The 72,089-nt window shown below is 44.7% G+C and overlaps 2 protein-coding genes across 3 annotated transcripts; one reads left to right on the top strand and one right to left on the bottom strand.

Moving 5' to 3' along the window:
• Positions 1–28,146: 28,146 nt before the first annotated feature.
• Positions 28,147–39,182, top strand: LOC135385609 (protein lifeguard 2-like). Its single transcript, XM_064615036.1, has 12 exons — positions 28,147–28,254; positions 29,115–29,424; positions 33,030–33,151; positions 33,228–33,292; positions 34,089–34,142; positions 34,227–34,277; positions 34,976–35,015; positions 35,509–35,546; positions 36,436–36,523; positions 36,583–36,672; positions 38,415–38,462; positions 38,528–39,182. The coding sequence occupies exons 2-12, from the start codon at positions 29,121–29,123 to the stop codon at positions 38,672–38,674; spliced, it is 1,047 nt and encodes a 348-aa protein (XP_064471106.1). The 5' UTR covers positions 28,147–28,254; positions 29,115–29,120; the 3' UTR covers positions 38,675–39,182.
• Positions 39,183–45,611: 6,429 nt separating this feature from the next.
• LOC135385608 (ralA-binding protein 1-like) lies at positions 45,612–71,759 on the bottom strand. 2 transcript variants are annotated; one of them, XM_064615034.1, is made up of 15 exons: positions 71,605–71,759; positions 71,232–71,374; positions 70,825–70,954; positions 65,634–65,866; positions 65,413–65,526; positions 65,067–65,270; positions 63,562–63,680; positions 63,364–63,494; positions 63,102–63,303; positions 54,532–54,828; positions 53,345–53,426; positions 49,991–50,276; positions 48,849–48,912; positions 45,938–46,000; positions 45,612–45,797 (listed from the first exon to the last, which is right to left on the bottom strand). In XM_064615034.1, exons 2-15 carry the CDS (start codon positions 71,320–71,322, stop codon positions 45,687–45,689), a joined length of 2,127 nt encoding a protein of 708 aa, XP_064471104.1. In that variant the 5' UTR covers positions 71,323–71,374; positions 71,605–71,759; the 3' UTR covers positions 45,612–45,686. The 2 variants fall into 2 exon arrangements, with proteins under 2 accessions (XP_064471104.1, XP_064471105.1); XM_064615035.1 differs by lacking the exon at positions 54,532–54,828 and having other exon boundaries at positions 71,605–71,756.
• Between the last annotated feature and the right edge of the window lie 330 nt (positions 71,760–72,089).

The raw sequence follows: 72,089 nt of genomic DNA, 5'->3' as shown, positions 1-72,089 counted from the left end.
TGGGACATCTTTTTTTTTTTTTCTTGCTGGGGGAGGGGGGGGGGGGGACTATGCGGGCCGCCACTTCGGCACCCTTGTCCTATACTCTCAATGGGCGGATACACACCTCGACGACTGTAGCTCTTATGTTGTCTCGGAGTACAGAGACAAACATCACGCATTACTAAGTCGCACATTCAATGTGTCGCAAAGCATTTGTAGTCTGCCCAACCTGTACCTGCTTGTCGTGGTCTCCTCGCAGTTATGCACTTCTCTATCATCAGTGTTGGTACTGTTACTGGCATCATATTGGATGATCCTGTCATGCGCTTTGTACTTCCATTTCAACATTGAACTGTGTTATCCTAGCCGTATGCACGAAGACAACGCGGTTTCAATTACTCTTCCCGGAGGTCGCAAGAGAAGAAAGAGTACTCCATGTCGAAGTAAACGGAAGAATAGGATATAAAGATCTTAATCGCAAAAATGCGTTAATGATTGCAGACTGCCTCGGTGGGTGTAAGCGTTGTAAGCGTTCTTTACGCATTTGTTAACATCGGAATTCTTCGGCCAGCAGAGAAATTACCGTTTTGGGACTAGTAGTTTGGAACTACTTATAAAAGCATCGCTCGAAACAGGTGCTAAGCGCTAATTCCCTCTAAAATTGCTTCATTCCATACGGTAGCTCGACAGAGACATTTCACCATACTGGCATAGTGCTGTCTTCCTACTTTACGTAACTTCCTCCAAGTTTTGACACAATAACAACAACAAAAGCCAACAAAGTTGCTTTCTTCGTGCAATCACCGACTAAAGGCAAAAAGCTGTCTGTGCGGCACCATTCGTTCAAGCACTGGCCTTCCACCTTCCCCCTATAGGAGAAGTCATCCAATACCTCCCATACACCACTATCATCTCCCCCCACCTCATAGCACAACCGGACGCACCATACACACATCAGGTGCTGCTCCACGAGCGCCACCATAGGCTGTTCGGCAAGACCAACAGATCTGTTGCAAACGTGCCCGCACAATCGAAGCTGCCGAACGTCTTCATCTTACCTGGCTCCACCAGCAGAAAACGTAATATCTCTATATGTACAGAGCAGGTCGTTAGGCTTAACGCGTTCCCGGAGCCATAAGCCATTATGGCGTCGAGAAGCATGGGAGCCCGCTTGAAGAGCAACATTAAGTGTAATTTGGGACTCCCCTTAATTCTTCGAAGGGTCCTCTTATGGCCGGGACACGTTTCGGCGAGAAGAGAATTGAGACATTCGCCGCCCGACGAGCCGTGTGTGGTCCAAACGATGCCCCCTTTGTATCGGAAGAACTCCCCCCTCCCTCACCTGCTATCATACGTAGTGCTTATGCATGCAGCGTTTGCGCCTACTCTATACATGGCTGGAGCTATCGAGACGTTCATGCGAACGTACACAACGGGAAAGGGGGAAAGAATGAGCACCAAGGAATAACGAGTATGGCGGCTGTCAAGAAGCGGATTTGCAGGCACGCAACACAAGAATTGATGTGCCTCGCGACAGGGCGAATCTTCACGCTCTCATCGACGACGCGTACATTCAGGCGATTGGGGATGTGTCTCTAAGCGTGTCTACGGACGGATAGTTGTACAAAGCAACTCCACTGATTGTCTGGGTTGGGGCAGTTATAAGATGGCACCAGACATGTACAAAATACTGCGTAGACGTTTTTAAATTAAGATACTAAATACTCCGCGGGAAAATTATTTAGAACAGAGTACAAAATACTCAAAGCTGAAAGTAATTTGAGTAGAGTACTAAATACTCTAAGAAGTACTGAAGATACTCGTTAAACTACTTTGGTATTAGCAGTAAGTGAAAGGCGGATTCTGAACGTGGCCGCACAAGTAGAGCACTAGAAAAACAAGATTCATGAAAGTTTCTTGAAACTTGTTTTTCTAGTGCTCTACGCACAAGTCCCATCATCATCATCATCCCATCTATGTGTGCGTGTGTGTGACAGGAATAAACTTCATCCACCATACTTAAGCATATCTTTTACTTGCAAGTTCTTGGTTTCAAGTAATGTTTGGTGAACTTTGGTGTGCTCAAGTAAACATTGGTGATATGTTCTGGCCCAAAAATTCGTAATCCCTCCTGTATGTCAGCTCGGGTCTTTCAACTTCTGGCGCGTGTTTGTTGCTTTGGTGACCAAGAAGCCGACACTGAAGATTTTTGTTTAAGTTTAATTTGTACAAGCTTTCGCGTGGAGGTCCACGCTTCCTCAGGTACCTGAGGAAGCGTGGACCTCCACGCGAAAGCTTGTACAAATTAAACTTAAACAAAAATCTTCAGTGTCGGCTTCTGTATTTTGTTTATGTGATTTACAGGACTTGACACCCCTCTTCGTATACGCATTTGGTGACCAAGGAAATAAATGCCGGGATTCTCTTGTACCTAAACCTCTGGTGATTCACCTTGCAGTATGAACAGGAACATTTTTCTGACAAATAGGTCGGCTATTGACAAGCAAGGCCAAGCGTGGGACCAGCCTATTGTACAGGAGGATAAATGACAGGCGCGCGAATTCCCCCCCCCCCCAAAAAAAGAAAGTAGAAAACAAAGAAAGATAAGAGGGGGGGAAAGCTGAACTGAAAATCTGAACACAGCGGGGAAGTGTCTTGGGATACGGCTTGACGAAGAAGGAAAGTATTTTGAGTACTGAGTAGCAGCTACTGAAAAAAAAGTATTTTAGATATTTTAAAAATATTTGTCGCAAAAAGTATTGAGTAGCATACCAAAACCCGAAGATAGTATTTAAAATACTGTATATTTTCAGTACGTACCCGAGATACGTACAAGTCTGGGTGACACAGCACCGTGGGTCAACCTTGAATTCTTTATCTTATTCTTTTGAACCACCAAAGCAATCCAACTTATTCCATCAGCTATACCTTGAATGGCAGTTTAACAAACATTGAAATTCAAAATACATAATTTCATTGCCATATTATTATCACCGTTGTATTGAGCTACATGTTGCAAGCACAGATTCACATCACAAGGAGTGGCTCCCAATCATAGGTGGGGAGTAACGCGTTACAAAGTAGTGCGTTACCGGTAACGCGTTACGTTCGAGTAGTGAAATATGGTAACGCATTACATTTGGGAGAAAAGTAATGAGTAACGTAACGTCATTACATTTTTAACAACAAACGCGTAACGGCGTTATGCGTTACTGCGTGTTCGGGAACTTGAAAGCTTGAGCGAGGACCGTGCCTGCAGAATCCGGGAAAATCCCCGATTTTTTCTATTCATCTTCAACAATGACAAGAAGGTCACATCGACAGCCACGAAGAACGCAAAGAAGGGTTGTTGACCTACCCTGGTTGATGTGTCACCTTTGTTTACCACCTCTGTTTTTCACTCCCTTTGGTATTTTTCGGACGAATGGGGCAAAAGCGGCAGAAAATTAGCCTCTACCCTCTGAACAAGTAACAAAGTACCAAGGAATTGGCTTTTCGGATTTGTACTGTATGAGATAAAAGGTCACCGTCTCTATCAACCCTGACAAGGAGCACTCACTGGTCATTAGGCGTCCTCTCAGCCCAACGGGCGAAGCTCACCGATGAAAATTTTGAACATCAACTACTTCTGCGTTGCAATAAATCCATGTAAGTTGTGTTCATGCGTGACCCTTGTTTGTGCCCAACATTGCTTGTATTGATTTGCGGAATGCACTTATGTGACTCAACCAAAAATGATACATATTATAAGGACAACCGGTGAAGTAATGCAAAAGTAACGGCATTACTTATCAGAAGTAACGGCGTTAGTAACGCGTTACCTACTACCGCAACAGTAACGAATAACGTAACGCGTTACTTTTCGAAAAAGTAGTGAGTAACGGTAGTGCACTACAAAATAAAAGTAACTTCCCCATCTATGCTCCCAATAAATAAATTTATATTGGGTTTATCGTGCACAACCTGTCATGTGTATCTGGGTTTGATGAGATTGAGCTTTCTCAACACCTGGACGACCCTGATCAGCCTAGAGTCACTAAATAGGGAGCAGAGTAGCGACACTGAACCACGCCGACAAGCGAGACCGCCATCTTGGGTCCAGTGCTGCTGCGTCGCCTAGCAATGGGACGCCAATCTCCTGCTTCTCCGCCGGAGAACAGCGCGCACTCCAGCCAGCTCGAGACCGAGGAAACCGGTTTTGGATGGACGGGACTCAACATGGACGGCGCGTCCTTGGAAGAAGAAACCATGTGACACGATCGGCCCAATCGCGGACACCGAACGGCGGCCCCGGCGCGGAAAAGGAATGCGATACTCTGTACCCCTATTTAGTGACTCTAGATTTTTTCGCTGCGCCTAATGAGCTACGCGTAGTTCTACGTCTTCTCAGTGCGACGACTCTACACCAGCTATGTACGTATACTCATGTTCTTGTCAGTATCGGGACCCGAGTCCTCCCCACAAATCTATCGTCAATCCTATAGCCATATTCTATGTGTCTCCCTCTCTGTCTTTCCGACAGGGTCCATGATCATCGGACTCACAAACAGGGCAAATGTCTTCGTACAATCCTTTCGAACCGTGGGTCAGTTTGCATTCCTCTCTGAGATATAATTTATTGAGAGCACCACGGTGGAAGACGCATATTTACGTGAAGGAGAAAGAAACGTTACACGTGTAGTGGTGCTCGTATTTGAGGTCCGCGAAACCCAGACCTAATCACAGCAAGATATGTGGGAAGATGCAGGTATCCTCCATTTTATTTTTCGTTCAAATCAATCAATCAAAATAGTAGGTGCACGGGTCACTCATTTGTGCTTTGCATATATCGACAGAATGGTAACTGAAAACTGCAGTTTAATGCTTGCCACTTTTGGTTACAGTGAAATCCAACTCTTTTCATCTGTGCCCTGTCCTCCCTGCTGCATTCATAAGAGGGTGCATGGTTATAGCATACGGATGACAAGATCTGGCACTCTTTGAAGTCGAGACCGACACGCTTCCTCATCATCTAGATAGCTACAGAAAATATGCACACAAAATATCTATAAAACCTATGCACATACAGAAAATATGTATAAAACCTATGGGAGTGTACGTCGTATGGTTAAACCCACGTATCGAACGCCCCTTTGCGTGAATGGCGCACGGATAGGGCGTTCGTTAAACGTTTGTTGATCAGGCACTTTGGCCTCCTTGGCTTTCTATAGGCTTTTGAATTTAGCTTCGGCGTAGCACGATGTCGTATACAATAGAACCACTAAATAGGTAAATAATACACTATTTACACATTGAACCTATTGAGTTACCTATTGAACCTGAAGAGTGAACGACAAGACTGGCCGACCCACTGCTCGAGGACCCGATGACGTCGATGTACTTCCTCAGACCACAGAGGAAGGTGTGGAAGAGGGACTTTAGGCTTGACTACAGCGCTGACGCACAATCCGGCTCTTGTGACACAATCGGCGATTTTTGGTTCCCGCTTCCTTCGCCCTTCCCTCGCCCCGGTCTCTTCTCCCCGTCGAAAACGTGAGTCCAGCGGTGGCGACGAGGGTGAGCCACGACGATGGCCCTGTTGTCCCGCTTGGAGGATCGGGCCTATTGTTTGACGCTCTTATCGATCCGTCACGTCGCTCCTTGTCGTCGCATGTCCCTCGCTTCACCCAGTCAAAGCGCTTAGGCCCTCTGTGGCTATGGCTTCCTTTGCCCGAACGTCAGCGCAGGTGCGGGACCTTCTGGTGTTGCCGTTGCCCAGCTCCTATTTGGGCTCTGGCTCGCTCCCCTCTCCCATGCACTGCCATGAAACATCTCTCTCGTTCCACTTCGCACGGGCATGTGACACGTCCAATCCCGTCGCTCGTGAGTGACCCTCCTAATCCACTACACTAATACATGCAACAAACACGACAGACAAACAGTTCCCTGAAACCGTAATCCACCAACACGAAACACACGCGACGACGCTTAAAATCTGGAGGGGCATGCACACCGAAAATGTCTGTTGCACAAAAGATGAGCCTTACAGAAAGACGCGAGACGTTTCGGGTAGTAAACAGGATTAACACCGAAGAAGGAGTATGAATCGGCGAGGGTTCTTGAGTGTTCTTGGAATACCTGTTGTAAAAATAAGATCGACAAAACTGCTCCCCATGAAACTGAAGCCCAACAAATATAAGTTATTATGTATAGTATTATAAATATATATCATGGCGGAAGGTCGCACTTGTGTTGCGATTCGCAAGGCATGCAAGCCAAAAAGCTTTCGTATTTCTATTGTCGGATGTGTCATGGGTGCAGGAGGGTGCGGGAGGAAGAAGAGGAGAACCACACGGGTAGAATAAGGTAGATGCTCTCTGTACCAGGGGCGGATCCAGACCCTCGGTTTGGGGGGGGGGGGGGCGGATTCTTTGTCGGAGCGCGCAGTGGGGGAATGAAGAGAGGGAAATTCAATGTATAAACTGACGTTTTGGGGAGGGGGCGATCGCCCCCGGCCCCATGGATGCGCCACTGCTTTGTACCGAGTGGTTATATTACATGTCACTCACTTTTTGTCTTGTGGAGCACGTACACTCGCATACCAGTTTTCTTTAGAAACATTTGCAGCAGCCATGGTAATTGCTCTTCATCCCAACGGTGAGAAACCAGCAGGATGCTCCACCCACGATCAACGATATCACCTTCACGGTTCTTCCAAACATGCCCTGCACGACGGGCCATGTTCTCTCTCCATTATCCCACGTACCGATGTTCAAATAAAAACAATTCACAATTCTAGAAGACATGCATGCACACACAAATCCTGTCTCGGTTTCTCTTCACTCCGTCTCATTAATTTCTTGCCTCGTAGACGTAATAGCGACGCATACCATAAGGGCCTCCGATGTGCTAACTGGTTATCTACCCCGGGATAAAGCTGTGTGATGAATCCAAACCGCAAAGTAAGAGGGCGAAAAGCAATTAGAAGAAGCACGTTGACAAAGACGAATGGCCTCGTGGTTTCACGGGGCATGAGGGAGGCTCAAGGAAGAACGTCACCGCGGGCGCTCATTTCGGCTGCATTCGTGTCTCTGTTGGGGATTGCCGTTCACTGGGGTCTTGAACAGACGCTCTTCCTTTATATGCAACGAAAATATATCTTTCGGGTTTTTGAAGGATAGTTGTTAGAAAGTGCCTGTCTAAATACGGTCGTTTCTCAATTTCTCTTTCTCTTCATTATGGAGCTCACGTTTCTCTCCATAGCAGGGTCCATAGTGACAAGACGAGGATACAGTTTTTTGCAGTGTGACGGTGAGCACTGTAGCGAGTAGACCAGTCAAAGCAAAGGATTACAGTCTGTGAATACAGGAGCACGCTTCTGTTATAGGCTCCGTGCACTAAAGTTTCGGAGTACTGGTGGCGCCCCCTCCCGTGAAGGCCGTTTCCAACTGGGTCCTGGGTTTCCAAGTGGGGTTGAAACATGGAGGCCTGTGGGAGCAATGGAAAACGCAGATGCCTGCACTAAAAAGTGTCAACAGGTTACAACAGGATATACTGTTGCTCTGTTCTGTGCTTAGTTTTTGGTGTGTCAATAAAGATCTTTCTCTCTTCGTTGTTTTAACTGTGAGAGCAATGGTGACAACGAAACTGGGAAGCGTCTGAAATTTCACCGCATCCTTGGGCACGATATGAAAGCCGATCGGTGACAGCGCTGGGTATCTGTCATTGAAAATAATTCAAACGGCAAGGTAAGATGTTTGTTAAAGGGAGACTTCGCGGGAGATCATTTGAGGTGACCAACTCGAAGACTTCTGCGCATTGTCGACGATCTTCCGAAGGAGAAGGACGGGGAAAGCGTGCATTACAGGTTCTCTCACTCATAATCATAAATCATGAACGACGCAACGGCTGAATATCGTTCCTTTTGTGCTGGGGTTAAGGTAACGCCATCTTTCAATTCACGACGATAAATTTCTGCACTTTAGTGCCCCTTTAAGTGTATGGAAACCTTTCCATGAAACTGGCTGGGATAAAGCCCTTCCTATCTTTCTGGTTTGACAACTGAGCTCGACTCTCATAGCAGAACATCACCGCACAACTCCCTCAAGGCAAACAATTTGCGCGCTTGCTACGCGGAATAAGCGGGGCGAACGCTTTTTTGTGACAATAAATGTATCTGCGTAAGTGTCACAAAAAGACGCGTCTCCACGTCTCCCAAAATGATGATGTGGCTAGCATCGTGTTACACCGGTGAAGTTTCGTTTTAAGAGGGGATCCGTGCGATGGCCCCACCCGGTGCACTCTTAAAAATGAACTTCACCGCATAGCACGCTCCTAGCCAACCATAATCTCGAATGATATCGTTATCTGCCTTGATTTGTTGAAAACGAGAGGCGTACGCCTTTTTTGTGACACTTATGCTGTTCATAATTGTCACAGAAAAGGCGTACGCCCCCCGTTTTCAACAAACCAGGGCAGATAACGATATCATTTGAGATTATGGTTGGTTAAGAGCGTGCTATGCGGTGAAGTTCATTTTTAAGAGAGTGATAACAAGTACAGATGAAGGGAACACTTGTTCAGCAAGCACCGTCTGCATTGTCGTGCCTTCCCATGGACGTCATCAGGAACTGATGCGCAACAAGTATGCTCGTTGTTGATTTGGCAATGAGCAGCAAACGAGCCCCGTCTACTCCCTTCCTGCGAATCGCCCTGATAAGAGGCGTAGCCAAGGAGCGATCACGGCTGTTTTTGTCGCCGTTAATGATTCGTCCACCATTCGACACGCCGACGACGGCCTCCGGCGCTGGTGTAACGCCTTCCCCGCCAGTTCCAATCGATTGCGCTGCGCGTCCGGCACTCACACTTGCTTTGAAATTTCAGATAGTAACACAGGCGGGATCGAAGGCCTCTCTTCATTCTGATGCATGTCACAGACCTAGTTGAATATTTATTACGAGGGGTATGCGCGGGAGCAGTTGTATACACGCGGGTTTTTCGTTTGGGTGTAGATATATATAACGTTAGTAAACCAATTCGACTTCGTCGTGACTCATATCCCCCTTTTTTTTTCTTTATCAGACCACCATCACAGTTTTCAAATGTGGTCAAAACCGCTTATCCCTGCGTTACACGCGAATGTCGTCATTTAATCGGAAAATCGGCACTAATGTCTCTGCCAGCATCGCCAATATAGTGAATATAACATATTGATCTGATACGGGCCTCCCGGGCTCCCTGTGAGCCGGGTGTTTTTATTGTATTTTATTTTTTGTTAGTTTGTTTAGGGAATAGCAAGCCGGCGTGCTGCATGGCTGACCTTTCCCCTTTTATCCAGGTTGTCGAACCGAACCCGAACTGAAAACCGTACCCGAACCGCTATTTCTGCCGGAACCGAACCCGAACCGCAATTTTCATGACACTGTTGAACCCGAACCGGAGCAGAACCGGAAAAAATAATAGCAGTAACCGGTTCGCAACAAAACGGTTCGGACATAAAAGAAGTCAGCATAAGAGTTCAAGTGCCTCACAGTCCCCGAACGAGGACACATTGGTCTCCATATCATGGATTTCGCAAATTTTCACCTAGCAGTCAAACGAGGACGTATAATAAGTACGCTTTCAGAGTCTTTTTTAACACGTTGAAGCGCAGTGGCTAGCGCACCACGCACGTGCCGCGGCGTCTGCTCTTCAGAGAGGACGCGCCACGCGAACGAATGGAGCAGCAATCGGGTAGGCCAGTTGCGTAGCTCTATAGGACGAGTATGTAATTAAGCAAGCGCCCAACAGTCCCCTTTACACGAGAGCAGTACAAATTAAACAAGTCAGAAACATGAGAAGTGGAGAAGGAGCGTACGCAGAACGGTGCCTATTTGATTGGTCGTGGTTTGAAAAGTAAATGTCGTTTACTAGTAGTTTACTAGTCTGTTTACTGGTAGTGTAACTGTGTTGTGACATATTGCCTTTGTGTTGTGGATTACCTGGTACACTGCTGTGAGCTCGGACAGAGCAAGGCTGGCAGACTCATTTTAGACATGCCTCAGTACGGTTTCAGATAGATGCACGCTGCGAATGCAGTGTGCCGGCAAGTACCGTTGTCTTTATAAAATCCTGTCCATCTTATTCGGCTTCCTTTAAGTGTATATCTTGCTGGCATTGTGCCGTGCGTGTGAAAAAAGAGATTTTGGGAACAGAAAGTAGCAGGACTACACCGCTTCATCAGCGTGGACGCTATTTGCAAGTGTTCACCCATTTCTCCTTTCTCTCGCTAAAGGGAGTACCTGACCGCTAAAAACGTCAATGCAGACAACAGCGGTAAGCTACTAGCCCAGGCATTTCCTGATAAAAGCAGTTTTATGGGAGATATAAAATAGTAGCGTTGAACCGGTTCGATTTTGGCGTGGCCGAACCGGAACTGAACCGGAACGAAATCTAAGCAACACGAACCCGAATCGAACCCGTATTTTTTGCCGGTTCGACACCCTGCTTTTATCTTTCCTTTTCCTTTTTGCTTTTTCTGCCATAAATCCCCCTCCCCAAAAAAATGTCATCTCTCGTATTGCTGTGCGTCTAACTGCTATTAACGGACAACTGTGAATTATATAATTGTCATGAACAGTTTGTATGCTCAAAGCTAAACACGTTTGTAACGTAACATTGTATTCATGTGATTTTTTTTTTTGCTAAAAATTTAATCAGCGCGGATGTGCGAATAAACTCAATATCCGATACTGATACTGTTATTTCAACAAGCGCGGAAGGAAAATCGGTGTTTCCGGTGTACCAAGCGTAATCACACCTTACTGTACTGGCAGGAATTCACAGTGGATGAAGTACGCAGGCTGCGCCGGGAAGCAGGCAACATCTATGTGTGACTGCAACCGGACTGCTCGCAAGCCGGTAACTGGATCAGAGGGATCGGCGTTAACGACGTTACAGTCGTCGCTGAAGGTAACGACGATACGGAAGGTAACAGACAACGACCAAAGCTGAAGGCGAACGGCACAGACTGCTAGTCTGAATGATGACGGACGGAGGAAGTCAACGTACGTTTATACGTCGGGACGTGTCGGAGAAGCTCCGATTAAGAGTGCTGGGAGAAGAGTGTCTCAACAGTTTCACATTCGGCGAAAAGGGCCGTCACAAGTGTCAGAGAGTCAGAGAGTCGGGGTGTGGCTCAGCAGTCAACAAGATCAAAGAGACGTATGTGTCGAAGCATTTGAAGTACCGCTGATCTATTCTGGCGTCATGCAAGCACCACCAGATATAGTTAACGATTATTTTAAGGACCAAGGAATGGAAGTCGCGGACACATCCCCAGTAGGATGCGAAAAAGGGATGCTCATTCTAATCGGCTGCGATTATGTCTGGAAAGTCGTCACCGGCAAGGTGAAACGACGGAACTCTAAACTTGCTTTTGTAGAAACTATATATTCGGTTGAACACTACAAGGTCCCACGACGACATCGACTGCAGCCATAGGAATCTGCTCGCCACCTGTGGGAATCATTAGAATGAACGTAGCTGACTACAATTAGGAGTTGTCAAACTAGATGAGAAAGTTCTGGGAACTCGAACACATTGGGATCACCAACGGTAAGAGAGAGTTACAGAGGCTGACTCTAGAGACAGAGAGTGAGAACAGTGAAGTAGACACAGACCAGGTTGAGCTCCTTGTAAGAGGCTATCATGTTCCTGGGTCAGTTTCATGTGTTGGTATAAGGGCACTAAAATACCATTACATGAAAAGAAGCCCCCCCCCCCCCCCCCCCGTAACCTGTCTTGACCAGGTTGACCTCATTGTAAGAGGTAGACTATGTTTAGAAGACAGCATTTCCCTGAGTGAACTGGAGGCTACAGCCCTTTGCTGCATCTTGCAGTAACGCAGCAAATGATTCGCTTACAGTGTGGAGCCTCTTACGTGTGTCAGACAGGATGCCTGAGTTATTGTCTTACGACAGTGGTTTCGAACCGGTGTGGAATTCCCCCTGGGAGGAATTTGGGAATGTCATTTGAGTCAATATAGGGGGGATATCGCTTTGATGAACAACAAAAGGGCGTAATGGCAGGTGTGCATGGAGCAAACAGGGTGAGAACCACTGGTATGAGAGAGCATGCAAACAACCTATAAAAAATCAAATCAACAGCCTCCGACTTTCTCAAACATGTTTTCTTTTGGTGGAAAACCGAGCTGATTGGTGTGCCGACATAACAAAATTAACAGCAGCGCAAAACCAGAGACAAGGAAAGCAGACTAGTCGGAACAAGCACTTGTCCCGTGTAGTCTGGTTTCCTTGTCTCTGTTTTTGCGGTTATTAATTTTGTTATACTTTCCTATGTCCAAGTTGTTCTCCTTTATTTGACTCTACCATTCCACTCATTTTTACAAGGATAACACAGGCTTTTCTTTACTAGGAACACATTTTTTTTTTAACCAGGCAGTACCCGTCCAAACAGGTGTGAGGTGCTCTATTTTGTTGCTGTCTATGCTGTCTAGGTGCAGTTTTTGCAGGTTAGTTATATGGCCTGGCAGACAACTCACAAGGGATATCTTGTGGCTCTAATTAACGTCTAGGTAACTCTCATAGTTTTCATATAAAAATTTTGTTCCGAGTAAGAAAAACTAGCTCACAAACCTTTCTGAGATCTGCCTATACACAGGAGTTGTAGCGCTTTTATTCGAGATGCAATACCACTGGGCCCGGGTATCATGATGCTCTACGCTAGACTAGTGGAACACAGCACGGGCTTTGCACAACAACGCAACCGCAAATTTTCATGAAGAGGACTGCACCTCGTACATGCGTAAAAATGTTGCGTAAAAAGATTGGTGATTCACTTGTACAGCTTCCTGAGCTCTCGACTGCGCAAGTGTAGGTCGTTCATTCGGCAGAATCCGGCTGGAGAGGGACTCAAGTAGGCAACCGTATAAAATTTTTAACTTCTTCCTGAACTACCGACTGCACAAGACCAGGTCGTTCATTCGGGAGAACGTGGCTAGAGAGGGACGAAGTAGACTGCCCCATGACATTTCCAGGTTCTTCCTGGACTATCGACTGCACAGGAGTCGGTCATTCATTTGGGAGAACGTTACTGAAGGGGGACGCAAGCCGACAACCCCATAGCATTTCCAACTTCTTCCTGAACGATCCACTGCACAAGAGCAGGTCACTTCCTCGAGACAATGTGGCTGGAAAGGGACCATGCAGACTACCCAATGACATTTCCAAGTTCTTCGTGAACTATCGACTGCACAACAGCAGGTCGTTCATTCAGAAGAATAGCTCGAGAGGGACGAAGCTGACTACCTCACGACATTTCCAAATTCTTCCTGAGCTATCGACTCCACGAGCGTAGGTGGTTCATTCGGGAGAATCTGGCTGGAGAGGGACGCAAGCAGGCAACCAGATGGCAACCAGCAATGGGCTGTTACCAGAGCGCTAATATGCTTCCTGGGTGACTCTGGGCTCCTGCACTGCCTCTGAGCGATCGTGTACTCATGCCCCCATGCTGCCCATGTGCCGCTTGCGTCTTTCTACTTTTCTGTTTCTGTTTTTTTTTCTTTTTCTTTTACAAGGAATAGCAAGTCGACTTCTGCCTGGCTGACCTTTCCTTTTTACCTGCTTCTTTTTTTTCGTAATAAACATATCCCCCCCCCCCAGATGGCATTTGAAACTTCTTCCTGAGCTATATCGTCTGCACAAGAGCAGGTCATTCGTTCAGAAGAATGTAGCTGCAGAGGGACGAAGCAGACTGCCCCATGACATTTCCAGATTATTCCTGAACTATCCAGTGCACACGAGTAGGTCGTTCATTTGGGAGAATGTTACTGAAGGGAGACGCAAACCGACAACCCCATAGCATTTCCAACTTCTTCCTGAACGATCGACTGTACAACAACAGGTCGTTCTTTCAGAAGAACGTAGCTGCAGACGGAGGAAGCAGACTACCCCATGACATTTCCAGGTTCTTCCTGAACTGTCCAGTGCACAGGAGTAGGTCGTTCGTTTGGGAGAATGTTACTGAAGGGGGACGCAAGCCGACAACCCCATAGCATTTCCAACTTCTCCCTGAACGATCGACTGCACAACAGCAGGTCGTTCTTTCAGAAGAACGTAGCTGCAGATGGAGGAAGCAGACTACCCCATGACATTTCCAGGTTCTTCCTGAACTGTCCAGTGCACAGGAGTAGGTCGTTCGTTTGGGAGAATGTTACTGAAGGGGGACGCAAGCCGACAACCCCATAGCATTTCCAACTTCTTCCTGAACGATCGACTGCACAACAGCAGGAAGTTCTTTCAGAAGAACGTAGCTGCAGACGGAGGAAGCAGACTACCCCATGACATTTCCAGGTTCTTCCTGAACTGTCCAGTGCACAGGAGTAGGTCGTTCGTTTGGGAGAATGTTACTGAAGGGGGACGCAAGCCGACAACCCCATAGCATTTCCAACTTCTTCCTGAACGATCGACTGCACAACAGCAGGTCGTTCTTTCAGATGAACGTAGCTGCAGACGGAGGAAGCAGACTAACCCATGACATTTCCAGGTTCTTCCTGAACTGTCCAGTGCACAGGAGTAGGTCGTTCGTTTGGGAGAATGTTACTGAAGGGGGACGCAAGCCGACAACCCCATAGCATTTCCAACTTCTTCCTGAACGATCGACTGTACAACAGCAGGTCGTTCTTTCAGAAGAACGTAGCTGCAGACGGAGGAAGCAGACTACCCCATGACATTTCCAGGTTCTTCCTGAACTGTCCAGTGCACAGGAGTAGGTCGTTCGTTTGGGAGAATGTTACTGAAGGGGGACGCAAGCCGACAACCCCATAGCATTTCCAACTTCTCCCTGAACGATCGACTGCACAACAGCAGGTCGTTCTTTCAGAAGAACGTAGCTGCAGACGGAGGAAGCAGACTACCCCATGACATTTCCAGGTTCTTCCTGAACTGTCCAGTGCACAGGAGTAGGTCGTTCGTTTGGGAGAATGTTACTGAAGGGGGACGCAAGCCGACAACCCCATAGCATTTCCAACTTCTTCCTGAACGATCGACTGCACAACAGCAGGAAGTTCTTTCAGAAGAACGTAGCTGCAGACGGAGGAAGCAGACTACCCCATGACATTTCCAGGTTCTTCCTGAACTGTCCAGTGCACAGGAGTAGGTCGTTCGTTTGGGAGAATGTTACTGAAGGGGGATGCAAGCCGACAACCCCATAGCATTTCCAACTTCTTCCTGAACGATCGACTGCACAGCAGCAGGTCGTTCTTTCAGATGAATGTAGCTGCAGACGGCGGAAGCAGACTAACCCATGACATTTCCAGGTTCTTCCTGAACTGTCCAGTGCACAGGAGTAGGTCGTTCGTTTGGGAGAATGTTACTGAAGGGGGACGCAAGCCGACAACCCCATAGCATTTCCAACTTCTTCCTGAACGATCGACTGTACAATAGCAGGTCGTTCTTTCGGAAGAACGTAGCTGCAGACGGAGGAAGCAGACTACCCCATGACATTTCCAGGTTCTTCCTTAACTGTCCAGTGCACAGGAGTAGGTCGTTCGTTTGGGAGAATGTTACTGAAGGGGGCGCAAGCCGACAACCCCATAGCATTTCCAACTTCTCCCTGAACGTTCGACTGCACAACAGCAGGTCGTTCTTTCAGAAGAACGTAGCTGCAGACGGAGGAAGCAGACTACCCCATGACATTTCCAGGTTCTTCCTGAACTGTCCAGCGCACAGGAGTAGGTCGTTCGTTTGGGACAATGTTACTGAAGGGGGACGCAAGCCGACAACCCCATAGCATTTCCAACTTCTTCCTGAACGATCGACTGTACAATAGCAGGTCGTTCTTTCGGAAGAACGTAGCTGCAGACGGAGGAAGCAGACTACCCCATGACATTTCCAGGTTCTTCCTTAACTGTCCAGTGCACAGGAGTAGGTCGTTCGTTTGGGAGAATGTTACTGAAGGGGGCGCAAGCCGACAACCCCATAGCATTTCCAACTTCTCCCTGAACGTTCGACTGCACAACAGCAGGTCGTTCTTTCAGAAGAACGTAGCTGCAGACGGAGGAAGCAGACTACCCCATGACATTTCCAGGTTCTTCCTGAACTGTCCAGCGCACAGGAGTAGGTCGTTCGTTTGGGACAATGTTACTGAAGGGGGACGCAAGCCGACAACCCCATAGCATTTCCAACTTCTTCCTGAACGATCGACTGCACAACAGCAGGAAGTTCTTTCAGAAGAACGTAGCTGCAGACGGAGGAAGCAGACTACCCCATGACATTTCCAGGTTCTTCCTGAACTGTCCAGTGCACAGGAGTAGGTCGTTCGTTTGGGAGAATGTTACTGAAGGGGGACGCAAGCCGACAACCCCATAGCATTTCCAACTTCTTCCTGAACGATCGACTGCACAACAGCAGGTCGTTCTTTCAGATGAACGTAGCTGCAGACGGAGGAAGCAGACTACCCCATGACATTTCCAGGTTCTTCCTGAACTGTCCAGTGCACAGGAGTAGGTCGTTCGTTTGGGAGAATGTTACTGAAGGGGGAGGCAAGCCGACAACCCCATAGCATTTCCAACTTCTTCCTGAACGATCGACTGCACAACAGCAGGTCGTTCGTTCAGAACAATGTAGCCGGAGAGGGACCATGCAGACTACTCAATTACATTTCCAACTTCTTTCTGAACTCGACTGCACAACGGCAGGTCGTCCGTTCAGAAGAATGCGGCAGGAGACGGACGAAGCAGACTAAGCATGACACTTCGAAATTCTTCCTGAACTATCGACTGCACAGGAGTAGGTACAGTCAAACCTCGCTTTACGAACACCCTTCGTTTCTCAGAAAATCGTTCGTAAATCGAGGTATTCGTAAATCGAGGTCCGAGGTGTGCAGTGCACAAATACCTCACAAAACCACGGGAAATTGATTTGAATAAGTTTTATTTTTGCAAATACTGCGTAATTGTGCTTTGTGCCATACTTTCTGTAGGGTCTATCCTGTTTAGAAGAGATGACAGAAGTCTGACACTTGACTCATCCACCCGGTCCTCAAAGTACGGTATCGCGCGTGGATGAGACTGTTTCCAAAGGCAAATAACACGCTTGTCACCGGCTGTCAGGGATGAACGCCCTCTCTTGGAACAGCAAGATGTTTCCATCTCGGAGACCTGGTCCAAACTGACAACCGTTCGGCTGTAAACGCCCGAATTATTCTTTCACGAAATGGTGAATCACGTTTGTGGCACGTAGTGGCGTTGGGACATTGTATGTTTGACCTTGGCAGCATGTACTGAGGAACTTTCATTATCCTCCGGTCCATTGGCCTCTCCTCTGTACGTCAGAGGTGGGGAAATTACTTTTATTTTGTAATGCATTACCATTACTAATTACTTGTATAAAAAACTAACGCATTACATTACTCGTTACTTTTTGGATATTAGTAATGCATTAGTAATGCCATTATTTTAACGAAGTAATGGCATTACTCTGGCATTACATTTACGTTTTAGGGCACAAGCCTCAAAGGTGCTATGCATAAGTTTTTTCCTTGCTTTTTTTGCTATAGGCAATAGCCACACGAGTATCCCCAAATCGGTGCCACTAAAGACCCGAAGCGAGTCTGACATGCAAAAAGTATGCATAAGATTTAGTGCAGATGATGCCTTTTCTAGCATTATGAAGCCGGGGAGTAATGCATTACAAAGTAATGCATTACCGGTAATGCATTACTTTTGAGTAATGAGTAATGGTAATGAATTACATTTTGCCACCAAGTAATGAGTAATGGTAATGCATTACATTTCGACTGAGTAATGCAGGGTGGCATTACTCATTACTAGAGGTGGGGAAATTACTTTTATTTTGTAATGCATTACCATTACTCATTACCTGCATAACAAGCTAATGCATTACATTACTCATTACTTTTGGATATTAGTAATGCATTAGTAATGTCATTACTTTAACAAAGTAATGGCATTACTGTGGCATTACATTTACGTTTTAGGGTATAAGCCTCAAAGATGCTATGCATAAGTTTTTCCCTTGCTTTTTTTGCTACAGGCAATAGCCACTCGAGTATCCCCAAATTGGTGCCAGTAAATCCCCGCAGAAGCAAGTCTGATAGGCAAAAACTATAGATAAGATTTATTGCAGATGCCTTTTCTAGCATTATGGAGCCGGCGGATGAAGCCCAGCCTACAGAAAAACTGGCAGAAAAACTACCTCTGACAGCACAAGGGACAGCAACAACAACAATAAATGAAGAAGTGATGATGACATGGGATGTTTCCCCGTGGTAGCCACAGGACACTACCCCATTTCACAGTGGTTAATATGAGAGGATGAATTATGGTGAGAATGAAGCAACGACAGGTCGGAGTTCTGTTTAGAGCTCTTCAAGGAGTCCAGTGGCCTGCATGAAAACGAAAAGGGAGCGAAGAGCCCGGCACTGATGTTCAGGGGAGCTCCATGGGCCAAGTACTTTGGACAAGCTGAATGGTCTATGGTCGAGGAGTTCAAGTTGGCGTCGAAGTACCCGGCGTTCACACGTGTACCGCTCACAGTCCTCGATGATATGGGGGATCGTAGCTGGGGTGCGGCAAGCTAGGCACAGCGCCGTGTTACTGTAACCCAGCTTAGCACGGAACGCAGGGGTGAAGGCGACGTTGAGTCGCAGACGCCGCAGGAGTGTCGTAAAGCTGCGAGGGAAGCCACCTGGCATCCTAAATGATAATGACGGGTCCACTGCATGGAGCACAAGAGAAACTAACACGGTACCATACCAAAACAGTTATTCACTACAGCAAATGTTACGTGATACCTTCATAGAGGCTATGTTTCTACTTCACTGATTATCCTTTACTCCAAATGCACACAGGAGAAAATCGGTGATATCATCATGTAGACACTTGTCACGCACGCCGCCGACTGTTGAACCCTTGCAGAATTCCCCAGGCTGCGCCTTTCTCTTTCCTTGTTGCCCTGTGCTCATTGTTAAAGGCTGGTTAAAGCAAACCTGGATGTTCCCAATCTTCACGTAGCTCAATGAACATTCAACAAAAGTAATGAGTAATGCCACCCTGCATTACTCAGTCGAAATGTAATGCATTACCGTTACTCATTACTTGCTGGCAAAATGTAATTCATGACCATTACTCATCACTCAAAAGTAATGCATTACCGGTAATGCATTACTTTGTAATGCATTACTCCCCACCTCTGCTCATTACTTTTGTCGAATGTTCATTACGCCACGTGAAGATTTGGAACATCCAAATTTTCTTCAACCCGCCTTTAACAATGAGCACAGGGCAACAAGGAAAGAGGAAGGCGCAGCCTTGGGGAATTCTGCAAGAGTTCAACAGTTGGCGGTGCGTGTCACAAGTGTCTACATGATGATATCACCGATTTTCTCCTGTGCGCATTTGGACAAAAGGAAAATCAATTAAATAGAAACATAGCCTCTGTGAGGGGATCACGTAACCATTGCTGCAGGGATTCACTGTTTTGGTATGGTGCCGTGTTAGTTTCTCTTGTGCTGTCAGAGGTAATTTTTCTGCTAGGACAGAAGTGTAGGCTGAGCTTCATCCGCCGGCTTCATAATGCTAGAAAAGGCATCATCTGCACTAAACCTTATGCATACTTTTTGCATGTCAGACTTGCTTCTGTGGGGATTTAGTGGCACCGATTTGGGGATACTCGTGTGGCTATTGCCTATAGCAAAAAAAGCAAGGAAAAAACTTATGCATAGCACCTTTGAGGCTTATGCCCTAAAACGTAAATGTAATGCCAGAGTAATGCCATTACTTCGTTAAAATAATGGCATTACTAATGCATTACTAATATCCAAAAAGTAATGAGTAATGTAATGCGTTAGTTTTTTATACAAGTAATTAGTAATGGTAATGCATTACAAAATGAAAGTAATTTCCCCACCTCTGATATCGAGGTCAGAATGGCTTGGCTACTTTGGGTTCGTTCCCTAATAATCCGTTCATAGTTCGGATATCGAGGGTTCGTAAAACGAGGTCAAAATACACGGAAAAAGTTTGGTTCCCTGTGGAGCCGTTCGTAAGTTGAGGGAATTCGTATATCGAGGGTTCATAAAACGAGGTCCGACTGTAGTTCATTCGGGAGAATGTTGCTGATGGGAGACGCAGTGGACCACTCCATAGCATTTCAGAGTCCTTCCTGAACTATCAGCCGCACAACAGCAAGTCGTTCGAACAGAAGAATGTGGCTGGAGAGGGACGAAGCAGACCACCGTAGAAAATTTGAAAATCTCCTCTGACCTGTTGACTGCACAAAAGAATGTTGTTCATTCGTGAGTGCGTAAATACCAAGGTTCGAAACAGGGAAGGATGACGGAAGTATTTTCGTTACCGTTTCCATTTTCGTTACTGCTATATTTTCGTTTCCGTTATCCGTTTCTGATACCAGCTTTTAATTTCGTTTCCGTTACATTTCCGTTACTGTTTCCGGTAATGGAACGGCTGTTACAGAGCTGTGGGAGGACAGCCAATCCGGCTCTGTCAGCACCCTGTTTTGCCCAAGTGCTGCTTCGGTGTCACGCGTACACACCACACGAGTAATTTTACGTCGTTGGGATGCACACATCTTGCAAGATTTAAGAAGTGTAGGAACATGTCTTCAGTCAGTCTTCTGTCTTCAGTCACAGTCCAGCAACCAGGATGGGCGTAACTTTCATCCAATGTCACATTCATAGGCGGACGCTCTCAGTAGTAAACAATACTGATATAGCCACGGTGAAATGAAGAAAGTAACAATAAAAATAAAAAATCAGATGCTGTCGTCCCTGTGCTATGGTGGAGCAGAGTGCGTAGAGTATATGTTGTGTAAGTCTCATGTTTTTATGTCATGTAGGTAGGTAATGTCACGAATAGGTAAGCGGGTGATGCACCCTCGGTATCCAATACTGCGGTTTGTTTCCATGCTGTCCTGTAGTATTTAGAGCATTACAGGGAATGGAGTCATCAAAATACAAAATTAAAATGAAAAGTCACTGAAATGTCATCGCACAACAGTAATAGCAGCCATTACTGGAATGCATTACCGGACGATAATTTTCGTTTCCGTTTCTGTTTCCGGTAATGGAGGACAGTGGCATGCGTTTCTGTTTCCGTTGTCGTTACCATCTCCAATTTCGGTAATATAACGTTTGTTTCCGTTACCATTACCGATACCCTTCCCTTAACCCTTGTTTGAAATGAGCTGAGAGCCCGACTACCGACAAGGGTGGTAGTGCCATCTGCTGTATAATAATGGAACTGCCGGGAAGGCGCAGGAAACCGAAACCAAAAGCGCTTCGAGGTTGTGCATGGAAGTGGAGTAATTGTCCTCACCATGTGTCTGAACACGTTTCTAGATTTGTTGCAACGTGATGTACGCAAACAAGAAATGTATGTGTAAATGTATACAGGAGCGTGGAAAGGTGTGGTAGAGTAGCGGTCGCCTACTTGCTTTGGCTCCGCCCCCCCCCCCCCCCCCCCACTGAACTTTCGCTGCGAGGCTTACAGCTGTGTTACTGCAGAAGGAAACCGAACAGCGGTTTAAAAATATTAACAGTCTCCCTGCTGATGCAACGAGCAGTAAAGCGATAGCAATTGGTGAAATTTTAAGAAAGTGTGGGGATAATTTTCAATTGCGTGTAATGTGTTGCGGATATGGCGCAGATGTAGGAGCAGAACTGCAATGCGTTATGAAGTAATGATAGAGAGGTTAACGCTTTGTGGGTTTAGCGTGAAAAAAAAAAAAATTGGCCGCACTACGAGTACATATACAACAACAACAACATCCACATGCACACCTAACCATCTAGCAATGTATCGCCTTATGTGAAAGTGAAGGAACCGCATAGCACGATAACCGTCCACCTTGCGCCTGCATATCCTTCTAGGGCGCTATAAACGGCATAAACGGGACCGGTGGACGCCATGCGACTATTGCCCCCCCCCCCTTTTTTTTTCTTCTTCTTCTTCTTCTTTTTTTTTTTTTTTTTTTTTCTTACAGAGGCCGAGGGGGTGGCTGTGTTCGTTCCAGAGCAATACTGCTGCATGAAAATAGGTGCTGATATGCTCTACAGAATCGGTAAGTTTCAGCGTGCCAAGTTCACTATCAAACTCAAAGTCGATTGTCGTGCCGTTGCCGGTGGCAGGCACCTGGAGTGAATAATGCACACTGAATTTTCTTTCCCTGTATATCGAGAGCCATCGATTTTAATGACCTAAAGCATTCACATGATACCTGTGGGGATGACCAGAGACGACGACAGGCCCAACTGGATTTACTACAACGCGTAGACAACGGCCACCAACATGGGTTGGTGGCCGCAGATCTGCAGATCTGCTCTCCAGCAAAGGATGTCGCCTTGTTTTTCATCAAAGCAGGGAAGCATTCGTGGCTAGAAAGGGAAGCTCTTATCTTGGGGCGGGGAGTTTTTAAGCAGTTCGCTGGTATGTTTGACAATTCGTGTATCTTATCAGCTGTCTTTGCCTGAGCCGTGGCCAGAACACTCGACAGGGTCTTTTAAATGCGATAACGCACTTTTGGGACCTCGGTGTCCGCGTCGGGTCACACTGCTCCCGCCCGTTTGTTTCTTTATCACGACACCGGTTCAGTAGGGAGATTTTGAATGATTGGAAGGATTGGGAGAGCTTTAGCAAATTGGAAGGTTTTTACGATAAGGGTTCTAAAAATGTGGTAAGCCATGCATCTGATTGCTATGAAGTGACTGGCATGGCATCACGTTGCTGATCTTGGATTTGACAGCTTCCTTTATGATACTGCTTTCGTATAACGCTTCCGATTAGCTAAAACACCCTAGTGTGTGCCTCTTTTAAAGCGACAGCTGTGAAGGGTTCAGTTTCGTGAAGATCCTGTCCGTACGTCGCATCGCCAAAACCCCTTCTCTCCCTTCGCGCGAGATGAAGCGAAGAAGCGAGAAAAAAGCGCGCGATGCAGATTGGTCATTTCTGAGAGTCACGTTTCCGTCATGGGCCTCAGAGAAAAAGTAGCAGCGACCACAGTGGCAGTGCAGTGTGCAATGCCGCCGTGCCGTTTCACATGTCAGGGCATGTGAAGGCTTGCTCCGCATGTGTACCGGCTTCTCGTCGCTTGTAGCAGCGGAGACGGTATACGGTATTGCGTGTGTGTGCGGAGGCGAATAGCGACATTATGAGCCGTCCTAGGGAGCGTGCGTACGGAAGACCTTTCTGTGGACCGCAATCGACAGGGCGAGCCATGCGCATAGCGACACGCGAGTTCAAATAAACAGCACCGTCGCTGTCGTTAATTTGATGGGACTGTAACTTGCATAATATCTGCCAGACGTTTTTCTTTTTTCGTGTTAGTCCCATGAAGCAACCATGGGTATGAACTGTGTATAGACATGGACAGATGAATAAAGGACAGTAGAAAGCAGTGGGCGACAGGGGGTTGGTGTGGTCCTGACGGACTTCAGGGGGAACTGTGGATGTCACGTCATTTCATGATCTGCTTAACAGCCCTCACCTTCACAGGTTCATAATGGTATTGCAGCAAGAGACGAAGACAGAGGGTTAAAAACATGAAGTAAACGGACCACCTGCAGACTCAAAACTGGTGAAATTTTCATCGTCACCGTCTATATATACAGTCCTACAGTCGTCTCTTGCTGTAGTACCATAACCTGTACCAACTCCCCCTATACAATCCTTTGATTCACCCTAACATACAGTTTACGATAGACAACGAAGAGAGCGATCTCCCTTTTCTAGATGTTTTAGTGACTAGTGACTAGTAATGACTCAGGGCATGCACCTCCGTATACTCAGGAAAAATCCCAGACAGCATAGCATGCACTGGGATCCGAACTCGGGTACATCCCAGTCTCGACGTGACATGACCAGCACGCTTTCAGACATATGTCGGCACATTTCCCTTAGAAGTCGGCCCAGGACGCCGATTCTACCAGGGCGTCAGTCGTGACGTTGCCCACCCCTGTGAGGCCGACAACAGCCAGCCCTTTCACCAGAACCACCAGCGCCACCACCTCCGTATACCGCAAACTGGCCGATATCGACAACGTTTTCCCGACTGCTTCCTGAGGGCTTGAGAGAGGAGAAACGAGAGAGTGGGGAGAGATAGAATTCCTTCCTAGAATACAGAAGGTAGAATTCCCGGCCAACTCCCGTCCGCGAGCCAGTGTGCACGGACAACTCGCAATGACACAGCCGGAGACTACTCCACGTCGCTCTGTTCCCGGTTACTTGCCGATTTGCCATCACGTGACTGTCCCGTGCGCTACGGTGAAGTTCTGGCATAGAAAGGGTGAATCCGTGCCGCCAAAGGGACGCAACGACGCGATTCCAACTTCGTGGTCTGGGTTGAGGGAGAGGGACCGCTCGTGCAGGTGTGTGGGGCTGCTGGAGGATATGAACGCGAAGTACCCACGACGGAAGTATATTCATTTTGCCATTGGTGAGTGCTGTTTAACAGATATCGTTGTTCTTACGGACAGCACAAGGCCATCACTTTATGCTACACTCCCTTGCCTAACGACCAAATGTTGCAGCACCTGAGCAGCGCGCGGGAAATCATAAGTCCTATTTCTTTTGATGTGAGGTATTTAGTGCTGTGAAAGGTAACTTTTCTCTCGTAGACTTGGCTGTTCGCCATCACCTGCACCTGTCTAGACCACAGGATCAGTATCTGGATTTGTGATCATGCTTATCGAACCTTACTGTGGGATAAGTGATGTTTATCTTAGGACTGTGCTCACTCTATGGTTTCCTCTCAGCTGATATTTTCTGGGTTCAATGTTGACATTCATAGGTTTGCTTAGTGTTATGTACTGAGTCATGATCTGGATTCAGTTGGCAACATATTTCAGGTGGTTGCACAGTGCTGGACAAAAGTTTACGGAACACGCTCCGGCGCATTTCTTCCTCAAAGTGACACGCTTGCAGCGAATGGGACCGTACGGACTTACAAACATGTGCCTAGGTAACCCAGTCGCCTGTTTGCAAGTCCGTACATTACCACTCGGTGCTAGCGTGTCACTCCGAGGAAGGAATACGCCGGAGCGTGTTCCGTAAACTTATGTCCAGCACTGTACAGGTGGTCATTTGTCTGCATCTTTACAGTAGTCATTCTTAAATATCATTTTGAGTTCCTGTGTGATGGATTGGTGGCCTATTGTCCTATGAAGTTACGGTACTTTTTGGGCAGTCATTTCTCCTCTTGTGATATCATTTACCTTAGGCTTCCTGCTCTTGCCCCTGTTCCGAATTTCTGATAGTAAACATTTTGAATCCCTATTGTCTGCTGTGTAATAGAAGAGTGCCTTTATATGTCTCAATAAAACCTTGTGTGCTTTACATGAGCTGTTCATTGTTTAGATTATCACAAACGTCAATAATCTACAATAAACTGCATGAAGCGCAAGTAGGTGGGGTGTCGTCGGGGAAATGAGGGCTACGGATATCGGGATTCCTGTTCGGGCCATTGTTTTTCCTGTGTTGCAAAACGTAAATAGGGCCGGTGGCGTCCAATTGGATAGCGTTGCTCCCCGTCATCGGACCACCCGCCTCCCGACCGACTGTGTTGCTTTGGAATCATTACCCCATGTAATTTACTAGGAACACTATAGTTGGAATGTGTCGTGATAGTGAAAAGAACCCCGCTCCCGATAATGCTGTATGTATCACGCATGTTCGCGGTCTGTCAAAAGCTATAGGAAGGGTTCTAAAACCGCCTGGCATTTCGACAGTCTACCTAACCGAACGTTATCATGTACTAGAGATGGGACGAATCCAGAATTTTCCGAATCCAAATCCAGGGAAGGTTCTGCGAATCCCGAATCTCGAACCTTTCGAATACTTTCTTTAAAAAAAAAGAGAGTTTAAAAGCCAGAAGAAAAAAAACACTTCTATTGTAAAGTGTTTTGAAGCAGAATTTGATATCTTTGTTTAATGAGGAACAAATTAAATAATAGTTCACTTTCAGGAGCAAACATACCCGTATACTTCTTGCTAAATGTAATTTATTTAACATGTTGTTCATCGACTACAGGAAGTACATAAACTCTCGAGTCTGAATTCTTTTCGTGAAAATAAGAAACAATCAAAAGCAAAACCATGTTGCTTTAGACTTGTGATAAGAGTTAGTGCTTGAACTCTTTCAGTCCAGAGCAATGTAAACATACAAACAAGAAAACACCCGCCGGCCAATCAGGCATTCGGCGGACTTCGGAGGCGCCAATTTTAAAAAGACACCAACAAAGGTGGTCGGTGGATTCGAAAGATTCGATTCGCCGTTTTGTGCACTGGGATTCGGATTCCCGAATCTCGAATTCCTGCCTAGGATTCGAGGACGCGATGATTCGCCGATTCTGTTGGCCCATCACTAATTTATACTCATTGCAGAAGCAACAATCATCTGATGTGATTACATTTTAAACACCACATTGACAATGATAATTTGGGAACGACTTCAATGGGAAGTCTGGTGCTGTAGCACATTGGCTCAATGGAACACAAGAGTGAATGGGTTTATGTGCGTCTTGTACATTCAGTGTGGGCTCCAATTGGACCTCATTGACATTCAGGATAATTTCTCATTGAGAACACACTGAAAAGCAACTGATTTTCGATATCATATTTGTCCCGTAAGCTATTGGAAATTGTAATTTTGCCTGCTTTTCGATTGGTTTCCGTCTACATGATATCCAAATGAACCCAATTAGATTTTCCAGACATTTTCGGTAGGACCAGGGCCGGCGTCTACTTTTCGCTTCCGGGAGAGCAAATTTGCGCCCCCCCCCCCTCCCGCATTCTTGCGACCCGAACTCCGCCTGTTTGGCGCCCCTCTAGACGGGCTCAGGTGGGGGGGGGGGGGGGGCAATTGCCCTCCTGCCCCGTAGACGCCGGTGGGACCATTTCCAGTCTTTACATGCACACCTTGCGTAGATCGAGTAAAACGTCGTACAGGTCGAGTGCTGCAGCCGAATGAAACTCTGGAAAAGTGCGTATATGTGTTGCTTGATATACAAAGCTCTCTACAGAACTCCAAGTAACCTCAATAAACCACTGCCTACCACTTCGATGTTGCCACCAGTGTTGCCAAATCTGATTCGGCTGTCCCTCCAGGTGGAACAGAAAACCACGCTATCGTGGCTAGTTTATAAAGATATCGACGCACATACTTTCGTCGAGTACAGCTTCATCAAAACACCCATTGCGCACCTCAGTTAGTGACAAGAGGTGCATAAAATGCGGTATTTCTCTGCAAAAAGAACGTGCCCACTGAAACAAGAAAGATGCGTGAAGAAGACGACAGTAATACTAACTGGAAACAGGACGTCCAGACGAGTGGCGAGATATCATCTGGAATGTCGTTTCCTTGATCCTGCGAAATGCGTGTTGAAATGTTGGGCTTCGTTGTCAGTGGAGTCGAGCGCGTTTTCGAGCGAGTTCGTACCGAGTCAACTTATTGTTCCTTTAGATCTAGAATTAGTACTCTAGCGGTTTCAATGAAATGTCACCATGCAGGGATTTTCAGAGACACTGAACCCCTAACACTACCCGAAATGTGTGCCAGAAAGATGAAAACAAAAAAAGACATCTGAAAAGTCTGTGGATCCGGTGCCTCTCGCTCAAAGATGGAAATTCTGCGCCTCCGCTGTAACGTTGCGCTGTGTTGAATTTTGAAGAATGAAAGTTTGGATGTTTTGAGGTGCTTTTCGTCATCTGGTGCAGATTCGTTCCATGGTGCGATTAATAGACCTCTCCCTGTTTATAAAGAAGCCACCCGCGACCTTCGTGAAGGAATACGGCTTTTTGAAAGGGCGGTGTTCTCCGCACGCGCTGTTTTGGTTTCGCAATGTCTACAAACGTCGTGATTACGTCACGGTGACATCTTGACTGCCAAGCGAAAGCGCAACCTCCAGATTTCCCTCCCGCCTCCAAACCAAAATTCTTCCCGCTCGGGTGTAGCACTAAACATCTAGATCTGGAGGAAAAACGGTGGGTGCGAATGAAAGATCTCGCCGTTGTCCGTCTCAGAGATGGGCAATGCCACGAGAGGAAGGAGGGAAAACCTTCAATTATTTTACCGCTCAATCCTGCAACCTCACCCCCAACCAGTCCCCACCGCGCAAGCTGATGTCAGCGACTGGAGCCAATGATCAAGAAGAGCGTTATGTCGCACACTAGCGCCATTATTTTCGAAGCGGGGAGTCTCGCCATCGTTTCCGCACTGGCTGGACTTGCACACCATTGTACTTATCTGGCTCTACACTGTGGTAATTATTTTTCGTTATCTATGACCTACGTGGGACCCGCGACTCCTCTGTTTTCGCTGTGTAATAGTGTAATGTTGAAGACACAAACGTGAAAGCATCTTCGTTTCATTTCCAAGGTCTGGAATAGGCCCGCTGACCGTGGGTACATTCACCGCCTTCGTGTTGCTCTAGTACACCTTCGTTTCGCGAACATCTTGAACAAGGTTGCTCTGAAAGGCCTTTGACAGCGACAACATATAACACACAGCCTGCCTTTACATTAACATTTTCTCATGCAGTTGACCTCACAGTTTCCATCGTGTTCAAAGTTTCCGACTGTCGTAGTGCACAATTCGAACGTCGATGGTTGCTCGGTAAATCACACATTGCGAGCCAGGTTTAAATTCTGACATGTAGGTGTGAACTATCCAACGAGTACTCCTCTAGAAGCGATAAAACCCCAGTTCAGGGGACACGGACAGACGAAACACAGACGAAGCAGTGGCACTGGTTTTTATCGCTTTTAGAATGTACCACCAAACAGCCCGGTTTTTATCGCTCCTCCTCCAATAACTATGACGAGACCCTCAAGCGTGCTGTGTTTACAACATATCCGGAGGGCATGTGTTGTCCGCACTAGTTCTGACAGGAGCTGTTTGTTGCCTTGGCAACAGAATTGTATAAAGCTGAAATTGATTCATACACCATAGGAATAACTCCAATGTCACGTTTTCCCTTCTTTTTGCGAAGCTCTGATGTTAGTGCTGCCCCCAAATTTGTTTTTGAAGTGGATGCAGAAGTCCTGAAGTCTCACTCTGAAGGAAAGTAATTTTACACCATTTTGTAAAATGCAGTAATTTATCTACTTATCTTCTTTGCAGGCAAGCATGACAGACAAAGCTCCACAAGGCGTACCGGCGCAGCTGCCTTACCCGATTCAGCTGTCACCTCCACCAGCTTACGGAGCACAGCCAGGTTTCGCACCGCAACCAGGTTTTGCTCCGGCGCATGCCTTCCAGCCAGGTGCAGTTCCGCTGTGCCCCATGAACGAAATTGGTGTAGCTTCCAATGACAGAACATCGCAAAACATAAGTGGCCCTCCACCCCATGTTGGGTTTGCACCCAGTGCAGTTCCCATGCAGCCCCCTCCATATGCAAACCCAGTTGGTCCAAAGTATGGCCACCAAGGTGGTAAGTACCAGTGAGTCATGGCTATAGTCAATACCTAGATTCTAAGGACATTGTATGACACCTGAGACTGTCAAATGTATCCCTTTCTCCACTCCACCATTCAGGTTGTACTTAAAATGGTCACCAGCAGGCAAAAAATGGGAGAAATCTAGCACTCGCAAGTGAATAAGATAGGAAGGGAGTTGCCTCAGGACAGAAGCCGCCGATATTTCGAACAGAGACTGTTCTTCTTCTGGGCCCAGAAGAAGAACAGTCTCTGTTCGAAATATCGGCGGCTTCTGTCCTGAGGTAACTCCCTTCCTACATTCTACCGGTTCGCTGGATTTCTACCCATCTAAGTGAATAAGATAAGTACTTAAAGAGATTGAAACATTTATTTTACTGAAAAACAAGCTTTCGGAAGGAGTCTGTCCTTCATCAGGTGCGATACATTGAACACTTGGTAGAGATATTTATACTAATGTACATCAGAGAAAGGGGACAAAGAAGGTGGTGAGGAGGAAATACAAATTCTTATTAGAGAGGACTGAGGGCGCGAAAAAGAAAACACAAAAGAAGGCGATGTACAGTAGGAGTGTTACAGGAGACAAAAACCGTTGAGAGATCTCGGGTGAGGGAACATGGTAAAGAAGACCGCTGGAAGAAATATTACACTGCTGGGGTTTAAGAAAAGATAAACAATGGCAGCACTCGTGTTTAGCCCGCATTCTAACATAAAGAAGCTGAGAAAAGGCTATCGGTTATGAGTTTTGCAAAAAATTACCACTTTTGCAAAACTCTTAATAACCGATAGCCTTTTCTCAGCTTCTTTATGTTAGAATGCAGGCTAAACATGAGTGCTACCATTGTTTATCTTTTCTCAAACCCCAGCAGTGTAATATTTCTTCCAGCGGTCTTCTTTACCATGTTCACTCACCCGTTTTTGTCTCCTGTAACACTCCTACTGTACATCGCCTTCTTTCGTATTTTCTTTTTTGCGCCCTCAGTCCTCTCTAATAAGAATTTGTATTTCCTCCTCATCACCTTCTTTGTCCCCTTTCTCTGATGTACATTAGTATAAATATCTCTACCAAGTGTTCAATGTATCGCACCTGATGAAGGACGGACTCCGTCCGAAAGCTTGTTTTTCAGTAAAATAAATGTTTCAATCTCTTTAAATACTTACCTTAAAATGATCAGCCAAACATTTTCTGAGCATCATAAAACATACAGGGTGTCCCACAAAATGTGTCATTGAATTATAATAAAAAAACTACACCACCTAGAATCATGCGGTCAACGGCATTTGTTCTTACTAGGTTTTTGCCACCTCCTCATGTAAATGTAGTGTAACGTAAGTTTAATTATGTAATTTTTTGCGAACTGAAGTCGGAAATTTGCCAAGTAAAGGTCACTTTTTTACCCCACCAGTGTGAAGAGCGTGTCTAATTCACTCAAAGTAATGATAATTGACGGGGATATTCAGGGGCTATCCTATCAGAAAAAATAGCCGAACATCATGCTCTACAGAGCTAGCGCGCGACAAATTTTTCAGCGCAGTCCTTGTCAGTCCGACGAAAGGAGGTTGGAAGCCCAGCCCACACCTGCAATGCAGAAAGAGATAACGGAGGTATGGCTTATTGCGTCCAACTTTCGCTGGGATCGCAGTTTCCCTCTCCCAATTTCAGGAACTGTCACTTTTTCTACCATCACTCTGTGGGCTGGGTTTCGGACCTCCTTTCATCAGACTGAGAGAGATTGTGCTCGAAAAGTCGTGGCGCGTTCTGGTTTGGTGCTACGAAAAGCATGATGTTTGGCTATTTTTTCTGCTGGGTTAGCTCGTGAATATCACTGTCAATTATCATGAACTTGAGTGAATTCGGCACCCTTTTCATATTGGTGGGGTAAAAAAGTGACCTTTACTTGGCAAATTTCCGAGTTCAGTTCGCAAATATTTACATAATTAAACTTACGATACATGACATTCACATCAGGAGTTGGCAAAAACCTAGTAAGAACAAATGCTGTTGACCGCATGATTCTAGGTGGTGTAGTTTTTTTATTATAATTCAATGACACGTTTTCTGGGACACCCTGTAGGTCAACAAACAAAGGTCATAGAATCAAAATGCTAGTGTCGCGCTCTGCAACATTTTACTAATAATCGACAAAACTGTGTGCCTCAGGCTCTCTGATGGTTTATGCACCTCTAGCACTATCTGCAAATTTTTGCTGGCCCTCCCCCCATTTACAGATTTCCAAACGGGCACTTTTCTCCATGTTCCAGATCTGCCATATCAACGTTTTTTTTTCTACCTACTATCTGTTAAGAGCTGAAAGAAATAATATATTTTCTGCTTGAAAAATGGAACATTGAAAAAAAACTTTATCTTCTAGAGTAGTGCCACCTCTCTGTGCACTTAGAGAAGCATGCAGGGCACCTCAAACATATATGTTTTTACTAGGGATGCGCCAACCGAATCCACGAATCCTAGGCAGGGATTCAAGATTCGGGAATCCGAATCCTAGTGCCCAAAACGGCGAATCGAATCTTTCGAATCCACCAACCACGTTTATTCCTTTCTTTTTCAAATTGGCGCCTCCGGAGTCCGCCGAAAGCCTCATTGACCGACGGGTGTTTTCTTGTTTCTTTGTTTACATTGCTCTGGACTGAAAGAGTACAGGCAGGAACTGTTACATTACAAGTCTAAAAGCAATATGGTTTCACTTTTGATTGTTGCTTCAGCTTTATGGAAATAATAAGGCTCGAGAATTTATGTATTTCTTGTAGTCGTTGAACAATACGTTAAATAAATGAACTATATGGGTATATTTTCTCCCGAAACTGAACTATTACGTAATTTTTTTGTTTTGCATTAAACAAATGTATCATATTCTGCTTCAATACACTTTTCAGTAGAAGTTTTTTTTTTTCTTAGCTTTTAAACTCTTTTTAAAGAAAAGATTTGTGGATTCGGAGAACCTTCCTTGGATTCGGATTCGCGAAATTCTGGATTCATCCCACCCATGTGACACAAACATTCTGCCTTCAGGAGTTGTCGTTCAAAACATCTCTGTTGGGAAGCCCGCCATTAGTTTACAAGAGGGCACACTGAAGCAAAGATCTATCCCATCTGGCGTGTTGCGACATCAGATCACTCAGCACTGCTATTGGCTGCCGAGAATCGTCCACTAGGGCAAGGGGGCAAGGCGACCGGTTGGCTGGTGTGTGTCAGACGTGGCGCATGCAACCGCACTAGAAAGAAAAGAGAAAGAATGAAAGAAAGAAAAAGGAGACGTACGCACCACACTATTGGGCAGAAGACGTGATGACGTAGACTGATACCTCAGGAAAGGAGATGTTCTGACCCCACAAGATTGAAAGCTCTGAAAGATTGTGTCCTGTACTTGTACTGTTTGTGTGAATATCATACCTGCCAACTCTCCCAGATTATGCGGGAGACCGCCGAATTTTGTTCATCTCCCAATTGTACGGACGAGAGCTTCCATGCTCCTTAAAAATTGGCATAACATCTGGACAAATGTTCTAGCTGTGAAATGTCTGGTCTTGTTTATACTGATACGTAGAAGTCACACTTGACCTACTCTTGCATCTGTGCATGCAGGGGATTCGTATGACGGGAATACAGCGTCGTTCTCGATCCAGGGCGATGGTGACTGTGAGCCAGTACTTGAGCAGTTTGAAAAGTTCTCCGACAAGTCTGTTCGTCAAGCTTTCGTTAGAAAGGTGATGTACTTTCATCATCTGACACACTGGCAGTGATATATTTTAACAGAAAACATTTTGATTCTTTGTGTTACAGGTTTATGCCATATTGATGATCCAGCTTGCTATCACAGTAGCATTTGTGGCTCTGTTCATATACGAGTAAGCTAGTCTTTGTCTCTCATAATGCATGACTTCTATGTTGAGGGAAGAGACTCAGGATGAGAGCTTCCAATATTTCGAACAGAGACTGTCCTGAACCAGAACAGTGAACTGACGAAGAGCAGTCCCCGTTTGAAATATCGGCGGCTCTCATCCTGAGGATCTCCTCCTTAAGGATTCGTCACTGTTTTGCTGCATTTTCTACCTTTCTACCTGTCATTCTCATTTCACTGGCTCTTGAATGAGAGGCAGAAACCGAAAGGGCATATCCAACCCGTGTACTGTATAGGCATGGATCTTTGAGAGAACGTTGGTGAATAGAGGTGCTCAACAGTAAACAAAATCTTGCAGGCACAAATGCATCATTTTAGTATGACCTAGTCATGCACCTCTCTGATGTTGACTATTAAAAGTGTTCTTCCTTGCCTTGTAGCTGCTGTTATGACCTCCTTGCAACAAAGTGTTTGACAGAACTTGTTCAGGTCACGTAGGCTTAAATTTTCTTGAAGGGACACAGCCATTGATGTGCATAATGTTCATTACTTGTAGAAAAGTTCAATGCATCATGTGGGAGGCAAGGTCAATTGCACTTTGTGCAGAAATGCATAGCAGCCATGCAAGCTCCTTTTCCTGTGGCACTGCTCAGTGCTAGCCATGTTTCGCGTGATTCATGTGAAGTGACATTTCAGTCCTACAAAAAGCAGCAAAATAAAAACAAAATCTGTGCAAGAAAAAAGTTAGTCTGGGAATCTTCAAAAAACTTCAATGCCTATGGTTTACCCACCTGTACTTTCAGACCTCATGTGAAGCGTTTCGTCCAGACAACTCCAGAGGCCTACATTGCTGCATAGTAAGTTTCACCATCTATACTTAATTGCCTGTAAGTTGAGTTGTTGCCTATATGGTTTAAATACCTACATGTTCCCTCGTGTAGTGTCAGCTTCCTGGTGGTCTACTTTGTTCTTGTCTGTGCCGAAGGATTGAGGTTAGTGAGCAGAGGTGTTATTCTATCTGTTCAGGTTACCACAGGACCCTGATGCTTAGCCCTTGAGCCTTCGGTCCTTGTGCTGCTCTGGAACGTGGATGTTGCAAAATTGATATGTATCTATAATTACCGCACAATCTCAAAGTTGCATAAAGAGTGCATTATGTCAACAGCACTTGCAGTACTCTTCTCTGTGTATGTGCAGGGAAGGTCACCATCCTGCTCAACATTGCATAATTTCTCCAATGAATTTACAATATTTACGGAGCTTATGTTCAGAACGGCTCATGTCGGTAGCTGTGTCTTTCTACTGCTGATGGAACTTTTCTGCAACATGCGTAATCATTGCAGCTGTCACATGTTCCACAAACGATGTTCATGCATGTAATTTGGTCACCATATAATCCCTCATTTGTGCCAGTTACCGTGACTCTTCTGTAACCACCTCACTAGAATTACTAATCGCTAGTCCAGTCTGAATTGCTTTTCCCATGTCCCTGTGACTGATTACATTGAGCAGAGTGACGTAGCGTAAGAGAACAAAGGCGGGATTTCAAGGGGCATGTCAAGAACACTGTCTTGTGCAACTCGACATAGACTATTGACATGACGCTTGCTTTTTCCTCTCTATCTTTTAGCTATAGAAAATTAAACGAGTGCGGTAATTCTTATTTGTTTTGTTTTTTTCTGAATTTCAGGCGAACGTACCCCACTAACATTATCCTCTTGTTTTTATTCGTAAGTATATGTAGCATGCAGTTCTGCACATTTGGTACCTTCTTGCCAGCACGTGTAAAGTGAAAAAAAAAAAATTGTGTTCACACTGCTAATACTTTGATAAATGCGTGTGAAGAATATTTAACACTGTTTTGCTGAATGCGCATGGGAATATCCTTAGGGCCTTGTGTTTTAGGGTTAAACCCATTCTCATTTGGTATTCATGCGAGAATCTTTTTATTATGTTCCACCTGCAAATCTGCATACCACCTGGCTGTTTTATGGCTCCTGGAATAAAATCAGTCCCCCCCCCCCCCCCCCCCAACGATTTTCGAAATCCATGGAACCCGATAACACAATGCCCTAAATATATATATATACCATCCAAAGGGCTTGTTTTGTTGAGAAAGTTTTGATACACACCCAGCATGTACTACTTGACGTTCTGGTAGGTCCTTCATCAGGATTTTACTATACAAGTACGCAAATTTATAGAAGTGCCTTCATGTTACAGACCTTGGTGATGTCCTACTTGGTGGGAACCATTTCGAGGTACAGTAACATAAAATTCTATGGATTATGTCTACTGGTGCCTACAAGATACACTCTCCTTGTAGTGTGTCAGTGGCACTTTTCTGCATGTTTTGTAGTCATTCACAAGAATAAACTTTCCGTGACAAAGAGTATAACTGTGCAACAGGGTGGTGGATGGAATACAAATACGTTTATCCAACTTAGCCACCCCATAATCAGATTCAGTTTAAGAATTCAAATGTTTCCAAAGCTACTACTTCACAAAATTTTAATGTTGTACTCTAAAGCATCAGTTATCTGTCTCAATGCAATTCTAATGTTAGTAATGTGTGCATTCTCATGTAACCAGAACAGACCTTTGTTGACACATCTTACTGTACCAGCAAAAATGTCTGAATCGTTGAATTGACATGAAAAACAATGGGAAAATATCCCGTGGAGTATACGAAATCAAGTCAGGCAACCAGAATTAGTTCCAAATTTTTATTGCTTACGGGTAGAGCCTGAAGCTTTCGGGAAATATTTTTTTCCAAATTCGGGGAGTAAAAATCTGGTAAATAAACGTGTGCTCTAAATTCATGCAAATTCGGGTGGAAAAACTTCCAGTACATTAAATTCGGGGAGAAATCAGGCTCGGTTACTCAAACTAACTGAACTGGTTCGGTACAAATGGTGATGTAACTGTGTTTGCTGCCAAACAAGTTAATGTGCATTCCTACAAACGTCTAAGTGAGGGCAATTTGGCGGGTAAAAATTGGGTTTTACCCTAAAGAGGCAACCTTCACTTTGGGGAAGAATCGGGTTAAACCCTAACACTTCAGGCTCTACTTATGGCGGTGCCACACAAATATTGCTGATAGTGCCTAGTAGTACCCAGTATGGACTGTACTGCCTGCACTGTCTCCAGCTTTCACAGCACAGACGCCGTGCTGATGGCAGGGGGTATCTGCGCAAGCTGTTGTCTGGTTATATCCCTGTTCTCCTGCTATTCCAAGGTAAACTGTGTCTTCATATTTATTGCAACGGCTGCTGAGTCCGCAAATGTTTTAAATAGTTTGACTTCACGACCTGTGGTGGCTTCCTTTTCGTGGGCCTGTGGGTGCTCATCCTCTTTGGCATACTCACCATCTTCACTTACAACAGGGTATGCATACACTGTATCATCGTAGTGCATAGATTTTAGTGTGAATGTCATTTGCATACCTGCCAACTTGGGAACATACAAATTAGGGAGATTTCAAACGCGGGGGGGGTAGGAGAAAGCCGATGTTGGGTGGCTTTTATTTGCATATGTAACAGGGGCACACTTCACCCCAGCAGGCTCGTCGTTTTGCAGCAACAGACATTGCCCTCTCCAAGAAACTATCTGGGTGTCAAGCTGTGACAAGGCTATGACACTTTCTCAAAAGAACGTGACGCCACAAAACTATGTCTCTGTTCTGTTTTCGAGGTCGAGGTTCTATTTGCGAGGTACGCAAGGTCGAAACAGCTAGTGCAAAGGCACCTTTGTCGCCCAAAAACATGAAGGAAATGCCCGGAAACTAGAAGTGCTAGAACTAGAACCATGACCTGAACCCCTGAACTCCGTAACACAGAGGCTTTGGGAAGCGGCAGCGATGCCGATGGCAATTGGGCTGGTATTGGATTGACGTTTTCATCTGTGTGCCCAGAGAAAAAGCAGGCGTTTGAGATGTAGAGAGGGAAACTGCATTTTCCGGGAGATTTGCTTCTCGACCGTACAATCGTACAAACCAGTCCGAATCCGGGAGTCTCCCGGATGAATCGGGAGAGTTGGCAGGTATGCATTTGTTGATTGGAATGTTTATTACAAAAAAGATGGCAGTGAAAAAATACATACCTTCAGGACATATTGCGACATAGCGGCAAAAAATGACCATTTTTTGGGTTGCTTGACAAACATAGTTCTTGTGGCGGTCAGTATCACATGAGAATAAGTTACTTTTAAGGAAATTGTACCTAATTCAGTGCCCTATCAAATGATATGGGTTTCAGAAAAGAAGCTGTTCATGTATTTCTAAAATTCATTTTAATTAATTTTGGAACAAAAAAAAATCTGTGCAAACAGAAAACTCGTGAAGATGCGCCTGTATCTCGAAGAAAAATGTCAACCTAAGAATTTCAAAACATACAAAATGTGGCAAATTTTGTCTAAAGTAATATCTGCAAATATCAACACTCTAGGTCAAGGAGCCAGAGTTGTGGAAAATAAGGTCGACACTCATGCCTTACATGCCAGCGTGCGACAGAGTTCCTTGAATGATTAAAACGGAAATTAGCTTCGTAATTTCTGCAGACAACATTCGTTTCATTCTCAGCTGTCCTGTTCTTGTGCAACATTTTGCTATTCGACCGCTTTTCCATTCCTCCTAGTTGATTTTGAGGCAGGAAGAACAGCAACAGTGCAAGTTTTACATATCCTTATATTCAGGACAAAACTCTGGTTATCCAGCATGCTCGTAGTCATTATTTGTGTTCTAATAAACTAATCGACCCCAAATACACTTCAAGTGTGAGTATTGTGCACTTGTGAAAGGAGGTGTGCCGCGGGAAGATGACGACACGTCCCAGATAAAATCTCCGCACAGCCTCGTTGGCGCAGAGCCAGTTTCATAAATCACTACCACAAGGAGAAGCTAAAAGCCAGACCGAAGCTGAATCTGCAGTGTCTGTAGTGTCCACCAAATGTCACTGCTTGTTCATATACGCTCAGGGGGCTGCAGAGCGCAGCACGCAAACCGTCGATCACTAGTGATCTATGCTGTATGGGCGTAGTAAGGAAAGAGTTAAAAGGAGAGATCCCATGTACAGAACCTCTGTATGATACGATTTACTTCTTAATAGGTCTGTCTCAACTCTTCCTTTCAGATCGTGAACACAATCTATGCTGCTCTTGGTGCTCTGCTGTTTATGGCGGTGGGTTTAGCTGTTCAGCTGTCTTGCAGGAACTTGTCATAACCTTTAGTTTGCTCTCTGAACAGTTTCTGGCTTTTGACACACAAAGAATCATGGGTGGAAGAAAGGTTGAGCTGAGCCCAGAAGAACATATCTTTGCTGCCCTGCAGTTGTACATGGATATTGTTCAGTTGTTCCTTCTGCTGTTGCGGCTTTTCGGCAGCCGTCGGTAGAGGCCATGTGGAAAGATGCTTGTGTTGGGTAATGAATGAGCAGACAATGGAATAAAAGCAGAATTTGTAGGTATGTTTTACTGTTTGTACAGGCCTGGGCAGTGTTTGCTCGTTTGGTAAATACATGTTGGATTGAAAAAACAGTTTGTAAATAGTTATGTATGTGTTACTGTTTTTGTTTCTCCTTCCAGTATTATCTTCTTTGGACACCCAATATGTAAGATGGTTCATAGTGGAAATTGGAGTGCACTTTGTTCAGGTTTTCGTATGGGAGCAATTCTAAGAAGGTGCTCATAGCCCTGCAGAGTTAGACAAAGGGTGCTGCTCTTTGCTTTCTTTGTATGTATAGTTAGTTTTGAGATGAGCAAAGCAAAGCATCTTTCAATCCTTACTTGTTAGTGGCTAAAGTTTGATGTAATCTAGTATGTAAAACCATTGTAATTTGACTAGAATGCATGCAGGCTTGCTGTAAACAAGCTTTGTTTATAGAATAAAGCATACGATTACATGTTTTGTCTTTGCTGCATCTTTCCTTTTTCTGAAATGCTACAATGCCCAGATGTGTAGCTGCCTTGTAATTACTGTCCCCAACCATTTTTGGATCAGTCCCAAAGCTTTTAATCAGAATAGCCAAGGAGCTTACAAAGTATCTCTGCAGCTAACAAGAGATAAACCTTACAATAAACTTCAGCAGGTTTAACTTCGTTGAAGTATAGGGAGATGGTGCAATCACAACGAATATACTAGTAGGCAGTACTAAAGAAAAATTGTGGGCTTTGCAGCTCTCGTTGTACCACTACGAAGGTCTTCAGAACACCATGAAGTATACAAGAAAACTCGTGCTTCGACCGAGCTGTGTCCTCTGTGCTCCCGACTTGATTGTATGCATGCAGTAAAGCGCAAATGACAGCAGTGGTGTAGATTTTATGACATAAATCGAATCCAAATCAAATGCACGTTTTACAAATGACCATAAGTCCTATCCAAATCATGTCCAATTCTGTCTGCAGAACGAATCATTTTGAATCCAGATTAATATTTTCTATGACTAATCAAATGCCCTTTAATCCACTGCTAAATCCAAAAAGTCTGCCCCCTGAAACACTTCAACTGGAAAGACTAGGAATGATGCATAAAATATCTCTGATAACAGGCATCCAGCACAACAATCAATCAACAATTGCACAATTGACCACCAGGGAGAGATCAAGAACATAAAGGGAATCTTATTAATACTTGGAGGTGTAGCACGAGATGATGATGATAATAATTTGGGGATTTACATCGTGAGACAACTGATTATGACCGCCACCACAGTGGTCGGCTCTGTCGGTTAATTTTGCCCACCCGAGGATTCTTTAACGTGCGCCGAAATCTCGACACACCACATTTAACATCCTTTGCAGAAGACAGTGTGTCTGAGCAACTTGTACCCTTCCACCAAGTTGCCACCATTCTCAGCCAGGTTTGAACCCACGATCTTGGGATCAGCAGGAGGACTACTCTACCGACTGAGCCACCGAGGGCGGCTAGCACGAAATGTTATTTATTATAAAATTATTTATTATAAGATGTTATTATAAAATGGAAAGAAGAAAGTGGAAGCCCTTCAGCAATAATTTATTATCACTTTATCCCTTATCACCTTAATACAGGTATGCAAAGTTTGTTTTCATGTGATAAGTATTTCATGAACTTTAAGAGCAACACAGGTGCCAGTGGCTAACATTTCTGCAAGAGAGTATGCCCACTTGACTCTAGAGCTTGGACAAAGTGTGCCTTAAAAAGGTTTATTTTTATGCTTACCCCTAGGGGTCACGCACTACTACTGGAAAAAGATTGCAGTAAGTACGCGATCCTGTTGCTTCTAAACCATAAACATGTAATCGTAATACCTGCTTGCAGATTATCTCCATTTGTTCGTGACAAGAGCTGTGCAAGTTGCACAAAGAAAGGCACTTAAGTTACAACTGCGTGACTTGAAAGTAATTTACTTTATTACCAAAACTAGAATGTAATTCAGTTATAGTCAGTTACTCATCCAGTGTAATCGAGTTACTCAAATTACATGCATTTAAAGTGGCCACACATTGTTTCCCAGGTCATGGAAGTATTTAGATAAGAGAATAGTGTTCCAAGAGGGAGGCAAGGATATGGGCCGTGCCCAGCCCTCCCACCCTTGAAGCACAAAGATCATCTGCGAAAACTTTGCACCCTTTACGCACAGGTCGTTATGACTTATACTCGAGTGCCATTGTCATCACCTGAATCTCTGACCACCTGCACAGTCCACATTATGCATTATGATAGGGTTGAGTGCTTGGCCCCTCCCTACACCTGGAGAAAAATCCTGGGAACACCCAGCAAAATAAACAAAAACCCTGCTGTGAAATTACTACTCTGTCACAGAACAGACAACGCTAGAGTCATGCGTAAATTATACTTCCCACTGTAAATTATAACCACTAATTAAACAACTAACATTAAACCAATGTAAATTATACGTATAAAAAGCAAAATAAGGCTCTATTGTTAACTAGCTGAGATCAGCATCCACATGAACAAAAAAATGCTCAGACATGTGTTACAGTTGGCACCTACATACTACAAAAAATATTTATTTTATTTCATATTAGAAATGAACCTCGTTCAAAGACCCGTACACAAAATATAAATGCATTATATATGGTTCTTCATTTTCGGTTTAATCCCAATTTTTCACGATAGTTCCCCCCCGAACAAGTTTTCATGAATTCTGGTTAAACCAGATATCTCCCCGAAATCCTTGCAGTCCTTCAACTTTGCGTTCTCGATAAACCGTCGGAAAAGTGAATCATAATACCTGCAAAGAGAGTCATTTGTGACAACCTATTTGTCCTCCTTTTATGATCCCCTCCTAGTCAAAGATGAGCTTTCGTGGAGCCTGGGCAATTGTTTGAATACTGCGGTCAGTCACTGCCCCAGTTCCGAGCAGAAATATAAAGATTCTCGTTTCTTGTCCTAGTGTCACATATTGCTTGTTTCATATGCCTTTCGTTTCACCCGAAAATTCCCCGGTGACATATCAAACAGAGATCATAACGCCAGATTTCTCCCCGAATTCTCGTGTTTAAATGGTACCAGATTTTCCCCTCCTGAATTTGAAAAATCATAAAACCTAAATCCGAAAAAAAAAATCCAAAAACGAAGAAACCTAACTGTATATATATATAAGACAACATTATATGCTTCCATGAACTGTCGAAAAAAGAACCAGAAAAGTTCATGGTTTCAGATTCTCCAAGAGTGGGTGAGGTAATCAGGTGCTCTGTCGTGTCTCTCCTTGCAACAGTGCACCACGGTGGAAGACTGCCAGCAGCTGTAGCAAATCTACCTTCTAGGAGCAACGTTGTGAGACGTGTGGCACATTGCCACCCCATTATGTCCCTCTTCTCAAAACTAGAAATTTTATTATACTTCTGTCGCATGGAGAAACGTTTAAATACAGTAAATTTAATAGTATACTGAAGACATCAGTGGTGCTTTAAACCACCGCATAAAGTAACTATACCCAGAGTCCATGTTACAGGCGGCATGTAATTAAACTACAGCCACAGTTTCTCAGGTTTCAACGTATTTTTGGTGCAGTACTTAATTCGTCCAGAGATGATTATAACAATAGTAGAATCTCGATGATACGATCACGGATGATACGAATTTCGGGATGATACGAATTCTTGTCCGGTCCCGGCCGCAATGCCTATTCTTCCCATGTATTCGAGTTCGGATGATACTAACACGTTATCTTGCCTTTACGGATGATACGAACGAGCCGAGGATGCGACAGAGGTCGTTCCCCCGTGACGCGAGAGCGCGCGAGTCACGCTGCTCCTTCTTTCGAAAAGGGAGCGCGATCCTCACCACGAACTCCCTTACATCATGTTGCGCAATGCAAGCAATGACTTTTCCTTTGGTGGTGGTGGAGGAGATAAGATCAAAGGGATTGTACTTCCCGGAACCTTATCTCTGATTTGACCTTTTTACCACCCTCGCAGCAATAAACCGCGAAGCTGTGTGACATCGCTCTGGCGGAAAACAGCGACCCAGAACACTTGGAGGGAACATATCAGGACAACTTCTGGCAACATTACGCGTCACCATTCCGCAAGTCGGCTTCACGTAACGCCTGCGTGCTTTAGGAGAAGCTCGCTTTAGAACAGTGTCGCGCGACTCGCGGGTGGATGGAAAGCACGGGTCTTTTGAATCATCTCGCGAATTTGGGCAGCATTGACCAGAAACGGAGACACAAGAGCGTTACGACCGACCTCTTTCACCGACAGTAACGGAAAATGAACAGTCACTGTATTTTCTTGCCTCAATTTATATTTTTGTTTAATTCGTTTGAGACGAATTTTTTCCGCTACCCCGTGAGATTCGTATCATCGAGATTCTCCTTAGCTACTAGTAACTCATTACTTTTTACAGCTCTGTGACACAAAGCTGTACATCCCATATGTGGTTACTGTGGTGGGACGAACCTTGGACTTTCAATACGGTAGTGCACTATCAACACCACCCAGAGAAAGCCTGCTTACTCGTCAACCAGCTAACAGTCAGCCAATAAGGATCGTGTTTTCAACAGCGGCGGCCAATCACGAACGAGCTCTCAGCGGTCGTAGTCACGGGGACGAACGTCAAAAAGCGATAAAAACCGGGCTGTTTGGTGGTACATTTAAAAGCGATAAAACCCCAGTGCAGGGGACACAAAGCGACGACACAGACGAAGCACTGACTGACAAACAACTTATTTAAAGCCATTAAAGTTGTTTGTCAGTCAGTGCTTCGTCTGTGTCGTCGCTTTGTGTCCCCTGCACTGGGGTTTTATCGCTTTTAGACGAACGTCGTCTGCGAGCAGTGGTGGAACATCCCCGCGTACTAAACGGGAAAAGTTTAAAATAAAGCTGAAAACGGTCCCATATCTTTCTCATGGCTGGAAATTCTGGAAAGCATGTTGCGAGTTGGAAGCAGTGAGAGGAGGCAATAAGCAGGCCTTCTGTATCCATGTGGCGTTGGCACTGTCAGCTCCAATAGCTCCCTTCTGCAAAAAGTATCTCAATCAATCCAAATCCTACCCATTAATTAGCTGCCAATCAAAACCAAATCAAGTACAAATGCCTCTCATGTCAAATCAAATCCCACAACACTGGTTCTACCCCTGTCATGTTCCACTTTTGGTGAGCAAGATAGGCCAACTGCTCCATGGCTGTCAGTGCAAACATATGCTAGACCCTACTTGCAGGACAAGAATAAAATGTTTGCAAGTGTTGGAGCGTTTGAAAGCATTAACCAACAGTACTCGGCAATACAAAGCTTTTGAGGCTTGGATTCCCCCTTGGTCAAGCAGCTGTGCAATGCTGGTTAGGTGTGAAGGTGTAAACTTCTGATATGCTATAGCACAGTGTTGTCCACAAGACAGCCACCACCCTTCCTTGTGACAACGGCATAAAACATGAGAAGAAACATTTGAACTGCCTCACACAGGGAAATATGGGTTGTCCTACTTCCAAGGTAGGGAGGTGTCCTACATTCAGAAGAGACCCCAGTGTATTTTCCATGGGGCATTCCTTCTGCACCACATACAGCAGCATCCGAGACACAGAAGGGTACCAAATGGGAGGTCCCAATGCAGTTCAGTGCCAGTTCCTTATTTTGTTAATGCAAGGTACTGTTGACGTGCAATTGTATGCCTTGCACTAGTATGTACCAAGAATATTCTTTGCACAGTTGCTAACGTCGCAAAAGTGGCCAATATTGACATCAGAACAGTCTGAATTGCTGTCGCATCCTAGTCCACATTTACCATGACAACCAACAACGTTTCTTTGTGACTTCAATTTGAAGAGGTTATATTACCCACCTACATGGCCGACATTCCCAAATACATTAGCATCACTCATTTGAAGCCAAAAGCACGCAAGCACAGGATGCCGGAAATGTCAGGATGTGAAATGTGCTGTTTGTCATGGACCTCCAGCTAGAGCTGTGCGAATAGCAAAATTTCCATTGCAAATAGGTTACGAATATTTCACTTGCACTGCGAATCGATTCAGAATAATTTCTTCAGACGGCGAATCGAATTCGAATAATCAGAAAAGGACCAATTCGAATAATTTCGAATACCGTATGGTAAAATATTTTGTAGTGTTGTGTTCATTGGATGATGTTCTGCTTAATGTTCCATGCAGCCTGCTTGGTGTGGATCTCCTCATTTCTATGTTTACATTGTGAATTTCCTGTACATTTTTTTTTAGAACCTGCAGATATTTCCATTTGTTACTGAACATAACTCTGAAAGTTGGGAGTACATATACTGGAACATGCGGTGCCCAAAGTACAGTGCTGACCCTGAGGTCACAGAAGTTTTAGACTTTAGTGACAGAATATTGTCAACAGTGTGAAGTGGCCTTCACCTGTCACTCGAGTGTAATGAGCTGAAGCCTACTTGCAGAATGGAGACCCCATACCATAAACAACAATGGCAGTAACGTGAAGTGGGCTTCACTTAACACTTGGATATAACGAGGAGAAGCCCACTTGCAGAATGGCGATACCTCACTTTAGTACTATTCGAAAAATACTCGAAAATTTCTAATACTCAAGATAGGTTACAAATAGCATTTGAATAGCATCAGATATTTGCTTTATATTCAAAATTCCGAATACTCGAACAGCTCTACCTCCGGTTGTTAGGAGTCACACATTCCAAACCAAGGGAGCAAGTTCAAGACGAAACATGCGGCTAAAATCAAGCACTTCTTCAAAGAAGCGGTTTGAAATATTTTCTACGCGAAAAAGAAAACGACCGTATTGTTATTAGCTGGCCACATTAGTACTGCTGAAAAAAATTCCACAGCTGACACGCTTGTAGCTACAGAGAGAGAGAGACAGACAGATAAAAGGAACTTAAAATGAATTTTTACAGTTTAGGTTTGGCAGTACAGGTCCTGTGGGGCAATCAGCTACGTATGCATAATCATGCCCTGAAAAGCTTCGCTTCGTTCTGCAGGGCTCTCATTCTGACTTTGATGTCGACGCAAGCTTCCCGCTGCTCCAGGATCCTCTGACTAACATTCGAAATTTGTAACTGAAAGGGAAAAAAAAAAGTGTCAAGTTAATAGAATCCAGCAGTGAGCTCGCTGTTCCCTTGTCGCAAACTGTTACGTATGACATTAAGCCTTTGCAGTATCTTGTGCTCATCTGTGCTCTGCCCTGCATTGTACTCACGGAAAGAGCTTCATTTTCTTTCATAAGACGTGCCAACGTCTTCTTCAGATCCTCTTCCTGTTCCTAGAATTGTTGTCAAGGCACAACTGTGACATTCGTAACAGCATTAAGCCAAGCCATGTAGCATTTTGAAAATTAACATTAGTCAACCCCGAGGTATTATTTCGGTAGACGGTAAGCACAATCATCTAATATCTGCACAACCCTGTTGTAAGATTTATTAAAACTGTTGGTTTTTGATACCGTCTAGTCATTATGGAAGTCTGTTAACAAAGGTGCGAGTACACTTAGTAAGCTGTAATTCTTGAACTCCTCCCTTTCCAAAAAGCTGCAAAAATGTGTTTAGCCTAGTTTTCTAACTTAGTGGATCTTTTGTTGTTGCTACGAGGCTGCTGTTTTGTTGAAGTGCAGATGCAGTTCTGTTCTGACCCACCCAAAAGTCTTAGTGGCTTGAAGGGCTCATGCTTGCAGAAGGACAAACAAACTGCAATTTGCTATAGGAACCTGTGTAGAAAAGGGTGCACGCCACGTGGCTACAGCTGCAACATCCTACATGCGTAGAAATTCACTCGGGTCCGCATTGATGCACGATGGCACATATTTGCTGCCGTTCTTTACAGTGTACGAGCCATTTCAATAGCTAGGCAGTGGTGTGTGCAATGTTCAGCTCACCAAACCTACTGATCATCACCCTGAACATAGCACATAAACATAAGGATAAGGGTTTTTCATTTTTAATAATTTGTACCCAATGCAGCAAAAAATGATTCAAACTGAAATTTCCCTCCACACAGATTGATAGAAAAAAAAAGAGAAAGACCGAATTGCTTATTATGTAGTAGAAGCGTTTGCGCGCGGATATCGTAGTCAACAGATTCCTGCGTAAATCTCCGCATGCATTAAAAAATTGGGCTTTCCGAGGTCATACGCACGCTGAGTGCGCAAGGCTTCCCGCAGTTCCGCGTCTGTCGCGCCCGTTTGGGATGGCTGTACCGCTTCGCAGCCGAAACAACACCCTGCGCCAAGCAACTTAGTAGTAACTTAGATAGTTCTGAAAAGAAAGGAGTCAGGGGCCAAAGTAAGCAGAATTGCCAATGAATCGCCGAACGTAACAGAACTCAGACGCTCTTTCCTCCTACTTCGACGCAGAAACGAAAACGGAAGCAGTGTGTGTGGCAGCACACAATTGGCAGTTGAGTCGATGGACAATGGGCTCAAAGGCCTTTGAGATGCCCGTGTGACAGGGATATAACGGAGTCACGTTAAGTTAAGTAGTACAGTCAAACCTCACTACAACGAAACGCGATATAACGAAATTCGCGATAGAGCGAAATAATTTGGATTCCACGGCAGAGGGCCATAGAGATCAATGTATTTTAACTCCCGCTACAACAAAATACTTTTTAGCCGCCGCCTCGATACAGCGAAAGAACGAGATAAGGTTTATGACTCCAAAGCAGACTTCAGGGTCACGAAAACAAAAGGCACAAGCATCGTCCTGTTTTCGCGGCAAAGGACGGCACACGCAATTAGGGCCGGGAGGAATCAGGTGCCTACAAAAGGAAGTCTGAGTGATTGGAAGGTTCGGGATTTTCCATCTCAGGTTTCTCGTTTTCGTGCTGGTTTTGAACTGTCCGGTTGCAGCCAAGTACAGGATGAAAAGAGCACGAGATGCAAGGCGCCATTGCGCACTCATGGTAAACGCTTCGTTCATGCGGCAGCGCACGTGACGAAATCAGTCAGATGATTTTCTTGGCAGGGACAAACATGCCATAGCAACGAAGAGCCTTACGGAAGACGCACTGCCACAGACGTACTTAGAAGGTTTGCGGGATCTCAACACGATATGGAGAAAGCTGCGGAGGCTTCGACGGCGTATGAACAATGCGTGACACTGCATCTTCTATGCAAGTCACTGTAGTTGTCATTTTTCAAGAAAAACTTTTCCGCATTGCAGCGGGAGTTATTGACGCTTAAGCACGTGCCCTCGCGAAGGTCGCGATTCGTGACCTTCAATTCAATATAGCGAAATGTTCAATACGTGTACAGCGAAAGAAATTGCAGTCCTCATGAGTTTCGTTATATCGAGGTTCGACTACTTTAATCCATGTGCAGGTTTGCATTACCATGCAGATTTGAATTACCATTCCATTCAATGCAGGTTTGAATTGCCATAGACCTTTTAATATTGGCTTCATTTGGTTGCAGACAGTATTATTATTTAGTTTAGAAGCTGTTTCCTTTTTACATTTGTGATATCTATAACAAGCCTGATAAACATGATTTTTACCTGTATCACAATTCCAGAAATTTTATACCCGAATTTACCCAAATTGGATTATGCTGTTTTCCACTTGATTTTTATCCTTTGAATTTGGCAAAAAAATATTTCCCGAAAACCTCAGACACTACTTATTAGTGTTGCAGTAACGTGTGCAATGGCCAATGAAAAATAAATCATGTCTACTGCTGTATTGTGTTAACGTAGGTTTGCGAAAAAAGGGGACCAAACACCACAGCAAGTCATGGGCTGTGGTGCTTCTTATGGTATGCAAATGCAGGGATTTTATTAATATTACTCTCATTAGTCGTGCTGCCCCAAAAATGGCAAGTTACATCAACATTGCCACACATTTTTCTGCAAAACTATTCCACTACATAACCCATATCCCAAACACAATGACATCCTATGTTAATTCAACGCAAGTCATCATGAAGGGTTCAGTGGCTGCAGCAACTTCAGGTTTTATGGTCGGAAGAACTGTTACCCATCCTCCGTAATTTTTTTGTTTCAGATTTCCCAAGCACAAATGTACCACTTTTCATGTTAAGCTCATATGTGAAGGTATAATGCACAGAGGGTTTTCTGGCTCCAGCATGCACTCAAATGAGACATTTGAAAAGAGGATACATTCTCACTGCTTTCTGAGCCAGAGCTGCTATGTTCACCAGAATCAACAGAATACTGTTTGTATCTGAAATAAAAAAAAAACAAGACCAGAATTAGAAGGATCAAATGTGCAGAAGCACATGCACATGACTTCACATGCACAACAGAAAAATCACTAAAAAATTTTGTCAGTTCTATTTTGGTTTGATATCCACACTGACAATATGGAGTTCAGTTAAGTGCGATTTGTATGACCTTTTCCTATAGCTAGTGTTTCTTCCTATGGGCCACTACTCATTCGTGCGTAAACCGGATTCACCGAGTTTTTTTATAACTAACATACAACACAATGAAGTCTCTCATTACACAAACTTTCCAAGTCCAAGTCCATGTGTTGTTGTATCTTTCTCATTTCTACGCTACATGAGTGACTCAGCATGTTGCTAAATCTGCATGAATTCAATGTAACATCATTTTTGTATCTTTGTCGCACTGAACTGTACTTCAATGTATTTAAAGTAGTGCAGAAGTTATTTTTAACACCATTTTCTTTGTATAGAACTGCTGAGCAGGCCAGTAAGATGTACCATAAGAATTAATCCACCCCATAGAGTCATAATTATCGCTGAAATTGAATTCACAGTACACCGCAAAAAAACGACAGTGCGCAATGGCGGTGGAAAGCAGTACCAGCCAGTGATCTGCATGGGATCTGCATGGGATCAAGCTCGTTGATTGGTCCAGAGAAATGTTGTCTGCTACTCCGCTGTTCAGGGTTCTGAAAAAGCATTGCTCCTGGCTCGGTCATGATTCGGCCGCTCCTTCTATCCCCAATTCTCCGGGGGAACTGGCAAAACTGGTTTACGGCAGCAAAGGGACAGGGTGCTGACCCCCACTGACCAGCGAACCAGAACGAGTTGCCCTTGTAACGTCATCGGTGACGTGGCATCATACGTTCTCCTCCTCGTTATACCCGGCGTTGCGAGTTAGGGGTGAATGCGCGGAGCTACGTCTATGTGAGTTTTTTTCTGGGAAATAAATTGCACATGTCAAAACCTTTCGCACAATCCAGTAAAATGACATACACACACTTTCACCAGACGTCTTAACCTGAAAATTTGCTAACTTGTATAGCAGTAGTATTTTAAAGTCATGAAACCTACTTTGCTAGTTTCTGATATTCCGTGATCTCACTCCTGAGACGTTCAATTTCACTCTTCTCTGCAGCAATCTTCCGTCGCAGCTCGTCACCCAGGGAAAGTAGCTCCTCCTGCTGGTAGATGAGCACCTCCTGCTCACACCTCAGATGCTGCAGTTCAGGATCTGTTTCCTCCTGCTTTGCAGGTGGGAATAGTCTCTCTTTTTCCTTTTGTTGCTCAATAGGTGCAAGCTGCGCAGTGTCCTCCTTCTCTGTGTCATTAGCTGCTCCCGCTACGTCAGTTACATCACCTACAAATAACGCACTGTATCGCAAATAGACATCTGGTAACAGAACATGAAAATATAGCACATGTAGGAATAAAGATACTAGTCTCAGTGGGGTCTTATCCACATTAAAAAATTTCTAGTCTTTTGACATGATAGCGGGTCGTAAAAGGAAAAAGACTTGCAGACTGGGTCATCAGTAGAACGATTTGGAAATAGTGAAGAAGGGTGACAACGAAAACGTGCTCGCGTGTAACTTTGTGCTGCCGTCAGATCCGGCGAAGAAACCCTACGATCTTATGAGGGAACACCTCGCATCGGCACGAAGACATAATAGCCTAAGAAGAAAGCGAAAGGTGCGCAGACAATGTTTCAAGTTTGCTATCGTCAGCGTGAAAGAGAAAAGAACGCCGAAGGTGTCGTTCCTAAGTTCGTGAGCGCACCGGCCAAGTGGAATAAGCCTCGAGCAGGCTGATGGTCTCCTTGGAGAATTTGTACACAAACACTGCCCAGCGGTCAAAACAATGCCCGGAGTTCACCAGCTTCGTCGTAAGCAACACATCGAAGTTTTCGGCAAGCCCATGGTGGGAATCTGAGATGATGTGAAAGACGCGAAACTGAGCTTCATTGTCGACAAGTCTCCCGACATTCTGGGGTGTCCTACCGTAAATACCTGTGATTCATTTTAGATTCTTTATCTGCGGCGTTGGATATTTTGTATAGCAATAGCAATATTTTCTCTTGCGATGGGAAAATTTCCGAGCCAGAGGTAAAAAATCAAACCATTATTCCCTAGAAACTGGTACACACTTGCATTTAAAACAAACTTCATGCAAACCAAACAATTCTTCGCAGCACAAAACACTTGAAAAATGTATGGGGATTCCCATAGAGGCCTCAGGGGTGATGCACTTGCCTTAAAGGTCTAGCCATGTAAATTTTGCCGAGTTCCTGTGTCATTCTGAGCAAGAACGACGAGCTGTATTTCACCCGAAAAATACGCAAATGAAGAAATTTCACCCGATTCCACCATGTTTTCCTGCTCACCAGATAACACCCGATTTTTACCCCCTGAATTCTAAAAGCAATAGAACCCAAAAACATCCAGCTCTACATACAGGGTGTTCAAAATTAAGCTTTCACGAGCGCTATGCAAACACAGCGATGACAGGAAACCGGATGATAACTTTACGCTACTTGTGTAAGAAACAGGTGCTGCTAATTATGTAGCATCTGTTTCTTACTCAAGGAATAGAAAAAGTAGCACCAGTTTTCTTTTGTTCACCTATTTATAAAGTGCTAGTGAAAGCTTAATTTTGAACACCCTGTATATGTCATGCCTAGGGTTCCGCGCTTTCGGGTTTTATTGCAGGGCAGATTTGGTTTTTTTTTTGTTTATTTAGTTTCATGATATTGGCATTTTTCTGTGATTTTTCTGGTGTGTACATGGTTTACCCTGCAGTTAAACTGTATATGTAAGAGACATCACAAAAATTAACACTTTATTGCTCCACAGCGAAGAGCTGATACCTAAACCTTGAAAGCAGAGCTCATTTAAGCTTACTGCAGTGATTAATCTCCCTAATCTTTCCTCTGAGATTCATTTGTATTCGGTGTCTTTCGGTTAAAACCGAATTATAAAAAAAATTACCAGCGGGTTAAACCGAATACGCGGAACCGTAATTATGCCGAGGAAACTGATGATTTACACCTGATTCAATCCGATTCAATCAGAATAGGGATGAATCGGGTTCAGTTCGGCCAGATTACACCCGAATTATTGAAGCAAAATATAACCCGATATTTACTTACAAACAAAAAGTAGTTATTGCCCCTCTCTGCCACTGACTAGCATCAAATATCGAAAATGTGAGCGATTGTGTTTTAGAGAGCAAGACAACACCACACAATGAAGACTTACAGCATCAACCTCCTTCAAATGATGCTGGTCAGTGCCCTGATGTTCAGCATGCATTTCTCCTTTTGCATTGCTACTTTTGCTAGTGTTATCAGCTGGGACTCCTCCTGATCTCATCTTTGCAGCCTTATTTGACATTCCTCAATCATCAATGAATGTTTCACAAAAATAAATAATAATGAATAAACTTGTCTAAGTCATAATTACATTGTGTGCTTCAAAACTGTTGAAAATCATGCCTGCAGTTATATATGCACATATAAGCATTACACAATAGCAATGTTTCAAACACCTAATCCTGAACCCCTTGCTATTTTACTTTGAGGCGAATCTCATGAACATGTGTGCTTACATTCTCTTTCGTGTTGCCTCCACGAAGGTCATAAATACATCTGGGCAGCGTTCGTGGGTGAAATATTGCTCGTACGACAGTTATAGTTCAGAAACTCATTTTAAGTCCTTGTTACCTTTCCAGAAAACCATAAAGTTCCAATAGACAATTTCAGAAAATCCCGGTGCTCCTTGCACACGTGTTGCATCCTGGAAGATTACTGGAATGAGGAAGGGAGAACCGTCCTTCATATTTCGTTTTTGCTGACCTTGACACCTCCTGAACAATTGGTCGAGAGTAGTATTAACCGAAACAGTTTGGAGACCTTCTCCACCTTTGTTATAAGCAAGTTCCCATAGTTCAAAGCGGCGCTAAGCTCTCTGGGATTTTCTGAAGTCGTCTACTGTAAGGTTTGTAAACACAGTTGCTTTCCAACATGCGCGTCCGCTATTCAACAAAATTGCTGCATAAAAGGACGGTCGTATCCGGAAACCCATCTATGAAACCGATACTGCTATGTTCGGCATCGGCCCACAGCCTACCTAGCTTTTTTTTTTTTTCTGTCCCCAAAGTGCTTAGATATTAAACGGACAAATTTTAAAGATGAGCGCGGCTTCAGCGGCTGCAGAAGCTCAGACTGCTTGACGTCGCTCTCTAAGCGGAGAGTGAGAACAAGCCGCTCAGAGGAGGAAAGGAACCATACAGACGCCCCGTAACTCTACGAGACGCCCGCACGTCCACAGCATTCCATTTGTAAAGGTCGTGCCCTCGTTGGTTCTTAGGGAGTGATTGTAAATAGATTGTAACTAGATAGTAATTGCAACAGCACTAGCAGATGCTAACCATTTTCATCATCCTTTGCTGGGGGTTCCAGCTTGAGATCACCAGTTGCATGCATCTCTCCACTGCCAACAACATCATCTTCCTGTAAAAAAAAGTGTAATGAGTATATTACAGCATTACAACACCTACCACACACAGGGTGCTCTACCTAACTTGATGTTGAATTTCAATAAATTGGCTGAGTGACAGAAGATGTCACAGAAAACAGAAGGTGCGTCAGTGGCGGTGAACTTCTGTATTGAAACCATGAGATTTTGTTGCCTGATTTTTCCCAGTCTCTGGGTCTGAAGTAATAAGGAACATTGTGTACTCACTTGAAACATCTTTACCTTACACGTCAATTTTTCTATTTGACACTAAAAATTTTCCAAGCAAATGCTACTGCTGTGACCAAAGATTGTTGTTGCAAACTGTTTGACAACAAAGTGCAGCCTCTCCATAACACACAGTGAATGATAAGACTCCACCCTGTTGTCTCACATTGACGTGATACCTAAAGATAAGTATAAGCCAAGAATGAGTGATAAGGACAATGCAGACAGGTTTTCTCACTACATATATCACATCCGTTCCTTCCTTTTAGCTGCTAAAGACAGAGGTGAGAGCAAGGAAGGACAATGTGTGTGAGATTTTTCTTTTGCTTCACAAGAACTTTCGACAACCAGATTAGGCTTATTGATGTAGCAGACACTATGTGCATGGCGCTGTCAAACACATTCAAGGAACACCATATTCATGAGGTGTTGTCGGTTTAGTGAACGTCAACATCAAGTTAGGTGAAATATCATGCAAATATGCAAACAATGCGCCATTAGGAAAGCACCAAATACAAACTGAAAGCAAACTTGAAGCATTGAAGCTCTCCAGCAGAGAAAGAGTTAGCATTCTCCATTTGCATGCTGTTAGTGCATGCTAAGAAAAATTGTGATAGTTGGACATGTGCACTGTCTTGTAAGGATCATGTAAGGATGTGCATGTTGTGATGTGGGGAAAAAGCAAGTCTCCCACCATGCAGAAGCTGAACACAAAGCAGGTTGTGCCACATGCATGTAGGTAAAAGGACAATGAAAAAAAAAAAAAAAAAAAGTCGGGTGCCAGCATTCTTCCAAGGATGTGAAGTAAGAGTGCAGGACTAGTACAGTCTTGAAGCAAGCTGTCATTCCAGACTGCAGAATAAAGGATCCCACCTTGACTAGAACTGCCCTTTCTACATCTGCATTCTTCAAAGCTGCCTTCACATCCACTGGTACAGCTTCTGTTGCTGTCGACTGCACTCTTTCACTGATCACAGCACTGCTGTCTGAGGTCCGTTTGTCCCCTTCCACAGGCACAGACGCACTTGAGGCACAAGTTGCTTGTGTGCTTGTCACTGCTTCACCTTTTTGCATTGTAATCGGTTGCTGAAGTCTAGTGTCAATATATTCTATGGAGTCCTTTGTTGAAGATTCCACAGGAGGCTTTTTTACTTGTTTTAAAACACGAAGCTGCATGGTAGGAAAAAGACGAGTAGGAGTTTGATAACTTTAATGATGTACTGTAAACTGGCAAAGGTGGAATGGAAGCTGGACCTGCCCATGAAGGACAATGCCCACAATACTGAGTGCATGACAATCGCAAGAATTTTAGTAGAGTACATAAATTCTAGCATTTCCTTCAAAAGGTTACCATAAAGTCAACTCAATATAAGGAAGCTTTAATTTAGCAAATTTCTAAGGCAATGTTACCTAAATGGGTGCCTGCAGACCCAAGAAGGTCCGCCAAGCCCTCGCTCATCATTGAAATGCCACCACAACCAATTTGTGTTGAAAGATCCCCCCCCCCCCCCACCACCACCACCACCTTGGCCCTTGATGGCTGAACCATAAGGCTGAACTGAACAGTGTGCTCTTCAAGTCCAGGCTGGCCACACGTGAAGTGTGTTTCTAAAGCCTGTGTGCATTTACATTGATCGACACACAATCTCACCAGAGCCATTTCGTGATATCACCTCTTACACACCGAGACAACCTCAGGGCTGCAGCGGTAGAGGCATATCTCCATCAGTGGGGAATATAGTTCCCACATTGAGAGTGGGGCATACGAGAAGATGGAGAATACCAGGCCGATGCGGAAGCAGGTTCACGTTTTGTGAACACAGTTTTTACATGTTTGCTTTCAAAGCATCCAAATGCACTCCCCGTTTTTGCAACATGATCGGTGTACAAGCAACATGCGGGCACACAATGGTTTGACTTGGAGGCGTCATCCCCCTGCCTAAGCCAATCACAGACGTCTTTAGATTTGTAGGCAGAGTTGACTTGTCCCAAAGTACAGAGGGCTTTTACCCTCAGTCACAACTTTCGGAGATTGGGTGGTTGGAGTAAAAAAGAAAAATATGGAGATACTATTGGCTCAACTCTACAACTTGAAAACAGAGAACATGCAAAGAAACAGTGCGACAAAGCAAGAACTTGTTGTACGGACCCTCAGGGGGTAATAAAGAAGAGGGAAAAGGAGGGTCGCGCTCCAAAGTGGGGTTCTAAGACCACACATATGCAGGCGAGGGGACCTTTTGACCTTAGGGAGCCGGCGCAGCTTTTAACGTTTTGTACATATGTTTTGTACTGTGTTCTGTAAATAAATTTCAGTGTGTGTGTGTTCAGACTCGAGAGCTGACGGGTGTCTTTTTCCTTCGCTCGACAGATATCTACAGCGCCAACATCACAGAGCAGTGTAGCTTCAGTTCCTTCTGTTCCACAGAGCGGATCATTTTGTATAGTTTCCGCAATACTTTTTGGAGCCGAAACCCGGGAACTGATTACGCTGCATTAGGCAACAGTTTTGCCGAGGAATTATGGAGCGCCTGAAGCATAAGCGAGCTGCACGGCGTGCACAAGTGACCAAACTGATCAACGAGGTGACAGAGCTTCGAGGCGACCCAACAGTCAGCAACACACTCAACGGATTATTAGCAAGACTTGTGGCCAGTGACAGTGACTTGCGAAGGACAAAAGAGGAGATTGGGCCACTCATTAAGGATGGCGATCTCGCTGCCGAGTATGAATCCATCATCGCATATGAGGAACAAGCAGCGAATGCAATTGCTGAAGTGCAAACACGTCTGGGTGAGCTTCAACTAACAGAAAGGACTTCGCCTGCTACAATGCCACAAGTGCCAGCAACATGCCCGCTAGGAAATCAACAGACGCAGTCTTCTGGTGTCAAACTCCCAAAGCTCCAATTGCCGACTTTCACAGGTGAGCTGACACGGTGGCTGCCGTGTTTTGGGAGCAGTTCCGTACGGCAGTGCACGAAAATGGAAGATTGAAAATTGAGCGCGAGTACCTTACGAGGCTTCGAAATTTACCAGCGGTGAAATCGTCGGCCCATGTGTCGGGACTCCGAACTTTGTATGATCATGTTCAGGCCAATGTGAGAGGGTCTCCGAGCGTTGGGTGTGTCGAGTGACACTTCCGCGTCAATGATGGTAGACATCCTCCTGTCGTCGCTGCCTGGAGACATGGTCGTGGAATATCGACGGATGACTCGATATGGGACGGCTCTGTCCGATGTGGACAGAGTAACAGAGAACGACGCAGCGTCCCACCAGTCGGAATCAAGCACGAGGACAGAGGGAAATGCCGCAAACTGTGTATTTTGTGGTGCGAATGACCACGACACCTCAACGTGTAAAAGTGACACGTCCCTGGCAGACAAGGTGAAGAGATTGTCTCGTGATATGCGTTGCACAAAGTTGCGTGTTGTATCGAAGGACCACCGCTCCAAGGACTGTCATTCAAAGGTGACGTGCAAACACTGCGGAAGGCGGCATGCCTCATCGGTTTGTGATCCGTCCAAGAGAACTTTGCCGAAAGTAGTAGTTGCTGATGCTGTGACCACCACCAACATGATGACAGCGAACGATGCCCCACGCCAACGAAACAGTGATGTACTGCTCCAGACTTTCCGAACTTGGGCGTCTTCCGACACAGAATGCACCCACATCCGAGGCATTATTGATGGTGGAAGCCAGCGCACATTTTATACGGGAAGACATCGCAAGAAAGGTGAAGCTTAAAGTAATCCGCGAAAGCAAACTACAGCTAAATACATTTGCTAATGATACAGCCTCCAACAGTGTACGCAAAGGAAAAGTTGTCGAGCTTTGCCTTCGGAGCCAGTACCACGAGAAGGATTACGTAATCCATGCCACCACGATTCCATTCATCTGCAAGGACCTGGCGGCCACCCCAGCGAATCACGACTTTTTGGAATCCATACGCCGCCGAGGAGACGACGTGTTGTTTCCCAACGTAACAAGTGACGTCGGTATTGGACTGCTGATTGGTTGCGACGAAATGTGGAGGCTGCTTACTGGCGATGTGACAAGATGCGAGGAGAACGACAGTTTGGTAGCGGTGGGAACAGTTTTTGGCTGGACATTTCAAGGACCTGCCGCGGTAACAAGCTACTGTACAGAGCAGGCGATGACAGCAATGTGTGTCTTGAGAGCAGGAGTAGCAACAGAGCCAGAGCCTGACATTTTGACAAGATTCTGGGATCTAGAAAGTATTGGGATTTCCGATGAGACGAAGAGCAAAGTCGAACACAACGCATCCGTTCTTGAGGAGTTCGAACGCAACATTCAAGTCAGGGACGGTCGATACGAGATGGGTTTGCCGTGGAAAACACACCCGGACGATCTGTATGACAACTACCAGGTAGCGAAAAACAGACTACAGAGCCTGGCTCGACGTCTGAGCCGCGATGGCAACATCAAAGAGTATGACGCAGTCATCCGAAACTACCTGAAAGGTGGACATGCGGAGAAAGTCACCGGAGACGGGACAGGCTCGACCGCAGTGTATTACATGCCTCATAGGGCAGTAATGCGAAGTGAATCAACATCTACAAAGATGCGTGTGGTGTTTGATGCGTCATCACATGCGCCTGGGGCAACATCTCTCAACGATCACCTAGAGAAAGGCCCAAAACTAAACACAAATCTGGTTCCAATTTTACTTCGTTTCAGAATGCACAAAATTGCTATGACCGCGGACATTCAAAAGGCATTTCTTCAGATAGGGATCCGAGAGTGTGACAGGGATGCCTTGCGTTTTCTGTGGTTCTCCGAAGCTCCAGCGTCCAATGAACATCAGCCAGAGATTGAATGCTGGAGAATGACAAGAGTGCCATTTTTGACAACAGCCAGCTCTTTCCTGCTAGGAGCAACGCTGCAGCATCATCTCAGCGCATTTGAAGAAACTGACAGAGAACTGGCTAGAAAATTAATGGACTCATTCTATGTAGATGATTTGCTCATAGGAGCTTCCACAGTGAACGAAACGCATGAAATCGCTCGGCATTCTCAAGATGTTCTGCGGCAAGCCGGTATGAACCTCACAAAGTGGACTTCAAACTCTACAGAGCTGCAGGGTATTCTTCGAGCATGAGAATAACGGCAGAAGCGAGGAAGAAAAATCATTTGGAGAACCCACTGAAACTAAGGTCCTCGGCATAGTGTGGGATAGAAACAGTGACCATTTGAAGTTTTCAGCAGATCATTTGCTTAGCGGCATTATTGACATGACAGACACCAAACGGTCAGTGCTACAGGCCTCCGCAAGAATCTTTGATCCACTTGGCTTCCTTGCACCCTACACCATCCGGGTCAAGATCATTTTCCAAGAACTGTGGAAGGCAGGGCTGAAATGGGACGACTCTCTTCCGAGCAACTTATCGAAGATGTGGCGTTCATGGTGTTCGGAGTTGCCTAATCTGCGCAACAACTCACTGGAACAATGCTTGCTGCCAGCTAGTGGATCACAATACTCACATGAACTTCCCATATTTACTGACGCATCTCCTCACGCATATGGGGCGTGTGCCTTTCTTCGAACAACAAGTGAATCGGGAGAAACGAAGGTACAGTTGGTGTTAGCAAAATCTCGTGTCGCTCCGCTCAAGAAGCTCACGCTGCTGCGACTGGAATTAATGGGTGCATTAATTGGAGTACGCATTGCCAAGATACTGAAAACCTCGCTGACAGTGGTGACGTTGGAGCCGCAATTCTGACTCAACGATCACATTAAGCTAGATCAAGAGGGATGCGAATCGGTGGGAAGGCCTTCGTTCGCAACCGAGTTGCAGAGATTCAGGAGTGCAGTGAAAGGTCACAGTGGAGACACCGTCCAGGGGCTGACAACCCGGCGGACGCTCTCACAAGGGGGATGTCAGTGAAGGCACTCATTGAAGATGAGCGTTGGTTTCGGGGACCAACATGGCTCTCAGAGACAGAAGAATCATGGCCACGGGAATTTGGAGAGGATGACGAAGGACTCAACGGAGCCCAAGACGAAATGATAAAAGCAACAGCCCTTGTTGCGCTGGTAGACAAAACTATTCCGGCTCCTGCATTGCTTAATATGAGCAAGTACAGCAACTATCAGCGCCCATTACGTGTTACGGCCTGGATAAAAAGATTTGTGAAGAATTGTTGTTCCGACTCGCGACTGTGCGGCCCCCTCACAGCTACAGAGCTTGATGACGCCGAAATGTTTTGGGCAAGGCATGCGCAGTGGGAGTCCTTCCCTGATGAGATGCTCGCACTGAAGCACGGGGACAAGATTGCCGCGACATCGAAGATCGTACGACTGCAGCCTTTCCTGGACGACAAAGAGGTGATGCGTCTGTCTGGATGGCTTCAAAGCTCGGACAATCCGGAGCAAATCAAACACCCGATCTTGCTGACAAAAGAACATCCGCTATCCAAGCTGATTGTGCAGAATGCACATCTGTGCGCGTTGCATGGCGGCATGTAAACGCCGCCGACTATTCTGAGGGAAAAGTGGTGGATAACCCGGGCCAGACAGTTGGTGAAACCCACTATGCGCAGCTGCAAAGTTTGCGCCAGGTTTCGGGCAATTCGTGCGACAGCGACCCACTGCACCTCTACCAGCAGATCGTACGAACCCTACGCACCCATTTGACATCACTGGTGTTGATTTTGCGGGACCCGTGTACATCAAGAATGCTTGGGGATCGCCTAAGTCGTACATTGCCCTCTTTACTTGTACCACCACAAGGGCTGTGCATCTGGAGCTGGTTGCGGATTTGACAACAAAGTCATTCATTACGGCTCTCCGACGGTTTATTTCTAGGAGAGGAGCACCGTCTACGATTTACAGTGATAATGCTCTTACTTTCAAGAAGGCGGCAAGAGATCTTGGAAAACTATGGAACATCATCCGGAGTACAGATTCACAGGATTTTGCTGCCACAAATCGCATCAAATGGAAGTTTATCGTGATGAGAGCTGCTCAGTGGGGCGGCATGTGGGAAAGAATGGTGCGGACAGTGAAGAATTGTTTACGAAGAGTCCTTGGACGGCAGTGCCTGACCTACGAGGAAATGTCCACCGTACTGCACGAAGTGGAGGCAATAGTCAATTCCCGTCCGCTCACTTTCCTCCACTCTTCTCCCGATGAGCCCAGCGTATTGACACCTGCGCATTTGCTACTCGGGAGAACATTAACCGCCCTCCCCGAGAGAACAACTACAGGAACAGCTCCACCTTCAAACTCAGCTGAAGTCAACAAGAGGTGGACCTATCGTCGACAGAAGATCGCTGACCATTTCTGGAACAGGTGGAGAAAAGAGTACCTTCTCGAGCTGAGGTCAGCCCACCAATCGGATACGTGTAGCTCCACCAGTCTGTGCAAAGGGGACGTCATGCTGCTGCAGGAGGACAATATGTGGAGGAGCGCCATATGTGGAGAATTGCGCGAGTAACGGAACTCTATAAGGGTCGCGATGGTAAAGTACACGCGTGTGAGGTGAAACTGCCTACCGGAAATGTAACGAGCTGACCGTTTCAGTTATTGTTTCCATTGGAAATGCATGAAAAATGAGTTCAGGTATTCATCTCATTTTGGGGGGGAGGATGTTACAACTCTATAACTTGAAAACAGGGAACATGCCAAGAAACAGTGTGACAAAGCAAGAACTTGTTGTACGGACCCTCAGGGGGTAATAAAGAAGAGGGAAAAGGAGGGTCGAGCTCAAAAGTGGGGTTCTAAGACCACACATGTGCAGGCGAGGGGACCTTGGGACCTTAGGGAGCCGGCGCAGCTTTTAACGTTTTGTACATATGTCTTGTACTGTGTTCTGTAAATAAATTTGAGTGTGTGTGTGTGTTCAGACTCGAGAGCTGACGGGTGTCTTTCTCCTTCGCTCGAGAGATATCTACAGAGCAGTGTAGCTTCAGTTCCTTCTTTTCCACAGAGCGGATCATTTTGTATAGTTTCCGCAATACTACATTGGGCCGACTACTCCCTCACATAGGATGGCAAGGTCTCGCTACCAAGGATTCTAAAATGTTGTTTGTTCCACGAAGTCCTGAGGAAGGAGATCACAGAGCTGGGTAGTCTCGATGTGAAGCTGAGCTGAGCATTACTCCACCGGCTATGGCTAGAAATTGGAATTTAATGTTGAAATTTGATTTCTGTTGTTAATGGTGACTTGACTAGCGATACTTCCAAGAGCATACGTCTGCTGATGTGGGTCAGCTCGCCTACTTCTTGTGTTTGTCCTGAGCGGTGCGGCGTTAAGACATTGTGATGCTCCGTGGTAGCACTCAGCCCTTCAGGACTTACATTAGAGGTGAGAGCCCACTAGGATATTCTGTGAAACAGACCCGGTGAGATTGCGTGACAGTTTATATAAATGTGCACCGGTTTCAATGACAAGGGGTACCACATTACAGAAGCAGGAGCAATCTGTACACAGTCATGGCCTGTGCGTCCAGAGATGCCGGCATTGCACATCCCTGCCTCCAGGCTACATGTCTTCAACTGAGGTACGTGGCTGTCCAGCCCAGGCACGTTTGCTTGGCGTGCCGTTTCTAGACTTGCGTACTAAAAAGATTAGCTAGGTCTCTCTGAACCCCAATTCAAAACCACCTCATCATAATTGGATTATGTACAGCACAAATATTTTCACCAAAGCATGAATTATAAGCTAGCTATCCAATTATAAAATGCCATCGAGAAAGCTGTTATGCTACTAACTCAAGACATCGACAGGTACACAAGCAGCGGAACAGCTGCTTATTTTGCTACATGACTTCAAAGCAGCATTCTGCTTTCGTCTGAAATATCTGGTAAGAGATATCACCGGTACTTGCTACGTCTTTGTCATGAGCAACACAGAACCACAGAAGAGATAGCAGCTAAGCATTTGACATAGATAACACATAAAATTATTCTTATACAACTTCATCACATAGAAGCCCAGCTATATCATGACTAGACCCTGAAGTTTTCGGGTTTTATTTTTTTCCAAATTCGGGGGGTAAAATTCAGGTCAATCACTTGATGTCAAAAATTCATGCAAATTCAGGCGGAAAAATTACCATCAGACTGAATTTGGGGATAAATCGGGCTCTATTGTCGAACAAACGTTCATTGTACAGCCTACCCAGAGTATCAGACGTTGAGATCAACTGTGTATTTTGTGAAAACTTAGTATGTCATTGCCGTGAGGTGCATAGCGTACGTGCAATTTTGCGAGTAGAAATCGGGTTTAACCCTAAACCGGTGAACCGCGTTTCGGGGTGCAAATTCGGGGGAAAATCGGGTTTAACCCTAAAACTTCAGGGTCTAATTATGACTGACAGCTGACATTCGATGTTCAGTGATGTACATGTTTTTTCATGTGTTTCACTTTTGTAGATTTCCCATGATTGCAGTGAGTAAGGTAGAAAGAACATTACGCGTACCTTGCGCTTCAGTTGTGTTACAACACGCTGTACTTCCCAGAGTTGTTCCTCTTTCTGAGGGTCTCTGAGGCCTGCATTGAGCTGTGTGTGAATCTCACTCAATACTTGCTCCTGATGACTCAGCTCTTCTTCAATAGCTGCCGGAGTCTCTGGTAGTTCCAGTGACTGTCGAGACGAGTCAGGATGAATTTTCTTTACATACCTAAACGGGAGAAATCAACATGTCATATGCAGCGCCTCACAGCTTTTAATTCCCACTTACCTCTTAAGCTGCACATCTTTGAAAAAGACACCTCCATGAGTGAACAGAGCATTCAGGACTTTGTGACTGATTTGCATGCTTGGCCCCAGCACAATAAAGACATTCTGAAGGTTCATCTTGTTGTGGTTTTCCTTCAAATCAAATTATTCATTTTAGCCAGGTTGGCAATGCAAGGTGTTGCCATTCGGAAAGACTCACGTTTGAAATTATGTTGCTCATGTGAACAAACACCCAGGACAGGAGTAGTCTGTTAGAAACTGGCAGCTGATCAATCAGTTTCTGGACTGCCTCTATACACTTTGCTTGATCTTTAATAGCTGCAAGCAATACGCACAGGTACATGTGTCACATCCTTGTAGGTTGCACTTCTTGATTACCTCTAATGCCCATTGAGGGCATATGAGGCATCCCAGAGTTTACTAGGGTTGTTTTGCAACACAGTACTGGGATATTTTTATCTAGATCTTTTTTGACGAAAGCATAATACATTTTCAGGTGCGTACCTTGTATCTTTAACAACTAGCTGCTTTTTTCATTAAAGGGGTTGTGACACCTTGATAGATGTGATTGACTACATGATATGCACACATCGTACTGCCCACCGAAGTATTAAAGAAAAAATAATTATTTTTTCTCGTGTCGTATTAGGGCAATATTCGAACCTTTTAACACACATACGCGTCAAGATCTGACATAAGAGCTCATACCATTCCCATTGGTAATCGTAAGCACATGACCTCTTTCATGTTTCCTGACTGGCAGAGCCGTCTGCCGTGACGTGAGAGCTGCATGAGTTTGTGTTCGCGGTGCTGGTTTTCAATGCATCTATTACCCCCTTTGCTGTACACTTTAGAATGAAGGTTCACATCGACGAAAATAATTGCATTTTAGATTTATCTGGAATAGCGCTAAACAAAGTGTTGCAACCCCTTTGACTTGTATCCTCTAATTTGAGTACTTTTGGAGACTTAAAAATTACGAACAGAACACAATGATCACCTACAATTGATAACACGTGGTGCAGCCCTACCTGTGGCACACAATTATCTGCACAGCCTAATTACTCGCAGTTCTAAACTATGTGCAGCATGTCGCCACAATGCTAATTCACTTTACATGTAAATGGACTTTAGTGTTGATTTATTTCATCAAATTGTTCTTTTGTCGATAAGGGTATTGCCATCGTCCATCACTGAGATGCATGTAGAATTTTTTTTTTAAATATATAATAATCGTTTTTTTTTATATGTTTGTAATTGTTCATACCACGTGACCAAACCAAATGTTTTGGTTAACTTTTGCAGATGAGGGAACACTTTTCAGGAGTAAGCGTATCACGCATTGTTCCCATGGGATATCTGGCGTAATTGTAACAAGATACTTTTTGAACCCATCTATCTATAATAATAGTAATATACACTTATTTTATATTCTATAAATGTCAGATTAGATACTTTTAAAGGTAACTTTAACAACCCTGGCATTTACTATACAGCCACCTGGAGTGATCTTGGAGAGACAACACCTGACACTCTCAGACTAAGGACCGGACAATACATAACAAGCTGTTTGTACCACTGATGTCCATTAGCTAGCTTTGCAATAACAGTGATGACACAATGAAGGTTTCGCTTTGGAGTCGGAGGGTTATGGGCACTTCATGAAAAAATCAAGTGAAGTGGGTCTCTTAAGCTGTCTCTCACCTGCGGCTACTTCAAACTTGGCAGACAGCTCGTTAGTAAGCACAGGCTCAGGCAATTCCCTGAGGAATTGCTTGAGAAGGGTGGCAATCACTTGAGGCTCATGTTCACTAAGGCACACGCTTTCCTGACGGTTATAGGCAGCTCGCAGCTGCTGCACTTTAGATTTCACCCCCGACAGTCGATAGATGCCCTCGCACATCAGACCTACAAAATAATTCACAGAAAAGTAAACTTAGCAGCAACACAGCAACATCTCATCCGCAGATCATACAACTGACAATCTTCAGCAGAGTGCACAATTAAAAAATGCGCCACACAAAGTGGACATAACTAAAAAAGTACAAACCATGCTCCTCGATATAGTCTATGCACTCCCTCACAATAGCTGGAAGTTCAATGCCGTCATGGCTAGGGTTTCTCTCCACAGCTACCGACAAAGGCACTCCAAAAATAGGATTCTCTGCAATGTGAGAGCACGCGATGCCTCAGCAACCACAGTCCAAGCGTGAAACAGTCCAAGACGACTCGTCATTGGAAATGAAATGGAAATAAGAACCAACTCTTCACCTGCTACGTTGTCGAGCTTCTTCTTTTTCTTGCCTATCTTCACTTTGCTTTCCTTCTTCTTTTGCTCTTTGATCCCCTTTTCCTTTTCAGTGCCTTTCTTGGATTGGGACACATCCTTATGAGAGTCTTTCTTGGAACGTGAAGAGTCATCCTTGCTCTTGCTCTTCAGAGACTTTTCTCTCTTCTCTTTGCCTGGGAACTTAAATGGTGCCTTGCTTTTCTTCCCCTTGCCTCTGCATCATTGAAGTGACAAGCAACACATGAAGTGATGAAGATAAGCAAAACTGCTGCAAAGGGCCATGTGCAAAAATATAACTGACTCCGTTCTCAACATAGTCATAATAAAGCTTGTGCATCTTAAATATTTTTCTCATTCGTTCTACAGGGTGTGTGAAGATTTTTAGCATCTAGAAGATTATTAAAAATTGCACATAATAACAATCACAATGCAAATTGGCACAGTGCTGAAGTTCTGTCAAAAGTTTTATTTGAGCTCACCCGCAATCCTCTACTGTCAATATGATAGGTGTTACAAGCTGCAGAAAATCCGGGCCTATGCATTTTCAAAGGCCCGTGCTGCCGCACCGTCGTTAGGGCCTCTCCGTTAGATGCTACATTGGGTGTTGGAGCGCGGCGTCCAAAACCAAAACTGATGTCAAAGATAATAAAATTATACTAAATATGTTGCCTTGGAGTTTTTATGCTCTGTGAAAAACATAATACACCATTGCACCCCGAGCACAATGAAGAGATACGTAGAAAATTTGCACTGTCGCTCGGTCCTCTTTACAGACGATACAGTTGTCTGCTTCGTACATTTGTGTGTGCTTTCCGATTTCTGCCCATTACATCCGCCTGCTGTCGTTATCTTTCATATCATTATTTCTTTGTTGTCCATCATAACATAACGTACTGTGTAAAACACTGTGGCGAACAGATTGACTTGCACGCAGTGGACCGCGTGACCCATCAGTTTTGGGTTTGGACGTGGTGCTCACACACCTGATGCAGCATGAAACTGAGAGAGCTTAAGCCTAACGACGGCGGTACAGGTAATTGAAAATGCTTGGGCCCGGATTCTCTGCAGCTTGTAACTCTTTTCATATTAATGGTAGAACATTGACAGTGAGCTCAAATAAAACTTTTGAGAGAACTACAGCACTGTGTCAATTTGCATTGTGATTGTTATTATGTACTATTTTTAATAATGTTTTGAAACGTGAGCGGAAATCTTCACACCCTGTAGATATCAATTACTGAGCTACTTTATACAGCCTGATGGCTCTGCTGCATACCACAGGCAAGATGCAGAAATAATTGAAGACCTAACGAACTAACCTGTGGGCAAGCACATATACACAAAATATGCTTGTGATCCAGTTCCACTAAGCACAAGTGACCCACTGACCCACTTTGTTGTAGTGTCCCCAGTATTTTAGCACATTTAATATGTTATGACAACATTTTTTCACCACTGGATCTCAGTTCAGCAGTCCATTCAAACATGTTGCCACTCCGCCCTCATTCTCAACTGCCGCGAGCAAAGTTTGAATGTTGATGCAGGGTTCACCAAGAGAGGGTTTTGTTCCACAGGGGTGTTTCGGAAGCAACAACAATTCTGGGTGTCCTGGCAGAACCTCAGATCTCCAGTATTCTGACCCAGATGGGTTCCAGGTTACCATGGCAGAGCACATGCACTGCACAAATTAAGGTACTACGAAACGCAAAATATCCCAGGAACGTGGCTCCACCAGAATTAGTTATGAAGAACACACAAAAAAAACATTTAATTTTTCTTCTCAACGTTTCTGGGACACAGGCATCACAACCGGAAGTGAAACAAATCGTAATCATGCTTTTTGCTGCTGAGGAAAGAATCATGAAGTGGTTGCCACTCCACAAAACTGTTGGATATGTATCGTTACAAGTTAACATTGTCTCACTTCGATTTCAAAACAAAACAAACAACAACAACTTTATTTTGAGATGATGCTGCTCTTGGCTCTACCTGTTGAAAAGCTTATTTCAGGTAACAAGTCGCACGTTTCTGCACAGTACTTCTGAAATCTGAAGATGAATACGTTGAGAGCTAGCCTCTTTGCAGCCCATACCCAAGTTACTATATTTCAGTGCTACAGTATACCTACAGAGACAGCGCACCATATCTGCCAAGCCAAGGCTTCACACCACCCAGACAATCGTTCGAGATTTGTGTGAGTAAGATATACTGATGTTGCATTTCAAAATTTAAAATAGAGTGTGACCTTTAGCTGCTGTGACCTTAAGCTCTTGTTTTGTAACAAAGTGTTGTTGTGTGTGTTACTGTACCACAGTTTATGGAAATCGAAAAAAAATGTAGGAGAGAGAACATCTTTCGTATGGGAGCAACACAGCCCATTCACACAGATGCTTCAAGTTTGTCCACTTGAACGAGCAGATGTCCGCTTTCCGTTTCGAACATCTCCTCGTGCTGAATATGTCCTCTTTGAGGACATCATCAGCATGTTATGAACAAACATTCTGAACAACATATTTCGTGCTGTTTCAGTCCCTCGCAAGCATGGAAAGTGAAGCAATACAGTAAGAACTTGCATTTACATTTTTGCTTTTGGAAGCATCGAGTGAATGCTCATCGCTCCCAGAGAACATTTGCCGAGAAGAGCAGTATTAACCTGACTTCCAGCTCCTTATTTCTGTATTAGTTTTCATTTCAGCATTTCATTTCAACAAATTTTATTTCAGTGCCAACTGGACAAAAGGAAAGGCTAGTAATAAAAAAATATTGGCAGGATAACATACAGTAGATTGACCGTGCAATGAACTTGTGAGGTTAGTTATCTCAGTAATAAGCACAAGGTAAAAATTATTATGCAATGCCTGCATTGTGACGCTTAAATAAATTGACACCAAAACAGCCTTAGACGTAATAAGCCTCTGGAACAAGTTTGCACACACCAATATACTTGCGAAAATACTCCAAAAGCCGGGAGATGACATAACGAAAGAAAGAGAGGACTCCGACTTAACGTAACAAATAACTTTAAGCAGACGTTTCGCCTGTCATACGACGGGCATCATCAGTGCATCTCCTTAAGTAGCGACTGGTTGTTGGCTCTCCGCTCAGTCTTGCACTGATGATGCCCGTCGAATGACAGGCGAAACGTCTGCTTAAAGTTGTTATTTGTTACGTTAAGTCGGAGTCCTTACCAATATACTTGTACTGTGCTCGTAAACGAAAAAAGGGAAAATGATTAGGCATATGTCACTTCAGCCTTTCTGAATTATGTGCACAGAACAAGAACAAGAATTATATCTTGCTTATATACTTAACCATTTAGACCTGCAAGTATAGCAGCAAGATTCAGACATCAAAAGACGACTTGCCCCTTCGAGTACAATCCACTGAAAACCATTCATACATGTGCACTGGCATTTTCTATCATGTAGTCATGGTTTCACTTTGTGAGCAAACTTATTATTGTAAACCTTCACATAATTATTCTTAAGCTTAGAAAAAATTCATTTTCATATCTTAGCACTGGCAAAACTAAATTTGTTTTTCAAGCGATATCAATTAGCTCAGGATCTTGGTTGGTTGAACAGGTTTCACCTGGCTTAAACTACCACTATGAACTAAATCTTTTCCCAAGAATCCTACAGACTTCATACATGGTATATTATAGTCTATATAAGTCTTACATTGTATCCTCCTAAAATATTTCTTTAGATGATGTGTAAGTATCATAAAATTCATTTCCAATTTTAAGAAGTATGACATCACAATAGGTAGAATGTGCCATCCGCCTGGCAACACTACTTCTCCAAGGTGTATTTCCGGCTGTCCAACACAGTTGCTGGCAGACTTCCAACATCGTGCAGAGACTGGGAAGTTGTGCGTGCAGTGTTGCTAGGAGGCAGACGCCAAAGCTCTTGATGACATCATCTACTTTTCTCAATCCAAAACTACAAAGTTTTATCAGCTGCTTTCAAAAATTTGATAAACCACATAATGTTCACTAATGCCATTTATAATTTGCATACTGAGTTGTGGTGGCCCGTGTATCGCATCGTCACCAGTCAGGACACTCTAGAGGATCACCCTTCCTCTACATAAGTCTTTGAGCGAGGCCGATTTATAATATGAATTAAATAAATTAATTTGAAAGTCTGCATGGGAAAACAAATGACATGATAACAGCGAGTCCAATCTAATCACGATATTGCGAGATTACCAGCCCATTTGTTGCCGGATATAGTAGAGTTGTGAGAAATTAGCAGAATTTCAATGAGATTGTGCTGCTTTGCTTAATGTTCAATGTTGAACTTGTCAGCTATTTAAGTAAAGGCCAAAGGTGCTCCTGTGAAAGGTCAAATGGCCATGGGATATGTGAAAAAGTTTACTTTTGCAGGAATCTTTCTCAATAAAAACGGTGGAAACTGCCAAAATTAATTAGCAAGTTAGCGTGGCAAAAAGTTAGTATAGTGGGTGCGGGTAATGCAAGTTCACCCACACTATCCGTGAACGCATTGCGGGTGTACCAGCAAAACTGCGCTGGTATCTGCAGGTATACCTGCACTGGCACTCATCTCTACTCCGTGGCAGTACTTTAAACCAGTTAAACTAAGCCTTTGACCCTACATTTTTGCTGCTGCAAAACTGAACAGTAGGGCCTGAACCTAAAACCCAAGTAAGTTGAAAAAAAAAAAAAGATCTGAGGTCCTTCTACATCATTGGCCCTAAGCAGAAATATTCATTCATCCATAAGCAGAAATAATCCAATGCTGAATGGGTACAGAGAAGTCATATTTTTATGCTGTGTTCTAAAATTAGTGAGTCTTCATATTTTTTATTGGCATATCACACACGCAAAAATGGTTTGGATATAGTTCCATCCATGTTGAGGCAATGCAACCCCTATACTTCAGAAGACTGACAAAGTGGACAAAATCTACATGCATTCACATGTTTACTGCAAACACATTTTGAACCAAGTTTGAGACATCACACAACATCGGTCAGATCTGTCTTGTCCCAATGCTTAACCGAGGCCTACATTCAGTGGGACAAACTGCACAAAATTGGGCACGTTCTTGCATCACAAGGGACATTTGCCAGTGTGACTACTGAGCCCAGCCAGTATGTCAAGCAAGCGTTATGCAGTGCTACATCAGTGCAACAGTATTCTCTTACTTGCAGTCATCAGCATCTTCTTCAGAGCTCTCCCCTTCAAATGCAACATAGCCTTTATCTTTCTTCTCTTTCTTGTCTTTCAGTTTTCCGATCAGTAGCTCCTTTTTAGATACTTTCTCCTCATCAGTGTCTGCCGGAATAAAGCATTTTTGCAACATTACTACTCCACATTTAACGGCGGCCTCTAGCGATTTTGCTCAAACCACAGCTGCGCACACACGCAGAACGCGTACACGAAGGTCACATCAAGCAAAATAATGCACAATACTGCTTCAAATCATAGCAAGCGGCATCAGTTACAGACTGACGAATGCAGTCGGATGGGGTCTTATAGCAAAGGCACATCGCAAAGGATGGCACGAAGTATCACGCAATAAGCGATCGAACCTACGACATCTCATGCTTACAGTCATTCTCTCTATCTTGACCTTTTCCAGCTGCTTCGGAAGCGTAGAGTCCCGGGAAATCCTTTTCAACATCGGGACTCTCGAAATCCATTGCGTGAAGGGGAGACCAATGTGAGTTATGGTCCCCGATTACGTACTAAGACCTGCGTTAAATACATCGAAATTCCCGTGATTTCATCTCGCGACTATCTATTATGAGTACCACAATATGTTATAAACAAGGCACGTGAACTGCAATTACTGTGTGTTCAGACGCTATTCGAATCCAGCGAGATGACAGGTCGCTTGGGTAACACCCGGCAAAATTGACAACTAATAGAACATTTGTTGTCGAACAGTTCCATTCGAAGCAAAAGGTTCACCCGCTGCTTACCTGAATCGAGATGTGTGGTTACCCCTTAAAATTAGTCGTATGTAACGCAAAGCGAGTTTTCATCGCAAAATAGAACCGGAGCCCACGATCATTCTCGTTTCAGCTCGGGCTCACCCGGTGGCATCACAATCGCAACACGCGGGCCTCAGTTGCCAGCATGGCTTCGTAATAACGCCGTATCGCGGATACTCCCAGGATTTTCGTCTCGGGGAAGAGAGCGCGGTGGAACACATATTTGCTGCTTTTCTGGCAGACATTTTGGGGAGGGTTGCAAGATTTGGGGGGCATTAGCGGGGTGGGGGGTGCTGGGCAAATCCCTGCACCGTAACCTACCAAAAATGACGACTCGTTCTTCCATGCACCAAACCAGGACTCGTTCTTTTTTGTTTCATCAGAGGAACGCAACGTGACTCGGTTTTGGTGGGGTCCCCACTACTACAAGCGTCACTTTCTTTTGTGTGTGTGTGAACAATACGGCTTTTGCA

Source organism: Ornithodoros turicata, chromosome 2, assembly GCF_037126465.1.
Source record: "Ornithodoros turicata isolate Travis chromosome 2, ASM3712646v1, whole genome shotgun sequence".
In the NCBI taxonomy this organism is placed as follows: Eukaryota; Metazoa; Arthropoda; class Arachnida; order Ixodida; family Argasidae; genus Ornithodoros; species Ornithodoros turicata.
The sequence above is the reverse complement of the archived record's forward strand: the minus strand, read 5'-3'. Positions and strand labels throughout refer to the sequence as shown.

Bases quoted from the DNA above. Each gene is read 5' to 3' on its own strand.
- LOC135385609 (XM_064615036.1), top strand. From the start codon at position 29,121: ATGACAGACAAAGCTCCACAAGGCGTACCGGCGCAGCTGCCTTACCCG. The intron at 34,278-34,975 runs GTTAGTGAGCAG...TCTGAATTTCAG, and splicing joins GTCTGTGCCGAAGGATTGAG to GCGAACGTACCCCACTAACA. The intron at 36,524-36,582 runs GTAAACTGTGTC...TGTTTTAAATAG, and splicing joins TGTTCTCCTGCTATTCCAAG to TTTGACTTCACGACCTGTGG.
- LOC135385608 (XM_064615034.1), bottom strand. From the start codon at position 71,322: ATGGATTTCGAGAGTCCCGATGTTGAAAAGGATTTCCCGGGACTCTAC. The intron at 53,427-54,531 runs GTGGGATCCTTT...TTTTTTTTACAG, and splicing joins AAAGGGCAGTTCTAGTCAAG to GAAGATGATGTTGTTGGCAG. The intron at 45,798-45,937 runs GTGAGTACAATG...TTTCCCTTTCAG, and splicing joins AAGAAAATGAAGCTCTTTCC to TTACAAATTTCGAATGTTAG.